At 48.8% G+C, this 70,226-nt stretch overlaps 4 protein-coding genes and 1 pseudogene across 11 annotated transcripts; 3 read left to right on the top strand and 2 right to left on the bottom strand.

Annotated features, from left to right (window-relative positions):
- The first annotated feature begins 4,963 nt into the window (after positions 1–4,963).
- LOC103645684 (leucine-rich repeat extensin-like protein 3) lies at positions 4,964–6,548 on the top strand (annotated as a pseudogene).
- A 3,492-nt stretch (positions 6,549–10,040) lies between these two features.
- LOC100192052 (Ubiquitin-conjugating enzyme E2 2) lies at positions 10,041–14,462 on the top strand. 2 transcript variants are annotated; one of them, XM_008677500.4, is made up of 5 exons: positions 10,041–10,470; positions 10,574–10,599; positions 12,537–12,626; positions 12,721–12,809; positions 14,103–14,462. In XM_008677500.4, exons 1-5 carry the CDS (start codon positions 10,316–10,318, stop codon positions 14,229–14,231), a joined length of 489 nt encoding a protein of 162 aa, XP_008675722.1. In that variant the 5' UTR covers positions 10,041–10,315; the 3' UTR covers positions 14,232–14,462. The 2 variants fall into 2 exon arrangements, with proteins under 2 accessions (XP_008675722.1, NP_001130947.2); NM_001137475.2 differs by having other exon boundaries at positions 10,176–10,440; positions 14,103–14,460.
- Positions 14,463–14,544: 82 nt separating this feature from the next.
- LOC100191420 (uncharacterized) lies at positions 14,545–18,821 on the bottom strand. 5 transcript variants are annotated; one of them, NM_001352056.1, is made up of 7 exons: positions 18,353–18,639; positions 16,450–17,934; positions 16,212–16,345; positions 15,852–16,092; positions 15,527–15,770; positions 15,323–15,434; positions 14,545–15,214 (listed from the first exon to the last, which is right to left on the bottom strand). In NM_001352056.1, the coding sequence occupies exons 2-7, from the start codon at positions 17,801–17,803 to the stop codon at positions 14,921–14,923; spliced, it is 2,379 nt and encodes a 792-aa protein (NP_001338985.1). In that variant the 5' UTR covers positions 17,804–17,934; positions 18,353–18,639; the 3' UTR covers positions 14,545–14,920. The 5 variants fall into 5 exon arrangements, with proteins under 5 accessions (NP_001338985.1, XP_023157244.1, XP_023157230.1 ...); XM_023301476.2 differs by having other exon boundaries at positions 14,558–15,214; positions 15,527–15,767; positions 16,450–17,937; positions 18,353–18,821; XM_023301462.2 differs by having other exon boundaries at positions 14,558–15,214; positions 16,450–17,937; positions 18,353–18,821.
- Positions 18,822–22,491: 3,670 nt separating this feature from the next.
- On the top strand, positions 22,492–26,130 carry LOC103644161 (25.3 kDa vesicle transport protein). 2 transcript variants are annotated; one of them, NM_001352058.1, is made up of 7 exons: positions 22,614–22,721; positions 22,907–23,070; positions 23,342–23,582; positions 24,102–24,262; positions 24,355–24,501; positions 24,827–24,903; positions 25,353–26,130. In NM_001352058.1, the coding sequence occupies exons 3-7, from the start codon at positions 23,395–23,397 to the stop codon at positions 25,434–25,436; spliced, it is 657 nt and encodes a 218-aa protein (NP_001338987.1). In that variant the 5' UTR covers positions 22,614–22,721; positions 22,907–23,070; positions 23,342–23,394; the 3' UTR covers positions 25,437–26,130. The 2 variants fall into 2 exon arrangements, with proteins under 2 accessions (XP_008665576.1, NP_001338987.1); XM_008667354.2 differs by lacking the exon at positions 22,907–23,070 and having other exon boundaries at positions 22,492–22,721.
- Positions 26,131–27,260: 1,130 nt separating this feature from the next.
- Positions 27,261–28,580, bottom strand: LOC100275300 (uncharacterized). 2 transcript variants are annotated; one of them, XM_035965362.1, is made up of 3 exons: positions 28,468–28,580; positions 27,765–28,385; positions 27,261–27,533 (listed from the first exon to the last, which is right to left on the bottom strand). In XM_035965362.1, exon 2 carries the CDS (start codon positions 28,077–28,079, stop codon positions 27,765–27,767), a length of 315 nt encoding a protein of 104 aa, XP_035821255.1. In that variant the 5' UTR covers positions 28,080–28,385; positions 28,468–28,580; the 3' UTR covers positions 27,261–27,533.
- Positions 28,581–70,226: the final 41,646 nt, after the last annotated feature.

The following is a 70,226-nucleotide window of genomic DNA, read 5'->3' on the forward strand; positions in this document are numbered from 1 at the left end:
AGGGGTCCGCTCCTATTGCAGAGCCAAGTCGCTCTGTGTCAGTCGAAGCTAGGACAAAACCGGCTCAAGAGCCAAAATTGGAGAAGGCAGCAGAGCAATTAAAAGCACTGAGTCCACCATGCACAACAGAACTGCCGAAGCCATCAAGCATCCCCGCAACAACTCCAAGGAAAAGAAGAATGGCCAGCGTGCTAGATGCTGTTATGGAATCTATGAAGACATCAACTCCTGCTTCTGCTGAAGCGCCTAGCACAGAGGGTAAAGTTTCAAAGAAATATGACGAGGCCGCCATGATGCAAACTATTTCTGAAACTGAACCCTCAGAAGTTCCCGCCGAAGCTAGACCTTTGGAAAGCACACCGATGATCCTGTAAAAAGAGGGCGCTTCTAAAAAAATCAAAATCTCCTGCTCCTGAAGCACCTGCTAAAGAGTTGGAATTCATTGTGCGACATGCTTTAGGGAAGCAGTTATCAGAGGAGCAGATTGCCGAAGCAAAACAATATGCCAAGCATCTGAAGTACCCCCGTGGATCCTTGGTGTACGGTGGCGATGACGAGGATGATTTCCTTTATTGTCTGCCAGACAATAAAGAGATCTATGTTTGCCGAGAAATGATGAAAAATATGGGGTACCCGAAGCTTGAACTTGGCCTATTTGCAATGTCGAAGGATGATCTTGCAGATAGCCTTGCTTATAATAGCCTGAAGGCACATATATTTTTTCATGTAAAATAAATTATATTTGTAGATTTTCTTGCTATCGTTATGTTCTCATATTTTTTATTAGGGTTTGATTCTAAGTAAGGCTTTAAAGGCCCAAAAGGAAGCAGAAGATGAGAGCTGTCAAAAAGCTCTTGGGAGTCTTCGGCTAGAAGCCAAACTTAGTGCACAAACCAAAGCTCAAAAAGTCGAAGTTGAAGATTTAAAGAAGAAAATTGCAGAAACGAGCGAAAAAATTGAAGTTGCAATGGTGAAGCATGAGATAAGCGAAATTGAAAAATCAAGGGCACAAAAGAATGCCGAAGAGCTCGGCGACTCCAAAGAGAGATGCTACGAAATATCCTTGGAATGCGCCAAGAATCTAAAGAACAGTTTTGGAAAGGTGGGAGAATACTCTTCCGAGCAGAAGTTCATCCGCGGTGACCCCGATGGGGTTATCCAGTGGATCAGCGGGGAGGCCGAAGCTTTTGACGAGGTACTCAGCGATCGAGGGGATTTCTGTGCTTTTGCTGGTGCCCGCGGGGCTGTATCAATTTTGAAAAAGGTCGGTTGTGACCATGCGAGGGCTGTTGTTCAACCAGAATTTGTTATCTCAGCTGACGACATTAAGAATCCTTCAGCCGAAGCGTCTTCGTTAAGCGGTAAATTTTACTCCGAAGTATGGATAAAGGGCGATCGTGAGATAGCTGACGAATCTATTAGGAAAAATGAAAAAAATCTCACGACGCTCAAGAAGAGGCCAAAAGAGTTGAAGAAGCTGCAAAGCGCGCCAGACTTATAGGTACCTTTACTGAGGTTTAGCTTCAGAGTTCGTTTTCAGCTTCGGAATTAACAAACATTTTTTTATAATGTAGCTGAACTCTCACCTCCATCGGAGCCATATATCCCGAAGCTGACCCGACCATGAAGGAAGCGTTAGATATGACAAGAATCGCTAATGAAGCTGTTGACAAAGCCATCGACAGACTGCTAAATGAAGCCGCTAAAAAGTGCTGAAAGAAGAGTAAATCTTTGTATACTTGAGAGTGTAATACTTGTATATATCTTTCGTCTTTTGTAAGAACCAAACATTAAGTTTCTGCAAGAGCCGAGGGTGGTTGTGGGTTTTTAACCTCACTCAATCAACTAGGAACTAACCTAGAGCAAACACAATAGCAGTCTAACTAACCTAAGCACTTCGCAAAAGCACCTATGTTAATCACCAAGTGATTCTAGTAGCACTTGGGTGTATGGAGCTAAAGAAAATGTGTTCCAACACTCTAACAATGTTTTTCAGCTATCCACACCTTCAAATGGTCGGTTGGGGTGGAATTTATAGCCCCCAAAGTCCAAAAGAGCCATTGCCAAAAAGCTTATGCAAACTGTGTCGCACCAAACCTTCCATCGAGCTATGGCACACGGGACTAGTCATGTGGAGCACCGGACCATTCCTGTGGCACACTGGGCCTGTCAAATAGAGCTTGTTTTATGGCGCATCGGACCAGTCTTGTAACACACCAGACCTCTCCGCAGATGAAGACTTAAAAAAGCAAGATATATTTATATAACTCAATTAAGTCTATATTTAATATTCAAACATTTCATGTGATATGAACTAAACTATTTGCGTTGTCTAACCCCATCACTGGCACCGCCAGCCCGCTGCCCCGGCATGCGGGTGCTCGGAACCTACTTTCCTCTGTGGTCCACGAGGAAGGGTCATCTTTCCTCCTCTACGAACAAAGCGACTTCACACGGAGGTTGACCTGCTATATGTCGTCCTCACTGCTAATGTGGCCCCACAAATAGGGGTCCACTAGTCACAAAAAGGATGGAGACGCTCGGGCACCGGGCAGGCGCTGTACCAATGGCAGGACCCAAAAAAATCCCAAAAACTTAAAATCTTTTTGTGGCTTATAGTTAAGAATATAATTTTGTCTAAAGGAAATCTGCTCAAAAGAATGTGGAAAGGGAGATGGAAATGTTGTTTCTGTGGTTTATCTGTATCAACTGTTCATTTGTTTTTTAATTGCTCGGTGGCTAGTTATATTTGGAGGATTGTTCAGATTGTTCTTAATCTAAGGACAGTATCATAGATTCCTGAAGATATTTTTGGCAATTGGCTTTTAGGTTTTGATAAGAGAATTAGAAATCTTTTGATTGTAGGTTTAGGATTTGTGCTCTAGTCGATCTGGAAAACTAGAAATTACGTGTGTTTCAACAATAAACGGATAATTGACCCTTTTGATGTTGTTTTCCTTTGCTGCCATTGGTTGGAATTTTGGGCAACTTTGTAGAAAAAGAAGGAAAGAAGGATGCTGGTGGAAGGAAGCCACCTAATCAAAAGGATGGTAAAGGAGGTGTTTGATCGCTCGAAAGGTTGGACGCCAATATCTAGAAGGATACTTGGATGAAGATCTGGCGGCCCATGATGCAAGAGCAGAAACAGTGGTTGTAGCGGTTCTTCTGCTGTTTTTAGTTAGCTTGATATCGATGGTGAACTAGAAGGAGTTGCTTCAGTATATGAATGATAAGATGTAGGGGGTGTTTGGGACTGTTCTGGGTTCTAATTTCGGCGTGAAGCTGTGGTGTATAATATGAATTTAAACAGTTTTAAAATATTTTTAATCTATATAAGAAACTAAATGGCTTAACTAAATGTCTTCTAAAAGTTTGTAACTTTAGCTTCAAGATTTTTTGAAGTTTCTAATGACCTACTTCATCAACTTTACTAAATTTTGTAAGGTTGAAGGAGATGCAATAGGATATCTAGATTACGTTTGGGTGCTGTATTCTAGCCCTTTTTGTATCTGATGTTTTCCCAGTAATTCGGGTGTAGGTTGTTGGGTGATAGTTCAACTTTTGATATGCTTGTTTAGATATTTATATGGAAAATTTAAACCTTATGAACACTATAAACCTTTTGAATGTTCCATTTCATAATGAAAATTGAAAATGGGGTTTCTATCCTTTTGTTAAGAAAAACAACATCAGGGATTTGAAACTCACACTATCGTTAGGAGTGTAAAATATAAGAAACGAAATTGTAGATAATATTATTATAGATTGAAATTTAAAATAATGACGAGACAGAAGATAAGAATCTCTACTACTTATTAAGGCTGCAAGGGTAGCCTGCCGTTCTGCCATTAGGCGATCTGAACCGTTCATTCTATAATTACTCATCCGATCCGATGTCGCATATGAGTCCCGCATACCAGTCCTGCTCTCCTATCACACCCGAAACCGTCGCGCGCTTGGCCTGGCCTCCCCTCCTCTCCACAGATTCCAGCCGCCCGCGAACTCCATCCCCGCCGCCCCTACCCCGATTCCGCCGCCACATAGCCCTGCATCTTTATGACCAGGAATTAAATGATTAACAGTTCAGCTCACAGTTTTTATATATAACGATCTGTGCTACTACTATAGCACTACTGACCTAGGACTGCATGGAATAACTGATGAGGAGCATTGTTAATTAATCTGTCGAGCACGCAGGAACTGTAGGACTGACGACGTGCCAGCGGTGCCGGAAAAAGGTGTTGCAATTGTTGTTGACTCGTTGCACCGGTGTCAGCAACACAATTTCTCACCGCCGGTGCTTCAAGATACTCATCAGGTATGCACACACAACACATCCATGCACGTATAAACAAGAGTTATCTATACAAAATGCGAGTTAGCGCTGCTGGTTAAGTATGTATACCATTGCCATGAGAAGCAGCAAATTAATATGCTAATTTCTGAGAGAGCGTATATCATTTAGGACGAGACAAAATACCCGTGGCTCGTGAGCTCGCTCAACTCGTGGTCAGCTCGGCTCGACTCGACTCGTCTTGTTTCAATTTTGTCACGAGCTGAGCTAACATCTTAGCTCGGTTCGTTAACGAGTCAGCTCGACCCGAGCTCGAGCTAGCATTTATCTGCAAAACAAAGCATATATATGTATTGGATGAATTAATCTCTATCTCTACTATTTATTAAGGCTACAAGGGTAGCCTATCGTTCTGCCGTTAGCCGATCTCAACCGTATGTTCTATATAATTTCAGTTCTATATAATTTCAGCCGTTCGGTCCTGCATTCGAGTCCCGCTCCCTGGTCCCGCATACCAGTCCCGCTCCCATATCGCACCGCAAAACCGTCTCGGCCTGAAACCGTCGTGTCCCAGCCTCCCCTTCACCGATTCCGGGCAAAAGGGAACTCCGCCCCCACCGCCCCTACCACGATTCTGCCGCTACACCTTCCTTCGACGCCGGAGATGAGATGAGAGGATCCGTTATTCTGGCGCTCCTTGCCGTTGCCTCCTCCTCCTTCTTTGGCGCGACGGCCACAGCTTCAGAGGGGTGGCCGACGGCGGCGGTGGAGGTGGACCCGTCATGGCGGTTCCCGAGCCGGCGCCTGCGGGACGCGAAAGCGGCAGGCCATCTTCTCCGACCCCAACAACCTCACCGCCGATTGGGTAGGCCCGGGGGTGTGCAACTACACGAGCGTCTATTGCGCGTCGCTCCCCTCCGGCCCCGACCGCCGCGGCGCGCTCGTCGTCGCCGAGGTCAACCTTAACCATGGTGACATCGTGGGCTTCCTCCCGTAGGAGCTCGCCCTCCTCGCCGACCTCGCCCTGCTCCACCTCAACTCCAACCGCTTCTGCGACGTCCTCCCCCGCGCGCTTTGCCGCCTCCGCATCCTCCACGAGCTCGACCTCAGCAACAACCGCTTCGTCGGCCCGTTCCCGGACGTCGTCCTGGACCTCCCGGCGCTGCACTTCCTGGACCTCTGCTTCAACGACTTCGAGGGCGTCGTCCCGCCCTGCCTCTTCGATCGCCTGCTCGATGCCATCTTCCTCAACCACAACCGCCTCCGCTTCCAGCTCCCGGACAACTTCGGCAACTCACCGGCGTCTGGCGTTGTCCTCGCGCGCAACGCCTTCGGCGGCTGCCTCCCGGTCAGCGTCGCCAACATGTCCGGCACGCTCAAGGAGATCCTGCTCATCAACAACGGCCTCTCCTCCTGCTTCCTGCCGGAGATCGGTCTGCTACGGGAGCTCACCGTGCTCGACGTCAGCTTCAACCAGCTCGCCGGCCCGCTGCCGCTGAAGCTCGCCCTGATGAGGAAGCTGGAGCAGCTGGACGTCGCGCACAACCTGCTCACCGGCGCGGTACCGTCGGGGATATGCGACCTGCCGCGCCTCAAGAACTTCACGTTGGCCTACAACTTCTTCACGGGCGAGGCGCCGTCTTGTGCGCGCCTCGTGGCGTGAGATGGCGACCGGAGCAATTGACTGCCCAACTGCTCGTCGCAGCGGACGCCACGGCAGTGCGCCGCCTTCTACGCCTGCCCACCTATCAACTGCGCCGCGTTCCAGTGCAAACCGTTCGTCCCGCGCATGCCACCGTCGCGGCTTCCATCACTACCACTGCGGTGGCTTCCTTCACCGCCCCCGCCTTCGCCACCTCCACCATCGCCGCCGCCGCCATCTCCACCTCCGCCACTTCTGCCTCCTCCTCTGCCGCCACTGTCGCGGCCTTCACCACCACCACCTCAACTTCTACCGTCACCACCACTACCGCATTCCCCACCTCCACCATCCACGCCTCCTCCCGCGCCAGTCTATCACCCGCCATGCCCCGTCTTGCCGCCACCGCTGCCCTGCACCCCAACGCATCCATGGCCACCGCCACCACCATATTACCCTGGCCCATTGCCGCCCACAAACCCTGTCCGATATGCATCGCCTCCTCCTCCACAGCAGCACCATCCATGGCCATCAGTACACCCAGTTCAATATGGATCGCCGCCACCCCCCTCCACTGCATCTGTAGAAACCAATCTCAGACGCAAGGAAGGATAGTTGGTTCCGCTCTTGCCTAGCCCCCCTGCGGCAATGGCTAGCAGCTGCCAGATTCACTGGTGTACGTGGTTATTGACTCATTGTCACGCTTAGCGAATAGCGTTGGCTGATGGCTACAGGCCTCGAGAGGGAGCGTGGTAAGCTCCACAGAATTTTCTGAGTTATTGTTTGTCGGTGTCGGTCGTTGCTGTTGAAAGGGAATGGATTGAGGGTGGTGGGGCTTTGGAGCGTGTAGGCTTGGGATTTGTGGTTAATTGGCTGTGAATAAAGGAGAGATTGAGAGGGACAGAGGAGGATTGTAGGTCCAGCGATCTATCATATATCTGAGTGTATAGAGAAGTTCCAGCTTGGTTAAGTTCAGTCAGGCATAAAAGTTTAGAAACAACAAAAATTCCATTGTCATTTGTTCCTTTTGTATCACAGCTACCATCGGTTATTTGCTCTTATATTATTCACTCCTTTTCTTTAACATCCGCACTTTTACTTATCTTTTTTTCTGTGTTATTCTTATTCTCTGCTGCATGTTAGTCTTGTTAGTATTATCTTTAAACGATCTTTATTTCATTTTCCCCGTTTCCTCTCCTTTGCTGTGTTGTTACTTTCGGCAAGCGATTCATTGCATACTGCACCGGTTTAATTGGTTCATTGGATATGTTCCATTGGTGCTACTGATGAACGAAAATTCATCCCTTCTCTAAGAACTTGTTCGGTTAGAGGTGGATTGAGCGGGATTGAAGTGGATCCCCTCATATTCAAATACATGAACGAGAATCTAAAAGACATAAAAAATATGTGAAGAACGGTGCAACCTTTTTCAGGATTTGGTGGTGTCTCTGTCTCCTCAAGGTATGGCCGAGGTACTGATATCCTTGCTTTCCTACCATGTGTGTGCTTGCTTGATCGCCTAAAGTATCCTGGTCAGGACTCAGCAATACCCTCTTCTTTTTTCTGTTCACCCAGAACATCGCTTGTGACTGCCAGGGCATTGCCTGGTACTGCCGCTGGTGGCTGCCATGATGTCTAGACTGCAGTGAGCAGGCAAAGCAGTATTGTATTGTAACGAGCCCTTTTTCTGTAGTTTCTTAATTGCCTGCTAACCTTTGATTTGACCACTTGATTTGTATTTTTTTCTCATGTCATCCTAAAGTTTTACATGTCTTGATGAGAAAAACTTCGTATTTCTTAACAAGCACTACCCACAGTTGATTTGTTTGTAATACCTTCATTGCAATGGATGATTATAAATATGCGTGGAAATATCAATATGGTAATATCATTAGGGTGCGATGCCCAAGTCAATGACAACATGGTCGCTGAAAATGTTCCTGGCATGTAGTGCAACCACACCAGCACGCTTCTGCAACTCCATGGAGAATGGCCAGATTGATGGCCAGGGAAACCCAAAAAAACTCTTAAAAATTACAATTAATCATGTAACAGTGAAGAAAGGAAGGTGACCCATGATTCCACCCGGTGGCCACATAAGCTCCGATGCGTAGAATCAAGAACAACCTAGCGTGTGTAACAACCTTCACGACCCTCGCCAGGTCGAACTATTCCTCACTACTACTGCAATCCAACAAAATCCAAGAGCAACATTTTGTTCAGGAGCAGCCGGTGAACCTGGCCAGGAGCAACACAAGCGCGAGTATAGGGAGCGCACGATCGGTCATGGCTAGGTCAAGCTGCGAGGAGCACAACGGAAAGGAGCGAACTGGGGGTAGGAGGAGGGGCAGCGACGAGGGAAGGAAGGGGAGGGGCGACGACTGTGCGACCCTTCGAGGTGTGTGCGACGCGGGTTAAGGTTTCGTGAGGATGATGGAGTGGCGCAGACGAGCGGCGGAATCCCGAAGCACACGAGTATCTTACCTCGTTTTTTCTTACCCTTCTCTTACCTATACTCCTCGGCGCGGTGGGGGCTGATGACGATATCAATATGATAATATCATCTAGTGAGGAAGATGGCACGACAGTCCCTCTTTGGTGCGGCGCAGCGGCGAGCATCGCGTGGCGAGGTGAGTGCGATGGCGTGCGCCAGGCATGACTCCAGGAAGTCCTCGCGTCGAGAGGCAGGCTCAGGCTGGCGACGCTCGTGTGGCGATGGATGGCAGTGTCAGAGAGGGCGCAGGGAGGAGACATGGGATGAAGGGGAGGAGGGATCGGCAGGGATGAGAGACGCGATGGGGTAGGGGCTCCATCGCACGGTTGAGATTGCATAAAGGCAAATTGGACGGTTAAGATTGCAGAACGGCAGAACCAGGGTAGGCAGGCTACCCCTTTGCAGCCTTAATATACTGCACCGGTTTAAATGATCTTTATTCGTTTTCCCCGTTTCCTCTCCTTTGCTGTGTTGTTACTTTCGGCAAGCACATCTCATCTGGTGAGCACATCTCATATTGATATTGTTGGTTAAAGTTTGGTTATTCTTGGATTCAAAATAACACGATGAGTTGTGTTCTTGTAGGTAGGCTATGATATGTTTCTGACACATTTTTTGCTAATGGCTTCTAGGAAACGACACAAGATTGGTGAGGTGATCGCCAAATCTTGCCTGGAGAAAGGGATCTCCAAAGTTGTCCTAGATCGAGGCAGATTCCTCTACCATGGTGCGTAAAAGCTCTTGTTGATTCTGCTAGAGAGCACGTGCTTGAATTCTGAATCCGTCCAAATGTGTGTTCATATATATCTTCAGGATCACCTATAATCTTTTCCCTTTTTTCTTTAACTACGTATGTCGAGCAGGGTTGTTTACAGTTTGTTTTCGTTTATGTTCTTCAATATTCCAGGCATAAATGATAGAACTCGGTGCTAGAAGCAGTTCCGCATGTTGTCCACCCTAAGGACGATGGCTTGATAGGATGGCCTTCCATTTGGAGCAGATGATATTGTGCTCTTATGCTTAAGAGTGGGTCGTAGGGTTCATGGGCTCTCTCCAGTTTGACAGAGTGAGATGCTTAACATGAGTAGATTAGGCGGTGGCAGGAATTCCGCTGTGCTGATTAGTTTCTCGGGAGAGTAAGGCACTTACATTGTTCTCGATTAGCAACGTGTATACCTCATCGCTCCTTGTCGTAGGCCTTACAGCTCGTGCTTCGGCTTTCATGCAACCCCCCTCCTTGCTTCGATTAGCAACACATGATTAGAATTATTTCTGTAGGTTTTGGTAGATAATGCTTTATAGTAGTAGAGATTAGATGTTAGAAAAGAATATTTTAGATATTGAGGTCGATGATTATCTTGTTCGTTTTCATGTACCGTTTTGCACTAACATTCTATCGAATAATTTATATATCATCGCGACATTGCAATGTGTAGTGGTGAAATAGTTAGATTAAAATAATAAAATTTATGTATGATAAAATCACAAACGGATTACGAAACCTTTTCTTTTTACAGTATATCACATTTATACATAAATTATCTTGGTATTATATATAAGTTATCTTTGTATTATATATTCCCGTTGCAACGCACGATCACTCGTTGGGCGAGGGGCGCGTGGGGGCAACGCGACCTCGGCCGCTCGGGGAAGGGTCGGTCCACACACGCCGCTCGCGCTTCGCGTCGGTTTTATGCACGACTCCTTTTCGCACCCGGCTGGCCGGCTCCCCACCTGCTCGCCTCTCGCTCCGAAGCTTCTCCTCTCGCGTATCCTACCAGGAGGGTGGGAGACCCAGGGAGCGGAGGTGTGCGAAGCTCGCCTCGCACCACGCGCTGCGGCCTGCGGGGCGAGAGATCGGGGCCTGAGCTAGGGTCTGGTGGCGGAGATGTCGACGCCGGCGAGGAAGCGCCTGATGCGGGACTTCAAGCGCCTGCAGCAGGACCCGCCCGCCGGCATCAGCGGCGCGCCGTACGACAACAATATCATGCTCTGGAACGCCGTCATATTCGGGTATCAGCCCGCCTATTTCTGTGATGTTAGGTTAGCTAGCCTAAGGATCTAGTGAGGCGTGAGGCCGCGATACTTTTGGTGGGTTTTAATGCTGACTGTGCTTTTTCTCTTGGTGTTTGTTGCGATTCTGCAGGCCGGATGACACGCCGTGGGATGGAGGTGAGACCCATCCGATTTAGTTTGGCTCGATCTGTAATTGTTCAATAGCTGGCGTCTGCATTTTTTGGGTACTGCCAATGTCGTTAGTTGATGATTGGTTGACTGAAATACTGAATTCTACCTTATATGCCGACTGTTCTATAGTTGTGCACGATAGGTCCCAAATTTCTCGTCTGATTTGCATCTCGAAGCATATATGCAAACAAATGTTAACGAACTGCAAATATTAACCTCTACGAGCTTAAGAACAAGCTGCCTGCATAGAATCCGTGCTTCACTTGCATGCTTTCATGATGAAGGTATCTTCCAGTTGTTTCGTTCCTTATGCACCGTTTTCCAAAAAAAAAGAGCCTGGTCTGTAATGCCTTTTTTGTTCTTTATTAATGCTAACGGTTGTCACAAGTTACCAAAGGGAAGGCATGTCTGATTGACATGAAAGATATTAATAGTTAAACTCTGAATATGTGTGTTTTGCCAAGCATACTACTACATCTAGCTTTTATTATCTTTCTTATACAGCTAATAAAAGGCAAACATCATAGCATTGGGAAGTTGGAATTGTAAATTGTCTTGTTGTTTTTGACATCAACATGGTCTTCAATAATTGTTTACAATAGGCGCCATATTTCTCGTTTGATTTGGAACCTCGAAGTGAAGATGCAAATCAATGGATACGAACTATGAATATTTACCCCTACGAGCTTAGGAACAAGCTGCCTACTTAGGAACCTTGCATTTATTTGCATCATTGCATGTTTTCCTGATATAGGAGCCTTGCAGTTGTGTCATCCCTTTTATATTGTTTACCGAATAAGTTTTTTTTTCTCGAAACACGCAGCAGAGCTGCGTATAATTTATATTAAGAAAGAGAAAGGTCTTACCGAATAAGTAAAGCTGTGATGCCTTTATTTTTTGTTCTTTAGATGCTAACGATTGTCAGAAGCTACCAAAGGGAAACATGTTTGTTTGACATATTATTTAGTCAATTCTGGGTATGTGCATTTTAGCCAAGCATATCTGTTCATCTCTGTCCTTAATTAAGTCACTGAGCTCCACTTAATTTCATAATTTAGCCAAGCATATTGGTACATTTTGGCCAAGCATTATAGAGCCAATAAAAGAGCAGGCATCATAGCACTTGGGACTATGTACGCTTGTCCTCCATTATTCAATAACAGAGCAAGCATCTTAGAACTTGGGATTGTAAATTGAATCTCTGAGATATTGACTTCCACAATAGCTAAATGAGCACGACCTACACCCTGCAGCCCTGTGCCTATTGTAAATCATTACTAGCTAGTCAATAATCATGAGCCATTGCTTCAATATTCAGTAACACTGTAGCAGGATGTTCCACATCAGTATGTATTGGCATGGAAGTGTTAACCTTTATTTGTTGGATTCAACTCATTAGAATTATATGATATCACAATGCAAGCACCATCAGTATAGAAGCCAGAGAAAGCATTTGTTATTGATAAATAGTTAAATACACAACTATCATTTGTCAGGAAAATAGAAGGACCTGTGTGATTCAGGAGAGCATGGGACCCTTCCCCATTGGAAGTGTATGGTTACTGAAAAAACATCTGTTGACAGAAAAAATATCAACCATCTGTTGCCTGAAGGACTAAAACTCAGTTTTTCTCTTATGTGATTCAGATTGTTGTTTTTTTACTACATCTTTCAGCATATTCTATTCATTGTACATGTACTTCGATTTTGGTTTGTTAATGCCACAATCGGCTAGCTTAGTTCAATCACTTATTTGGGACCTCTCTATGATATCAGTGAATATCAATCATAATGTAGTTTGTAGTAGTGTGCTGTAACAGTAGACATGGTTCATCAGTGTCTTTTATTGGCAGCAGAACAAACTGGCTGCTTTCTGATTTTAACTGTCAGTTTGCTAACGTATGTCAAGTTTACACTTGTAGGCACGTTCAAGCTGACTCTGCAATGTACAGAAGATTACCCCAACAAACCTCCAACTGTTCGGTTTGTTTCGAGGATGTTTCATCCAAACAGTATGTTCTCTTTAGATGTTAAGGAACTAAATTATCCTCATGTATTGACACCTGAATAGATTTACAATAAGTGGTTTAATACCATTTTTTTCAGTCTATGCGGATGGAAGCATCTGTTTGGACATCCTACAAAACCAGTGGAGCCCTATATATGATGTTGCGGCAATATTGACCTCTATTCAGGTATCACTCATTTTGTCACTCAACCTATCATGTTGAAATAACTTCGTTTTGTTCTAACACTGCCTGTCTATTATACTGCTCTAATGGATTATTGTATCCAGTAGAAAGCCCATGCAATTGGTCCAACCTAACTGAATTGACATTTTTATAATTGAATTGCCATATGGTTTTGGATAAATACTCCAGTTCTATATGAACAGTGAAAGAATGAAAACGGTTTCCCCATTACCTGATTTCACTAGAAGGTTGGTCACAAGCCATTTACTCCCTCCATTTCAATTCAAATTGTAAGTCGTTTGGACTTTTGCGAAAGGGTCTCTAGCTGAGTTGGTTAGGTGGTCTGAGTAACACTCCTTAGGTCCTGAGTTCGAATCCTAGTGGGAGCGAATTTCAGGCTAATGTTAAAAAAGGTCAATCGTTGGTTCCCCTGGTTGTGTGCATATGAGATGGACTGACCTATGGGGACCGGATCCTTGTAGGGGCTGAGGGCTCAAAGCACGAGTAAAGATCCGACCTATAGGGGGGCGGACCCTCATGTTGCACGGGGGATCAGCTTTCGTGACCTTTCTCGGTCGGGGCTCCGATTGAGCTGCTTCTTAATATAATACTGTGGGGGCGGTCTTTCCCCTACTGGCCGAGTTTTTTAGTCGTTTGGAATTTTCTATGCACATACCTTTTGCTACGCACCTAGATACACGTCATGTCTAGATATATAGTAAAAGTGATGTATCTAGAAAAGCTAGAATAACTTACAATTTTGGATCGGAGGGAGTATATTCTACTGTTGCTGTAGTTGAAATTATTGACCAAACCACTACTATATTCCCACATGTGGTAACATGCCTCCAATAAGTACCCAGCTATGTGATGTGCCGAATCATGGCCTGTGTTGGAGGTTTAGGATCGCCCCTTGCAGTCCTTGGCGGTTCTAGACACTGTTTGTAACAAACTACATCATTTCCTCTTAATGCAACGCTTTCTTAATTTTTTCCAAAAAAAAAGAGTACCCGGCAACGCAAATGCTTTTACATTGTTCGGTCTCAGTATGGAAGTAGGACATCCTGTCCATTCTATGGCTGTTTTGTGAATTTGTATTTATATTGGTCACACCGGTGCTTGAACCGTGAATATGTGAGGCTCATGTTGGGTTTCAACTCTAGCCAACTAAAACTTGCTTGGGAGTGAAGGCTTTGTTGTTGCTGTTGTATTGGCCACACCAGTTCCAAAAGGTGGTTTTGGGGCCATCGGTACTCTCAACGTATCAAATGATTTCTTGTTGTCTTTCCTTTGCAGTCCCTGCTGTGTGACCCAAACCCAAATTCTCCTGCTAACTCTGAAGCAGCTAGAATGTTCAGCGAGAACAAGCGTGAGTACAACCGCAAAGTTCGTGAGGTTGTGGAGCAGAGCTGGACAGCCGACTGAAACTTTATCCGCTCCGCCAGGCGGTGTAAATAAAGCATCTGTCTTTCCTACTTGGCCGGTCTGTTTTACCGTTAGAAATCCTCAGCTATCGTTGTGTTCTTGTGGTTCAGTCCCTTGTTGTAGTGATGCCTGCGGGTTTTCCTAATGTAGTGCTGAACGGTTTCATAAACTCGGATATTGGTGCATATGTAACAGATATAGCTAAGTCAAGTTGTTGCTTGGTTTGCATAAGCTTCGTGTCGTGTCGTGTGCTTCTTTCTCGCTGCACGAACGGCCTTTCACGAGGTGCCAGTGGAGGCTGCCCATCCTATATGCTCCAGCAGTAATACGATGATCACAAAACTCAGGACGTAGAAGGCAATGCCTGTTACATCATTATTGTGCTACCAATACCAATGGGGGAAAATGGACAAAAGGCACACCATTATTGTACTCGTAGATAGGGACGTGATGATAAAGAGAAACCAAAAAAGAACTCTACAGTGGCGCAAAGCACATTAGTCTGCACCACAGGGAGGACAGTTTTCAGCGAGCTGATACTGCTGTGGTTTTCAGCATCCCATCAGAGGCAGATGCTGTACTGTAGGCTGACCAGCATTTCCCATCTTTAGATCCTTGTCCTTGTCCCCGGTAGACTATGGGTAGATCATGTGACCGCTTTACTGGAGATTGGTGAAGCACCTGATCATCTATCTGCTCAAGTGTAGCCGAGACGGCCTGGTGGCTCTGGACGACGACGACACTGGGCTTCCTCCGCCGCTGCTCCAGGCATCCGTCTCCCAGTCGTCCTGCACCTGGGCGGCGAACTGCAGGTTCCACAGCACGTCCTCCACCGAGGGCCGCTGCGACGCCTCCTTCGCCAGGCACCTCTGACAGATCTCCATGACCGTCCTCAGCGACTCGTCCGAGCACCCTTTGCTCACCGCGGGGTCTGCGAAGCTCCTCCTCCTCACCCGGTCCTCGTCGGCAATCGCCCATGCAAGCTGCAGTCGCATCGCATCCAAGGAGGCCCATTCAGTTGACCGACCCAGTGCAGTGCCACTAGCTAAGTTCTACATTGTCAGAGAGTGAGTGAGAGAGAGAGATGGTACCAATTCTTTCAGTATCTCCACTTCATACATGGACGTGATGGTCTTCCCGGACACAACCTCAAGCAGGATCACCCCGAAGTCGAAGATGTCCGTCTTATCGCTCTTCACCCGACTGTAGGGGAAAAAAAAACCGCGGCATCACATTGATCGATCGACTGAAACCGGCTGGACGACAGTGTAAAGACTGCCATTCCGACGACGTACCTGTCAGCCTGGAACTTGTTCCCAGCTCCTCCCTGCTCGGACCTCATGGCCTCCGCCAGGATCGGGATGTTGTAGCTGCCGATCTTGGCGACATGGTTCTGGTCCACAAGGACGTTCGTGATCCGCAGATCGTTTCCGACCAGGCCAGGTATGATCCCCCCGTGCAGGAACTGGATGCCCTTGGCGACGCCGATGGCGGCCGAGATCCTCTGCGACCACGTCAGCCTGCACCCTTCGGTCCCTTCTGTCGAAAGAAACTCGGTTCAGAGAGCGACACAGCAGTAGCGTTCAGCGAAACGAAAGCGAGATGGACCGGAAGCCCTACGCGAGATCCTGCTCCTCAGGTTCCCATTCTGCACGTACTCGAACACGATGTACAGCTGGGTGACTGTGGACTCGTCGAGATTGTACTCAAAGCAGTGTCCCAGAGCGCTGACCAGGTTCTGGTGCCTCAGCCTGGAGATCGTCTCGATGTGACGGTTGAAGCTCTGGGCGGTCTGGCTCCTCTTCATCTTCAGAGTCCTGATCGTCACTGGGGTGCCATTGCCTAACCTTCCTCGGTACATCTGTTCAGTAAAGTGGACATCAATGCATGCAGTTTAGCGTCACCTGCACATGTAAACTGCATGCATCTGATGTCCCAGCTCTGAACTGACGCTGAATTGAGAAGAAGAAGAAGTCATACCTCGCCGTGAGAGTCCTGCCCCAGCAGGTGAGAGTTCTCGAAGTTATTAGTTGCAGCTTCAAGCTCGACCAGAGAAAATGCTCTGTATGACGGGATCCCCAGGGCGCCCAGCTTCAGCGTCTGCGATATGTATCCTTTTTGTTTTGTTTCAAATCACCAGAGAAGAACTTGAGTTATTAGCGACTGCAGCATCGAAATGAAACGGTCAAGGTATATGCACAAGAGCTCGAGATCATACGTGCATCAGCGAGCATCTTGGAAGGGTACCCAGTCGAAGAACTCTCCTCCTCCGAAACCGTGGGCGCCCTCGCCTCCCAACGTTTCATGGCCGCCTTCCTCACGGCGAAGAAGGCGATGAGGCCCACAGCCGAGATGGCGACAAGGATCGCCACCACAACGCCGGCCACGAAGCCTGCCTGGCCTGCGACGCTCTTCCTCTCCTTGCCGGGCACTATCCCCACGGCCAGGGCCTGGTTCTGGCAGAACGGCGACGGGTGCTGCGAGCCGTCGCTGTCGTCCAGGCAGTTGGTGGACACGAGCACCACCGTGTCCGGCTTCCTGCCCGGCGACCTCAGGCAGGTCGGCACGCTCCCCATGAGGAGGTTCAGCGACAGGTCGACGAACCGGAGGTTGTCGCCGCACGGCGCCTTGTCGGATAGGGTCCCGGTGAACCTGTTCCCGGCGATGTTCAGGTACCGGATGGACGGCAGGGAGAGCAGCGCGGGCGCGAACGGCCCGACGAAGCGGTTCCACGACACGTCGAGCCGCTCCAGCAGGTAAAAGGAGCTCAGCTCCGCGGGGAGGCCGCCGCCGAACCGGTTCCTGCCGAGGACCACGGTGACCACCTTCCTCCCGAGCTTGGGGAACGCCGGGCCGAGCGAGTTGCCGCCGACGTCGAGCACCTGGAGGTTGGCCTGCCGGCTCATGTCCGGCAGGTTCCCGGACAGGTTGTTGGACGCGAGCACGAGCGACCGCAGCGAGGGTGCGCTTCCCAGGGACTCCGGCACGGCTCCCTGGAACGTGTTGTTCCGCAGGCTCAGGACGGCCAGCGACGGCAGGGCGCCGATCCAGGCCGGCACCTCGCCGCCCAGCATGTTGTCGTCGAGGACCAGCGTCTGGAGGCCGGCGAGGCGCGACACGCCCCGCGGGACCTCGCCGAAGAGGTAGTTGCCGCTCATGTTGACGATCTCCAGCGACGCGAGGCGGCCGAGCTTGCCCGGCAGGGGGCCCCAGAGGCCGAGCCCGGACAGCGTGAGCACCTTGAGGTCGGGGAGCCTGGACAGCGTCGTGACCACGGCCCCGATGGAGAAGTTCCTGGGCAGAGGCGGCGCGCCCGCGCCCGCGATGTGGAGCTGCGTCACGGTGTCCCCGTAGCACAGGACGGCGGCCGAGCCCGCCGGGCCCATGGCGCCGCCGCCGCCGCCGCAGAAGTCGGTGCTGCGGCGCCAGTGGCTGAGCATCGGGGGGGCGTTCAGGAGCTGCTGGATCTTGATCAGAGTCCACACCTGCGAAGGCTGGAGCTGCGTCGTCCCCGGGAGCAACGCAAGAAGCGCCGTGAAGACGACGAGCAGGAGGTGGCTCGGCGTAGCCATTGTCGTCGTTGGAGACGATTTCTCGATGAGAGGAGAGACACCGTGTGGAACGACACTGCTATGCAATGGAGCACAAGAAGCTTATCGGTGGAGTTAGGCCTGTCTTTGCCTGATCTTGGATTGGTTTCCTCCTTCTGTGACCAAGAACGGTGAGCATAAGGAATAGCCAAACGTGGGTAACTACCATCAGCAAGCCAGACTAACGATAACGAGCTCGTCTCCTCCCCCTTGGTCAGCAGCAGTAGAAAATGGGAGGAACTAGAGTACTTGAGAGGTTTAAAGGTAAGGAGACAAAGAAAAAGAGAAGCTGAGCAAAGCCTCTGCCCCCCGCTTGGAAGTTGAGCAAAGTTGGCTCGTCAAAATAAATCTCCAAGGACCTGAGCGCTGAGCACCCGGCTCTAAATCTCTAACGAGAAAGCGATGCGGACCCTGCTGCTGCGCGCTAGCCGTTGCAAGAACCGCACCACGGAACACTCGCTACAACTTGGGCGCCAAGATCACCAACGGTACTTTTTCACAAGAAAACCGTGAGGCGAAGGGGAATGTCACCTTGCAGTGAGAGTGCAGTCGCCGAAGCAGCGGCGAAGGAGTCGGCCAGGGAAACGACCTTCTTCAGAACTCAGATCAATGGTGAAGCGGTAAAGGCATCAGGACAGCAACGGATGGATGATAGACGAACGGTAGGAAGAACGGATTCCGTGTTCCTCCTTTGCTGTCCATGCTCGCTTGCCCTGCCGGTGTTATATGTGATGTCGGAGCGCGCGCTCGCTCGCTCACTCACTCGGAGTGGAGAGCTCACTCTGTGTCTGAGAGTGTCGCCTAGTTGTGCTGCAGGCGCAGCCGCAGAGCAGAGCGTCAGTGCGTCACGGGGGGTGGCAGAGGAAGAGGCACCTGGAGCAACGGACAGGTGGTGTCTCCAAAGGCTGAGCTGGACACGACGGGGGAGAGAGACAGAGAGCGAGAGATAGCATGGCAGTCCACTCCGGCCGAGATTTCCTCTCACAGGCACACACGCACTATCGCTCTCTTAGTCTCTTTAGTCTTTACGTTGGCAGCGAAAACAAATACAAAAGCAGGAGATTGTGTGATGCTTTCTTGGGATTAGATTCTCTTCTTTTCCTAACACTTCGGCTCTGCTGCTTTAGCGAGGTTTCAAGTAGTATTATTATTGTACCGAACTTTTTTTTTTGTTGCTTTGACGCGGACGACGTCGCCCTTTGCATTGCCCGCCTCCAATGCATGCCCAGGAACCAGGACTGCAATGATTTAGTGTTTTTTTACTGATGAATGATGATAGGACAGCTAGTTCTGATTCCTGGGTGCTAGACTGCTAGTAGGAAAAAAAAACGTTTGGACCGGCACGGCGCGATCATTACTTTTTCCTCGGCTGTATGATGAGGCGACGAGCATCCATTCCATGGCTTTGGCTTGTGTTTTTCTTCGTACGCTCCGACTGTTCCGCTTCCTTGGCCGGGCGCTCTTTAAGTCTTTTACACTACATCAGGAGCTGGGTCTGTCCTCGCCGCTTTGCCGAAAGCGAAGAGACCCAAAGCGTGCCTGCCGCCCGTATTCACGCCGTGGGAGGGAGGGAGAAGGAGAAGGCCTCTTCACTCTGCCTTGCCGCACCACCAGTCCACCACAGAATGCAATGCAAGAGCCACCACCCCCCCCCCCCCCCCCCCCCCCCCCATGCACTCTTGCACTGCACTGACGAAATGTCTGAGCCGAGCGGACTGCAGGCCGGCCGGGCGCCCTGATGTCCGGGAGATGTTCGTGGCGGTGACCGCGGAATGAATGCCAACGACACATCACAGATGGCATGCACCATTCATCAGCTAGCCTGGGCCTTTTCCTAGTTAATTAGGGCGATGTCCTCCTCCTGTACCAGGTCAACAGAAACTCTCCTCTCCAGAGTTCAGACAGGATGCTGAGCGGCGAGTGTTCTTGGAACCGGCCGTAGAGCTAGAGCATGCCATTGCCATTTCCCGCGCCCGGCGTCACGGAACTGTGGTGGCGGTGGTCCTTGCGGTGGAGCAACGTGCATGTGCACACGTTAATATACACGGGATGACATGTCACATATCCGAGTAAAAAGATGGCTATTCAGCACTATGGTCCGGCGAAGGGTTTTTTTCTATTACTGCTGATCTATATTCAGCACTACTAATCTACTATGTGTTTTTATCAGCAGTCCTCAAAGAATAGACAAAGAAAAAGAAATGAGTGATGGCAGGCAGATTGACTATCTTTTGCATACAGAAACTACCTTTTGTGCGCATGCATGGCTACCTTTCACCACTTGTTCGGTTAGCTATCAATCCACGTGGATTGAGTGAGATTGGGTGGGTTTAAATCTCAAGCAAATCAAAATTATTCTTAATTTTTTGCCTACACTACTCAACTACAAAAAGTGTGTGTGAGAGAATTCACGGTGTACAACTACCGTCTGGTCGCTCTTTAATATCAAGCAATGCTATCTTGGCAAATTCTCGTATAGTGCCATCTCCAGCAGGCCGTGTAAACGACCATGCAAAAAACTATTTTGTACTATAGATTACACAGAGTGGAGTTTGAAATAGGGAGTATATAGTAAGTTTGCTGAAGATAGTCTCACGGCGAACATCTCTCTCTGTAATACCTGCTTCTTCACTGATTATACTGTAGCAAAAAAAAATCAAAAACTACGGGAAACAGAGACAGAGTGGAAAACCCAACAACCGGAAGGAAGTACTATGAGACAAGCAAACCAATTGCCTACAGTCTACAGCCATGCAGTACATTTACAGCGTCAAAGTTTGCGATGCAAGCAAGCGGATCGGAGACTGTGTTGATCCATGTGTGAGAGTGAGTGAAGAAGACTGGTGACGGACGTGAGAGTGAGCGAGTGAGTGCTGGTCTGTCGAGACGTCGTCGTACAGTTACATGGATGCATGCCCAGATCGATGGAGAGTCCATCGGTCCCCGTCCGTCCATCGGCACACGTACACGGTACATGACAGTAGTGACACCATTACTCTCGTTGCTTTGCTGGCGATCTATCCGCGCCCCGCGCCATTACTCTCGTTGGTGGCGACCCGCCCCGCGCCATTATTACTACCCCGCCGGTGATCCATGCGACGGAGCCCCGCCGCCCGGCCGACCCGGACCCGGACCCGGAGGCCGTGGCCATGCCGTGAATCACGCCGCCGCGGACTTTCCTGGTCCTGGGCTGCTGGCACGCATGCGTGCATGGCGTTCCCGGGAGGCTGGGAGCACGGAGTAAATTCGGCCGCAACCGCCCTCGTACGCCCGCCCGTGCCGCCCCGACACGGCCATCATGCTTCCAGGGCCCAGCCCCGCCCCGGCCCGTCCACGACGAGGTGACCGGCGTGCGCCGCCGTCGCTCGATCGATGACCGCGTGTTCCGCTCCAGATCGCCGGCGTACGGCGGTCACATGCCCTGAGGACCAGCTTGGGCGACTCACTGCCTGCTGTCCTTTTTCACGTGCCGTACGAGAAGTCGCTGGCAAATTCATTCGGAGCGCTGCATATCCTCCCGTCCGTCCAGGACGATCGAGTGGACGACGGCCGGCATGGGGCTGTTTGGTTCAGCTTTTTTCTGACCAGCTTTTCTGAAAATCTGGCTGTAGGGAGAATCTGGCTGTGGAGAGAATCTGAGTATCATTATGATTACGTGTGGAGGAAGATAAAGTTGTTCATAGGGTTCAGGATCTAGAAAGTGACGGATTCCTACTATTACAATGACTCAACCAATTATGTGTTTATGTTGATTTTGAATGGTTTTTGCCCCCAACGAATTTTATAGAAGCTGGATGAAAAGCTGAGCGTTTGACAGTCCGCAGCAGCTTTTGGTGGCCAGAAGCCGAAACAAACGACACCATGAAGTTCTGCTGGAACACGCGCGCGGCGATGATTCGTTTGGCTCGTCGGCACGCTGTGCTGTGTCTGGCAGGTACAGGCAGGCTGTCTGCTGTTGGGAAATCACAACGGGCCGGGGAGGAGTCCGTGCACCACAAGTCCAAGAACAGACCTTAAGAGGTCAACACCTGGCGGAATGTGATGACGTTTACGGCCAGCGTTTCATTGTGCGATTGCGATGTACTACTACTATAATGCAACGGAATTTCAGCAGCAGAAGCAGCATTCGGTACACAGACGCACTACGCCTACGTTGTTGAGTGAAGACGACACTACTCAAAATTGCAGACAAAAAAACGAGCTGAAGATTAGACATTGTAAGCATAGAGGAAACGCCAGATGTAAGCTAAGGATCTGAAACTCTGCACGTTTATGGCAATATAGGGCCCATGTTGCCTCATCATTTCCTGAACGGCGATTGACGCAAATCTAGTACCATGCTGGAAGGCTGGAAGGATCACCATGTCCAACCCAAATCACAGGAGGATGGCTCAAGGACCCTTTTTTTTAGTAGAGAAGCATGGTAAAAGTAGCATGGGCAAAAACCCAAGAATGCTGGGCCAGCTAGGATGACCTCCCACCACAACCGTATGCAGTGGAAAAGTAAGGTACAAAGAAGATGAAAAAAAGGATATATTTGTATTGATAAAGCTAGATTGTTTTTTTTGTGAAACTAGAAATAATTTCGTTGAGGGCAGAAAAATATATTTTTATGGAACAAACTACATGTATTTTATTTAGATCGCACGAGATGGGCTGCTCCATCGTTTCTGCTGGGCCTATATGGGCTGGCCCATCTCCTGCTGTCTGCTGCCGAAGTCGCCAACTAACATAGATCGCACCATTTCCCGTTCACCTCCCCTTCCGTTACATCCCACCATTTGCTGTTCACCTTCCCTCCCGTTTGCCTCCTCTCGCTGTCTCGTAGCTTCTTTCCTCCGGCGACGGCTGGGCGAGCGGCCGCCAGTCGGTCCCTTCGTCGGCGACGAGCATCCACCTGGTATGCCCTCTCCTCCCCTTTCCTTTTCTTATGTTCCTTCCCCGCTGTGCGACACCCAGCACCTCAAACCCTAACAATTTGTATCCGGATCTAGATCTGACTCGTTCACAATGCATATGCGTTGTACACGCTACCCATCTCCTATGCTCCTTCCCTTACATGCGTAATTTCGATCTTCCTCGCAGCGCCGGCGCTCCATCTTCCGCTCCCTCCCTTACTCGCGCTCGGCACACAGGCGACGGCGGCGGCGCTCAGGATCGGGCTATCACCGACGGGGTCCGGCTTCTCCGCCCGCCTCTCGCCACTCGTCCTCGCCTCCGGTCCTCCGCACACCGGCCGGTGATCCTGCGTGCGTGCCTCTCTCTCTCCTCCCGCCTCTGGTGGATCGTCAACGGCGCCCGGCCTGAGGGCAGCGGGAGCCAGCAGCCGCTGCTCCGCCAAGAGGGTCGCGCGCCGCTTTGGGAACGCTTATGCTCCAAAGCTAAGCGTTACCCGTCCTCTTAGCGCTCCAGCGCCCTGAAGCGTGCGCTTAGTGCCGCTTTCTAGAACCCTGTGTGGCATAAACAACCAGCTGAAGTGGAACTGTTTCTGAGCACCCATTTTTTGTTTTTTCATTGCAGCTCTGTAGGTTTTTTGTACTATACTTTTTAGTGGTTCTGGCCTTCTTGACACAATGGTGAAGCTGACAATGATAGCTCGTGTCACTGATGGCCTTCCACTGGCAGAAGGGTTGGATGATGGGCGAGATCTGAAGGATTCTGATTTCTATAAGCAGCAAGCTAAACTTCTTTTCAAGAACTTGTCAAAAGGGCATCATGAAGCTTCACGGATGTCAATTGAGACAGGGCCCTACTATTTCCAGTATCCTTGTGCCGTTTATGTTCCTTATGTGTGTGTGTGTATATATTCCTCTATATATTGGGTGCATGTTTCCTACTCCTGTTTGTAGTTGATACCATCTTTAATAAACCACTGTTGCGTATAGGTACATACTCACTTATCAGTCTAAATCTTACTACATGGAAAAATTTGGAGGAGGCTATATTTTTTGAATATATTATAGTATTACCATAGTAGCATATAAATAAGTATATAACCACATACTCTATGTATACTTGCATATTTGACATACATACTACCATAGAAAGAAATTGCTGAATTAGGCTACATGCAAGCAGTATGATTTATGTATTAACAAGACTATCTACACCATTTCTCATTAGTGGTTTATTTCATTTTTTATTTTCATATTCATTGCTTATAAAACATTATAAGAAGACAACAATCAACACTCAGCAATCATGCTTGATTGCTTGTGGCTTACCCTTCTGTTCTAATCATTTTGTGATAGTCTTGTTGTGCCTTGATTCAAATGCATAGCTACATTATTGAGGGCAGAGTATGTTATCTGACTATGTGTGACCGCTCTTATCCGAAGAAACTTGCATTCCAGTACCTAGAAGATCTGAAAAATGAATTTGAGAGGGTCAATGGCAACCAAATTGAAACTGCTGCAAGGCCATATGCTTTTATCAAGTTTGGTATGGTTCATGGGTTCACTTGACAGCATTGTTTCGTTTATCATTTCAAATTCTACTGCTTTAAAATTTACTTATGCCTCTTTATGTTCTAGATACATTCATCCAGAAGACTAGGAAACTGTATTTGGATACAAGAACTCAAAGAAACCTCGCAAAACTGAATGATGAACTCTATGAGGTGCATCAAATTATGACTCGCAATGTTCAAGAAGTTCTTGGTGTTGGTGAAAAGCTAGACCGTAAGATCTCAATAATTTTCCGCCAATGTTTCATTATCTGATAACTGCAATACTTGTTTGTGACATGAATCCAAATATTAAATTATTAGTATAGCCAAGGTGCCTTTTCTTTAAACTGGCCTTTTCTTATCTTCATAGGAGGTATATTCGCCTTGTTGACTTCTTCAAATTCTTAGCATTGTTTTTTGTTTTATTTGTTAGTTTGAATGCTTGTTGCATTTTGATCTGCCATTTTCTGATGTTCCTCACTTGTATTTCATCTTTTCACCGCATGGCATAAATTTGTCTGCATTAATAACAACTTTCATTCTATGCATTTATGCAGAGGTCAGTGAAATGTCAAGCAGGTTGACTTCTGATACAAGAATATACGCAGATAAGGCTAAGGACCTCAACCGGCAGGTATCCACATGCTTAATTGCACAAGGTTCATGGTTTACATTTGCCAGATGAGGGGAGTTTAGAATTCTCCGTTAGTCTATATAGAATATTAGATCTATACATGGCTTGTTGGATAGTAGTAGTAGTGTGATAGCCTCATTTGTACTTTATTAACTATAGTTGGTTCTATTATAATATATCCTTTTGTCAGATAATTCAATTGCTTGGCTGCATAATGTGATTTAATGTTGGGTTAAGTCACAAGTTGTGGCCTCAGTTATCATTGTTACATGTGTGCTAGAACTACAAGTTTCAGAATATTTTGAATTTGAAAGCTAGAACTACAAGTTTCAGAATATTTTGAATTTGAGAACTGTGTGTTTTGTGAATTGCATGCCCTACACGTCCAGCGTTCCTCAACTGTTTTGGCCTTATCGTTTTGTTGACATCCAAAATTTTCAAATTGCCAGGCGTTGATTCGGAAGTATGCTCCTGTCGCCATTGTCATTGGGGTAGTATTGATGCTGTTTTGGCTCAAGAACAAGATATGGTGATTGTACAGTACGAAGGATACTGGGCCCTGTTACAACACCGGAGAAGAACAGATGGAGATAAAAACCAGGTCTATTCTGGAACAAGAAGATGCTTTGGTGACTTGTATCCCGTATCTGCCCATTCAAGCGATTACTTAAGCTGCCCTTTTGCTCCTCCCTATAAGCTAGTATCAAAGTGAATTCGTTGGAGTGCAGACCTGATAAGAGCATCTCCGGAAGTCTTTCAAAATTTCACTCTAAATTCTCATTTTGAGAGTCATTTGCTTAATAATTGTTATTATGTTTTTTTCACTCTCCAACAGCCTTTAATATCCTGTTTGCACTAGGGAGCCATTCTCTTTCTATATTGGACTACCGATGAATTTGGAGGAGATGGATATATTCGGATAGCTGTTTTTAAAAAAAGCTGTTGGGGGAATCTTAGCAATTAGGAAGGGTATAGTCTCTAGAGAAACTCATATTTTGTGCATCCGTTGAACTCAATGTAATATAATATAAGAGCTCTAGAGTTCTACATCGGGGTTGTGGAACTCAATGTAATACAAGAGCTGTGGAGTTGACTTTACATCGGGGTTGTAATTTTTAGGGTGGAACTCAATATAAAGATTCAGGGTGGTCTGATGAGTTGACGAAACTCGAGCATGCTTTTTATAGCTGCCTAATATGTATTGATTTAAGGTGTGTTTGGTTTGTCTTTTTGCTGTGTTTTTTTGTCTTCTAAAAGCCAAACCAAAGGGTTGAATCTAGTAAGCAACTTTTTTAAAAAATTGGGCTTTGTTGCCGTCTAAAATCCAAAAAAACTCTGGACCTGATTTTAACGGCTCTTGGAGAGAACTTTTGGTGGCTTTTGACAGCTAATACCGAACGGTTTTTACACCTCAAAACCCACAGCAGACAACAATATTTTTTTATAACACACAGCAGACAATAGTTTTTCTTACGCCATAGCCCAACCGTACAGCGCAGTATGAACTAGTTGCCAAAGACGTGTGCTACTGTGCGCTGCCTTTAGCCTTTGCGCAACTCAGCACTGAGCTTTGGTTTGCCAAAGTGAAGACTGCGAGTTGGCTGGTGGCATCGCGGATATCCTTTCCTTGGGATTGAGGTCATCTTGCCTTTCAGCATGACAACTGACTGCGCTTCGGTGCGATGGTTTGGTAGGGCTGGAAGTGCGGCTCGGTCACTCGAATTTCAGGCTCGGGCTCCTTAAGGTTCACGAATGGCCGCACTAAGGGCATGTTTGGATCGCAGCCTCACTTGCCACACTTTGCCTAACTTTTCTGCCTAAGGTTAGTTCTTCAATTCGAACGACTAACCTTAGGCAAAGTGTGGCATAGTTAGCCACGAACCAAACAGACCCTAAATCTCTTTGCAAGATAAATTGTATATTTTTATTATAAATAAAATTTAAAAAATATGTATCAAAAATTTAGAAACATATTTTAAACTATATCTATACTATTATGTCCGTAAAATAAGAAAATAAATCAATAACATAGTAATGTAATAGTGTCGTGCCATAGCACTGCATGATCTATTCGGCTCATGAGCTGACTCGGATTTTCTCAGACTCGTCTCGACTCGTGTTTGAACGAGTTATAAAAATAGGCTCGGCTTAGTCTCGTTAACCTCTCCGACTTAAGCTCGTGTTTAAACGAGCTATAAAAGTAGGCTCGGCTCGGTCTCGTTAACCTCTCCGACTCGAGCCAGGTCGTGAGAGTGCTTTTTTTTAGCCCCAATGGTTGGGTCACATCGCCTTACTATTCTTTCTTCGTGAGAGCGATTACTCACCGTGAAGAAAAGCGATTGTAAAGAGAGTGAGAATTATCTCGTGACGAATTCAGTCACGAGCCAACACAGCAGTGAACGAATTTTATTAGTCTGATTAGAGTGTTTCTAGAACTAACTCCCAATCCAATTCAGTCACTGAGCAATTTTCTGACGTTCTGTAGGTCAGAGAGAGTCGTGTATACTACAGCTACGGTACATGGCCAAAGTCAAGCTTGCAAGCTAACGATAAGACAAGAGGAAACGGGAAAGAAGCGCGCGGCGTAGCAGTAGAAACCATCGATGATCCAGCGCCAACTCGCTTGTTCCCTGCATAAAATAATCGGATTTTGTTAATAGCCATTACTGTTCGATCAGGATCAGGAGCAGACACACAGGGGAACTAAACAAGAAAATGAATCGGCAAGGTACTGCTGCTCGATCGGAGACGGGCCGCAGTCAAATCACTGCCAGCAAGTGCTCATCCAGATTCCTATTCCAAGCGTGTGCTGAGCAAAGCGGCAGGATAGGCAGAGTTTGTCGATAGAGAGCCGCACGCACCTACGACGACGAGGACGGAGAGGAAGTGCCGCTGGCGGAGGGCTCCTGCTCCTGCTCCTGATCCCGGTCCTGGTCCTGGTGGAGGCGCGCGTGGATCTCGTGGATCCGGCCGCGGGTCTCCTCGAGGAGGCGCCGGCGCTTGCCGTATGTCTGCTCGATGCGCCGCTGCAGCTCGGCGGCGCGCGCCCGCGCGCGCTCCAGCTCCGCCAGCGCCTCCGCCAGGCGCGCCCGCGCCGCCGCCTCTCTCCGCCGCAGCTCCGCCGCCGCCGCCCACCCCGCCCGGCTCGCGTCCACCGGCCGCCTCCCCTCGCACATCTCCCCTGCGCCGCCGCCAAGTAGCGCGCCTCCGGCGGCCCGGCCCTGGTCCGCGCCGCCTACACCTAGGCCTGCGCCGTGGGGGCTTCGGGTTTGGAGTTGTTGGGTTTGGGTGGGCGCACGGGCCCGTTTCTCTTATTGATGGACGTTCGCCGTCGTAATCGTAATTGTAATCATAATCGTAATCGCAACCGTCCTTGACTCCTTGCCTTGCCTTGCCTTGCCTTGCCTTGCCTTGTATCCTCTCCTCTCCTTCGCTTGATTGCGACGACTATCCTCGTTGACTCGTGTCGTGTCCCTGCAAAACTGCGATGCAGATCAGCATGGCCCATGGGTTTGGGTTGCTACTACTGCCATCTACCAATCGCCAATTCGACTAGTATAGTACCAGCAGATCGACGGCGTTAATGGCCCATGTGATTGGTGAAGCATATCCTTCGTACTGCGCGCCACTACTCAATTCTACCAAACGCACGTCCCTAATCCTAATGATGCAAATGCAGCTCGCACAGACACAGCCGGCCTCCACCTGCAGCTGCAGCTGCACTTTGTCCCTAATTCCCGCAGAGCAGAACCCTCCGTGGCAACTGGCACCCAAGTCCTGTCCTGTCCAGCAAAAAGGTTGGGTGCGCCGTGCGCGTCTCCACGGGGTCGGAGTCGGAGGTGGATGGGCAGTGGGCAAAGCCTCTCGCGCTGGCGACCGTGCAGATACAGGCTCAGTGCTCAACTGTCTCACAGGCAAGGATGGCAATCGGGCCTTATTATTCGCGGATACCTTATTATATCCATAACCATACCCACGGATACCAAATTCCACCATACCCGCATCCAATGGATAATTATCCGCGGTTATTTACCCATACCCATACCCATACCTATTGCTATCCCTACTCACAGGCTCACAGCCGCGCACAGGACCGTGTCGGTGTCACGGTGGAGAGACGTCTCGGCGAGTCGGTGGTGCCACAATCGCGGACACCTGGCGACGTTGCTGACAGTCTTTTACTACACCCTTTCTAATTTAAAATTTTAAAAAATGGATTCTTATCTCGGCGCCATCACTATTTACGTCGAGGTTACAAGTCACGACGTCAATATAGATGACGCCTAAATCTCGTTTCCATAGCTGAGTTATTTGTTAGGTGGCAGTGTGTCGGCGCCGTGAGCATTGGCATCGACCGCCCATTTATTTGCTGTGAGAAGGCCGATGGCCTTATGTCGTGCGCCCGTGCTATATACTCCATATGTTCATAAATATAAGACACTGTTGACTTTTTTTAAAAAACTTTGATCACTCATCTTATTTAAAAAATAATAAGTTAATATTTATTTTTTTGTGATTTATTTTATCACCTAAGGTAGTTTGTGCTTGACTTAAGATTATATTTTTTGAATAATACAAGTGGTCAAAATTTTCAATAAAAAGTCAATGGTGTCATATATTTGTGAACGAATGTAATATATATATATATATATATATATATATAGTATTTAGAGCCCTGGGCTCTCTCTAACTAATGGAAGCCCCGACCAGAAACCGACCAGGTGCGCTGACCGCACCGTACCGACCAGGCGCGCACGCTTTTTTGGCTGACTGTACCACCTAGTTACGTCAATTATAACTACGCGTTATGCTCAATCTTGTTACGTTTTACACACTTTTGGTGTGCGCATGTTTCGCGGCATCCGGGCCCACGAAAAGATCGTGTCCCCGCAATCTGGGTAGCTTACGTCTATCGGGCCCACGAATCAAGGAACCGAGCACTCATTTTTTCAGCTCATCTCTCCCGTAACTCTCGCGGCGGCCGAACCCTAGCCAAATCCGCCGCCGTCTGCTACTTCTCCTCCGCGCCCGTCGAACCCTAGACTAATCGCCGCCGTGAGCTTCTTGTCCACCGCGCCCGCCGAATACACAGAGATTCTCCCCCCGTCGTTCCACCGCCGTCGCATTCTCCTTCACCACCGCAGAGACCCGGACTCGCCTTCTCCGCCGTATACACGCCGTGGCCTTATTCTTCGTCTCCGGGAAGGGACCCGGAATCGTGGAGGCGGTTGTGCCGCCCCTTCGTTCTTCTCCTCCGCAGAGACCGAGACCTCGATCTTCTCCACCGCGGTGGCCGAACGCCGAGTCCCCTACGCCGTCGCGAGCTCCGTCCCCAACGTCGAGTCCCCTACGCATTTGACACAGCCGCGCGTCGCCTTGGGTTGTCCCCTGCAGAGGGGTCCCGAATTCGGCTGGCCTCCAGGCACATCCACACTCCGGTAAGTCATCAACCTTTAACTCTTACAATCTGAATCGTAAATAGGTTTCACCTTATTATTTTGCCAATTGCTTGATTTATCAAAAACCAATTCAGCATAAATTTATAGTTAAACGGAGACACAAATTTATAGTATGCAATCTCTCACACGTTTATGCAGTTTACAATACTCTGTTTATGTTGCTTTGTTGACAGAAGTATGATACATACATCAATATGTTATGCCATAAACATCTTGTTGTTCAATTTGGGTCAGCACGCACGAAATAACCAGGTTATACATTAATTGGATGTCGCATATGAGCAGATTTTTTTTGATCCATTTAGTCTCACACATTTATGCAATTTACAATACTGTGTTATGCTGCTTTGTTGACAGAATTATGCAATTTACAATTTTAGTAGTGATGCTGCATGATTTGTTGGGATCTAATGGATGCATGGTCATGAACTGAACTGAATTGACTTGCGCTTATCTTTTTATTGATCCTTTACGTATTTTATGTATATGTGTTGTTTCATTTGGCAGGAACATCAGACATGAAGAACGTAGATCGACCTCCTTCTAATCCAAAACAGATTATAATCCAGTCTACTCAAGAGTGCTTCAGCGTTGACATACCCCGTGTTCCGGCGGAGACTGTTAGACCCGAAACAAGGCGAGCTGCTGATGAGGATGATGACTTTATGCCATTATCCAAGAAGCGTAACTTGGACGACAGTCCTGGGAAAGTCTTGAAGAAGGTAGTCACAAAGTGGAGGAAAGTAGTGCCTGTTGGGGACTTGTTCTCAAATGCTAAGAATTAAGAACAAGGCAACACAAAAAATGTTAAGTGTTAAAATCCTTCGTCCTCCATAACGATATATCCCTTCGGGATATAAAGCATCTCGGACGAAGGTTACGAAGGACATACCTTCGTAAGCATAACAACGAAGAATGAAGCATTCACATAAATCATAGAATATGAAATAAACATTTAAATATTGTCATAGAATTATCTCTACTTGTATTAATGAATATAAATGACTTTGATTTACAAATGTACCTTCGGTCCTGCGGAAGGCAAAAGTACAAGCGTGATGTGAAAGCAAATGACAGGTTCACGTGAACAGTACAGAGGTACTGTTCATCTATTTATAGGCACAGGTCGCAGCCTGTGACAAATTACAATTATGCCCCTTGCGAAAGTTTACAGCATTGACTCAGACCTATATGTATAAAAAGGTCATTCTATCTCTATGTCGGTTTAAAACGCCGAAGCTCCATGAAAAGGGACCTTCGGCCATCTCTTGGAGACGACTTCAGCCGAAGCTGCTTCTTCGTGTGAGACCTTCGGCGCACCGAAGCACGACCCCAACAGTAGCCCCTTTCGCGGTGCTAGATCGTTCTTCGTAACGAGCTTGACCCGTGAAAAAAGCCTCTTCAGCTTCGGGAAGCCGAAGGTCCAAAAAACACCTTCCCTGAGCTCGTTGCGGAGAAACGATCCGACTTCCGAGCGCGTGTCGGTCCCACCTTGCAGAGTTACTGTTTGATCCTTGCGGTCCACTGCGCAGCGGGTACAAGTTACTGCGCGCCTGGTGTAACAATTCCGCCGCTTCGCCTTCTTACCTGCAGCACTATATAAACTGACAAGTAGTTGTGAAGTTACCACAGCATTCATTGCTATTTGCACTGTTTTGCTGCCGAAATTTTCCATCATAGCCGAAGCTTAAGTCCCAAAATCGAACGAAGGTGCTTCTCAACGTCTGCTTCGTCAGAAAGAAGAGCTTCGGAGAAAAGAAAAAAGGAAAAAGTTTTTGACTTCCCAAACTTAGAATCAAATGGCGAGAATACGATCTACTGCCAAAGTTGTACGTGAGGGAGACGAAGCCGAAGGTTCAGACACTGTGCCCATCTCCGAAGCAATGCAGCGGTCCGGGCTAGTGATTTCGGAAAAGATTCCTATTGATGATGCAGAACAAGCAATCGCTGAAGCAGAAGGAGAAGAAGCTGAGGAAACAGACTCCGAAGATGATTATCACCTTGCCACACCAAGCAAACCCAGCCATTTGGACTTCGGGAAATCTACTGTTTCGAAGGCTGATTTGTCCAAGATGGTAAAGTCAGGCTATTTTACTGAAAATCAAAAGAAGTTACTACGCTTCGGAGGAGAAGAGACTACCCCAAAGCCGGAGAAAGATGAAATTGTTATTTTTAAAAGCTTCTTAAAGGCTGGGTTGAGATTCCCCCTTCATGGGATTATTGCAGAGATATTGAAGAATTTTGGAATCTATTTTCACCAGCTAACCCCTAACGCTATCGTTAGGCTTAGTGTTTATATTTGGGCACTCCGAAGCCAGGCGGTGGAACCGTTTGCGGACAGCTTTTGCCGAGTTCATGAACTGCACTATCAGACAAAGGCTAGAAAGGATGGATTACATGACAACTTTGGTTGCTATAATTTTGCTTATCGGAAAACTACAAAGTATCCTGTGATCAGCTACCGAAGCAAATGGGCAGCAGGGTGGAAATCGGAATGGTTCTATGTTAAGGTTGATGATGATAAAGAAAAGCTTGTGCAAAGCCCACTGGAACTGACCTTCGGAGAAACCCGCCCCCAGTGCCACATGTTACCAGAGGGTCCAACTCAAAAAGCAATGTATGAATTCAAAATAATTGCAGAAAATATCAGTACAAGGGACCTGGTCCAGGAATTCTTGGCTTTCAAAGTTTTCCCTAGTGTAAAAGAGTGGGAAATGCCGAAGCTGGAGGGGGAAAAGAAAAAGGGTGAACTTGTACGCTTGCCTTACTACTTCAAATTTAAGAAATTCTTTAAAACTCCTTGCCAAGAGTGGCTAGATACGATTGAAGTGATGTGCAACGAAATACTTGGTAATTATTCCAAGAAAGAAGATCAATTGATGACTGCAGCCTTCGGCAGCCGTCCAAAACGAAGGCTGAATCGAGTATTGGACGCCCTGGGCTTCGAATATCCAGACTACGAAGATCTGAACAAAGGTGCCAAGGGCCAAAAAAGGAAAAGGGCAACTGAAGCCTTAGATGAAGGTGAAAAAGAACCAATAAAGAAGAAAATTCAAAAGAAAAAGAAAACTTCTTCTCCGAAGCAACAAATATCCGAAGCAGAAGAAACCCCCGCATCGCCTTCTGCTGCTGTTGTTGGGGAAATTCTGAAGGTAATGACTGAATCCTTACCTGCGAAGCTAAGTCCACTGGGTCCTCAACTGACAAAGTTTTTTCAGAAGGACAAGGAGCCCGAGAAATCAAGGAAAACAATCAAGGCAAAGAAACAAAGAATCATTACCGTGACAGAGGTAATTGACAAAACGCCGCCAAGAGCTTCGGCCCAAAAAACACGAGCGGCTGCAGAGGGAGCAGATATTGAAATTGCACCTTCGGAGGCCGCAGCCGCCGAAGTTACCTCAGCTGAAGATTTTAATTTAGAGAGCACAATTGAACATATTGACCAAATGCTGCTAGACATGGCTGCAGAAGAAGCTGCTACTGCTGCCGGAGAAACTGTGACCGTAGCGTCAAAGAAAGGAAAAGAAATTGCTGACGAAGCTTCAAAAAACGAAACCTTCGCGTTCCAAAACTTAGTTGGAGAACATCTAACAAAAGCTGAAATAGAAGAGCTTAAAGAGTATGCCCAATCCTGCGGATACAAATCTGGGGCACTCCTCTTCGGAGGTGTTGATGATGAGAAATTAGAGTGTATTCGGGACCAAACAGGGGCCAGAGTTATTAGTACTCTGTCCAAGAGTATTGGATTTCCGAAGCTAGAAGCAGATATCAGCCGCTACCGACGACAGCATGTCGTTGGTAGTTTGTTTTACTCCAACTTCAAGGTAAATGACTTGTCCCCTAACTTTTATTGCTCCTAACAAAAACATGTCTGATGAAGGTTGTGTTTGTGTAGAGTATGCTATTGAGCAAAGCCTTGCAAATGCAGCAGGATCTTGAAGATAAAAAGCATGAAGTTATAATTGAAAATTTGGAAAACAAAATAAAGGAGCAATCAGATGCTTTTGAGAAAAAGAACTTTGAACTCCAGGCAGCCGAAGGTTTACTGGCGGAAGCTGAAGCAAAAATATTAGAACTGAACACGAAGCTTCTCCGCCAGTCTGAGCAGTTCGAACAAGAAAAACAAGATCTCAATGCAAAACTTGAAGCCGAAGCTCAGCAAAATTCGGATTTGAGAAAACTACTGACAAATCTTCAAGAAAAATGCCTAGAATTTAGCAACAAGTGCATTCAGCGACTAAGAAAGATTTTTCATTCAGTTGGAGCTAGCAGCGAAAAATTTACCCCCTCAGCTGAAGACCTACCACAAACCTTCGAACACATTGAGGGGGAAATTGACGAGCTCGACGAAGTCATAGCTGGGCATGGTGATTTCTGTGCCTGGGTGGCTTCTCGAGGGACTGCTGCAGCCTTCATGAAGGCTGGCTGTGAACATGGAAAAGTTGTCAACAGGCCCAACTTCACCTTATCTCCATCAATCCTGGATGATATGCCTGACCTTGCCCGAAGTATCTCCAATAGATTTATAAAAATGATATGGACAAAAGGCGGGCGGGAGAAGGCTGGAGATGAAGCACGAAGTCATCTTGAACCAGTAAGAGATAATACTTCGTACTTACCTTTTTCTTTGCACTTGATTTTTACTCACGATTCCTTGATTTATGTAGGATGACGAAGGTGAAGATGATGCCTAAGTTATGTCGCCGAAACTGTCGCCGAAGCTGAAGCTTAATGAAGATCAGTAGAAATGTACTATAGGAAAAAACTCAGGATACTTTTGTAACAAGTTTTGTAAATACAATTGAACTGTTCTCAAGGAACTTTGTACATACCTTGTAATATATCCTTACCCTTCGATTGAGTCGCTTTGATGTGGACGAAATCAGTATTTTGAGCCGAAGGCGAAAAAACACCTTCCCTTCTTTTCGTACACAACGAAGCCTAAACGGTCGCTTCCTCTTTTTGCCAAAGCTTTTCTTCACATAGCAAAACATAAAAAACTACTTCTTCTTTCTGCCGAAGCTTTTACATAGCAAGACATAAAAGACTACTTCTTCTTTCTGCCAAAGCTTTTACATAGCAAAACATAAAAGACTACTTCTTCCTTCTGCCGAAGCGTTTACATAGCAAGACATAAAAGACTACTTCTTCTTTCTGCCAAAGCTTTTACATAGCAAAACATAAAAGACTACTACTCTTATATACAACGATTCATAAAAAACCACTTCTTCGAAACCTTTCTTTTACATAACAAACCATTTATCCGAAACTTTTCTCTGTGCCGAAGCAGCCATTTAGGAACACAAATGCTATGAATGAATGCTTATGCATGCAAATGCCATGATGCAATGTGCAAATGAATGTCCGAAGCGTATGTCCGAAGCCACACTCATCCATCATTTTCTTAGGAGCAAACACACGTCAGCTCTGCATTCCCTTAGGAACGACTTTGGAGCATCTTTGCCTTTTACTTAGGCAGTATCAGCGTTGACTTTTCGCTGTAAGCTCTGCATCCCCCTAGGGACGTCTTTGGAGCTTCTTCGTCTTTTACTTAGACGGTATAAGCTCTGCATTCCCTTAGGAACGACTTTGGAGCTTCTTCGCCTTTTACTTTCGGTGGAATCAGCGTTGACTTTTCGCTGTAAGCTCTGCATCCCCTTAGGGACGTCTTTGGAGCTTCTTCTCTTTTTTAGTTTCGGCACTCGATGGTGCGCTCTCAGCTTTTACATTTACATTCTTTGGGGGATTTTGCTCTTATAAAACTAAAAAGGAAATTACATAAGATGGCCCCATTAAAAACCTTTCTCCCCCTTTAGAAAGGAAAAGGGTGCCATGAAAAAGAAAAGAAAAGTCAAAATTACATCGAATTATACATAAAACCGCCGAAGCTCATCTGCATTCCAAGATCTTGGAATTTCATTGCCATCCATGTCCTTCAGTCTGTACGAACCAGGCCTTGACGAAGATGCTACTAAGAAAGGCCCTTCCCATTTCAGTTGCAATTTGCCCACTGTATCCGGATTGGCCACTCTCCGAAGCACCAAGTGTCCTGGCTCAATATTTTTTAGCCGGACCTTTCTATCTCGCCATTTAACTGTTTCAGCCTGGTACTTATTGATATTCTCCACGGCCTGAAGCCTGATCCCTTCTAAGGCATCTTTTTCCACGAGACAAGTATCTTCGGGACCTGATTCTGCCGAAGCTACCACTCTTATTGATCCAGCTTTGGCTTCTTCCGGGGTTATTGCTTCGTCACCAAATAACAACTTAAATGGGGTAAAGCCTGTAGATCTTGATGTTGTTGTGTTATGGCTCCATACCACTTTGGTAAGCTGATCTGGCCACTTTCCCCTTGGTTGATTAAAGATTAACTTCATTATTCCTGTCATTATGATGCCGTTGGCCCTTTCAACAAGCCCATTCGACTCCGGGTGCCTGACTGACGCAAAGTGGATCTTCGTGCCAATTTGATCACAAAAATTTCTGAATTCTTCGGAGTCAAATTGTGTTCCATTATCTACAGTTATAGCCTTCGGCACTCCGAAGCGACAGACAATATTCTGCCAGAAAAATTTTTGGACAGTGGCCGAAGTTATTGTAGCTAATGGCTTCGCCTCAATCCACTTGGAAAAATATTCCACAGCAACTACAACATATTTCAGATTGCCTTGAGCCGGTGGTAATGGGCCCAGCAAATCGAGGCCCCACCTTTGCAATGGCCAGATGGGTTGTATTAGCTGTGTCAAAGACGAAGGTTGTTTTTGATCTCTTGCACATTTCTGACAACCTTCGCACTTTTGAACTAACTCAGCTGCATCCGAAGCTGCCTTCGGCCAATAAAATCCTTGACGGAACACTTTTCCAAGTAACGGCCTGGATCCGATATGGGATCCACAAAGGCCTGCATGTATCTCCTTCATTAACTCTATACCTTCGGCTCTAGACAAGCACTTGAGCAGCGGGGCACAAACTCCATGCTTGTATAACTCCCCTTCTATAATGATATATGGACGAGCTCTTGCCTCTATTCTTTTATTATAAGCTTCGTCATCTGATAGGAAGTTGCCCTGAAGGTAAGAAATTATTTCAGTTCTCCAATCTTCACTGTACACAGGAGAAATAGTAAGAACTGCTCTTTCAAGTAACTCCACTGAAGGTGCCTTTATTGTTTCGAAGAATACATCCGAAGGTAACGGCAGCCCCTGTGCTGCAGACCTGGCTAACAAATCAGCATGCTCATTTTGCCCTCGAGGGATATTCTTAACAGAAAATCCTTCGAAGGAAGCTTCGATCCTTCGGACTGTGTCTAGGTATTTTTCAAGCTTCGGGTCTTTAGCCTTGCAACTTTTGTCAATATGACCCGAAACAATCTGAGAATCAGTTTTGAGGATCGCCCTCCTGATCCCCATCGCCTTTAGTTTCCGAAGACCCAGGAGCAAGGCTTCGTACTCAGCAATATTATTTGTGCAGCTGAAGTCCAGTCTTGCTGCATAGCAAGTTTTAACCTTGGACGGTGAAACCAAAACAGCAGCTGCTCCTGCTCCGAAGGTTCCCCAGGAGCCATCACAAAACACTGTCCATGCTTCGGCATCTTTATTCGCTTCTTCGCCCTGAGCCCCTGGCGTCCAGTCGGCAATAAAATCTGCCAATGCCTGAGACTGGATCGAGGATCTGTGCACATAATCAATGTAAAATTCATTAAGCTCCGCAGCCCATTTTCCAATTCGGCCAGTAGCTTCTTTATTTCTCATGATATCTTTCAACGGCTGCGAAGAAGGAACAATAATATTATATGCCTGAAAATAATGCCGAAGCTTCCTGGATGCCATTAGAACGGCATACAACACCTTCTCCAGTTCTGTATAATTTTTCTTTGAGACACTAAGGACCTCAGATACAAAATATACTGGGACCTGCTTCTTGATTTGTCCATCAAACTTCTCCTGCACAAGTGCCGCACTTACTGCTGAGTGCGAAGCTGCCACATACAACAACAGAGGAGCCCCTGGCATTGGTGGAGTTAATGTTGTTAGATCTATCAGGTATTGCTTGAGTTCTTCGAAAGCTTTTTGTTGAGCTGGGCCCCATTGAAAGACTTCAGCTGATTTTAGCACCTCGAAGAAGGGTAGATTTCTTTCCGCTGATCTGGATATAAATCTGTTAAGAGATGCCAGTCTTCCTGTCAATCTTTGGGCCCCCTTTCTTGTGGTTGGTGGCTCCATTCGAAGTATAGCTTCGATTTTATTTGGGTTAGCTTCGATTCCCTTTGTTGAAACCAAGCATCCAAGGAACTTACCCTTCTTTACTCCGAAGACACATTTTTCTGGATTCAGCTTCAGACCAGCTTGTCTGAAGCTGGCGAAGGTCTCCTGCAGATCAGCAATATGGTCTTCTTGCTTCGTGCTTTTTACAATAATGTCATCAACATAGGTCAACACATTTCTGCCTATCTGAGATTGGAGAACCTTTGCAGTCATCCTGCTGAAACTCCCTCCAGCATTCTTAAGCCCCTCAGGCATCCGAAGATAGCAATATGTACCACTTGGGGTTATGAAACTAATCTTCGGCTCATCCTCCTTTTTCATCCAGATTTGATGATAGCCTGAGTAACAATCCAGGAGACTCATGAGTTCCGAAGAAGCTGCTGCATCAACTAAAGAGTCTATCCTTGGCAGCGGGAACTCATCCTTCGGACAAGCCTTGTTGAGATCTGTGAAATCAATACACATTCTCCACTTTCCATTGGCCTTCTTCACCATAACAGTGTTAGCTAGCCATTCTGGATACTTCACTTCTCTGATAACTCCTGCACTTAGGAGTCTTTTTACTTCGTTGCGAGCCCCTTCGGCCTTGTCATCAGACATTTTCCGAAGCCTCTGCTTGCGGGGTCTGAAGGATGGGTCAACATTGAGCGAATGTTCAATAACATCCCGATTCACTCCACAAAGATCATTGGCTGACCATGCAAAAACATCTTTATTGTTGAATAAAAACCTTATCAAGGTTTTCTCTTGATCTTCAGATAATTGCGAGCCCAATAGCACCTTCTGCTCTGCTATATCCTCACACAGCAGCATGGGCTTCGGCCGATCAGCCGAAGCTGCTTTTTCCCTCCTGAACTTGTACTGTTCACAAGCTTCAACTCCATCTATATTATGGATTGCCTTGGAATCAGTCCAGCTTCCTTCGGCCCTTCTGGCAGCTTCCTGACTCCCATGAATAGCAATAGGCCCTTGGTCCGAAGGTATCTTCATGCAGAGATAAGCTGGGTGAAGAATTGCTTCAAAAGCATTTAGGGTACCACGACCAATGATGGCGTTGTAGGGGTATTCCATGTCAACAATATCAAACACAATTTGCTCAGTCCTTGTGTTATTAACAAATCTGAAGGTTACCGGCATGGTAATCTTCCCGAGTGCCACAATCTGCCGCCCTCCGAAGCCACAAAGAGGGTGCGTAGCATCATGAATCTTGTCTTCAGGCTCTTGCATCTGTCTGAAGGCTTTGGCAAATATAATGTCAGCTGCACTGCCTGTGTCAACTAGGACATTGTGAACCAGAAACCCTTTGATCACACAAGAAATGACCATAGCATCATTGTGAGGATAGTCCTTGAGCTGAAGATCTTCCTGAGAGAAGGTAATTGGAATGTGAGACCATTTTGACTTAATAAAGGGTCCCTGCACTCCAACATGCTGCACCCTTCTCTGAGCCTCCTTCTTCTGCTTTTTGTTAGCTGGCTCTGAGCAAGAACCGCCTGTTATCGGGAGCATCAGCTTCGAAGCCGAAGTAGCTCCAGCTTGAGTGTTGAACGAAGCCATCAGCTCAGAAAGGTGGAAGTGAGTTGACCGGAGGTGGGCGCCAATGTTGGGGACTTGTTCTCAAATGCTAAGAATTAAGAACAAGGCAACACAAAAAATGTTAAGTGTTAAAATCCTTCGTCCTCCATAACGATATATCCCTTCGGGATATAAAGCATCTCGGACGAAGGTTACGAAGGACATACCTTCGTAAGCATAACAACGAAGAATGAAGCATTCACATAAATCATAGAATATGAAATAAACATTTAAATATTGTCATAGAATTATCTCTACTTGTATTAATGAATATAAATGACTTTGATTTACAAATGTACCTTCGGTCCTGCGGAAGGCAAAAGTACAAGCGTGATGTGAAAGCAAATGACAGGTTCACGTGAACAGTACAGAGGTACTGTTCATCTATTTATAGGCACAGGTCGCAGCCTGTGACAAATTACAATTATGCCCCTTGCGAAAGTTTACAGCATTGACTCAGACCTATATGTATAAAAAGGTCATTCTATCTCTATGTCGGTTTAAAACGCCGAAGCTCCATGAAAAGGGACCTTCGGCCATCTCTTGGAGACGACTTCAGCCGAAGCTGCTTCTTCGTGTGAGACCTTCGGCGCACCGAAGCACGACCCCAACAGTGCCCCCCCCCCCCGACAGGTTAGAGATTTATGGTCTATGGCAATATATCCTTTTATGCGTGAAATCATGTTGTGTTGAGGTTTGAGTTAAACATTGAGTTTCCATTATGCAGATGTAAATGTTTACGATATTCATTGTATACTTTTTTTCAGCAGAGGCTTAACATGAGATGCAACCCCCAAGATGTATTAGTAAGCATCCAGATATTAAATGACAGACAGCGCCAAGCAATTGCACGGAGGGGATTTTCCAGTATTCTTGATATGAGACTGGACGCACTCGGCAGCAGATCACATTTAGCTTGGCTGATGGAAAAGCTCGACCACAATGACATGACAATTCGAGCCGGCCCAGGGAAGGAGCTGAAAATTACAAAGGATACGGTGCACCTAATTTTGGGGTTACCAAATGCTGGTGGAGGAACTGCATTGGGCATCGATGAAGCTGTTGCTGCCAACAATTTAAGAGCTGAACTTGGTTTATCGAAAGAAGATTTTGGGGTTGCAGCTCTTCAAGATCGTCTGAGGAAAGGGTCTGACGATGATTTAAGCATCAGATCCTTTTTCTTGATATTGTTTAATAGGTTGTTGTTCCCTACTGCCAGCTGGGGAATAACCAACCATGAGGTTCTTTTAACCGAGGAGATGGATTGTTTCCACCAGATGGACTGGTGCCAGCTTATTTTCAATGATTTATGCCAAGCTACCAAGAAGTGGCATACTAGGAGCGTTACGAACGTTTCTACAACCATTTACGGATGTTCCATCGTCATTCTTGTAAGCATATCCTTTTTTGTCTATTATATGTAGCCATAATCTTGTATGCAAAATCCATATACACGTAGATTATGCTTTTGTTATGTCTCATAATGACTCATGATTTTTGCAGCTGTATTATTTGGATCATCTTCATGACTCAGCGGCACCCCAGAACAAACGTGGAACACCACGAATCAAATATTTTGATAGGAATATTATTCAAGCCCTGACAAGAGCTGACAAGGGCAAGATACGCAAAGGAGAAGAAGCATTTGGACATTGTTCGGTATTTTTTTATGTGTAAATCATTTTTTACATGCATATGATAACGTTCACATACCTTTATGCCCGTTTGTAAGCATATTTATGATGCTTTTTTGCATTGTCCATTAAACATATGAATCTCATTTATCAATTTAATATGTGTGTATAAGTTTTACTCCATCTTTCACGCCTTTTTTTAGTTCTGAAGCTGCACAGAGACCTGCTACACAGCTGTACCACCCGTTGAAGCACAATTCAAGGCATGATTCTATTTATATATTTTTTGTCATAGAATTTCAACATAATATTCAGTGATATGCTATATATTTACTTAATAATTTTCAATTTACAACAGCATAAGACCAGGAAAAATACTTTTGATGTACCTCGTCCTGACCCATCTGGAAAGCACTCAATTCACATCGAACTCCCGCTCATCAGGGATTTGATATCAAGCAAGCTGAATCAGCTTCCATCCCGCCACCGCCTGGGTTTCATAGAGAAGTTGTCACATTTTGATACGGAGGTTGGTAAGGCGTGTTCAGTTATTAAACAGACTCTTCAGCAGATTGTTGAGAAACAATACAATCTATCTGATGTTTTTGGCGAGTTAATTGATGAGGTCCTCCGTGCTGAGTCGGGGGACAATGAAGATGGTTATGATGTACAGAAAACAACTTCAAAATCAGATGATATTCTTCCCCAGACAGCATGTTAGTCAGTTTAATGTCTTTACGTCAATATAAAAAAGCTATGCAATCATTTGTCGATATCGTTTTGATGCCATTATTTTAAACAATGTTTTTTTTGTACATGACACGTACAGAAGGATGTACGTGTCCGGCCCCCCAACTATACCCGATATGTCTACTCCAGTTTCCCAGCAGGATACGCAGTTTACAGACACACAGGTACATGAATTACTGTTAAGGCAACAACATATTCGTGTACATAGTCAGATTCTCCCCACAGCCAGATTATCAGAAAAGTTGGTCAGAAAAAAGCTGAAACAAACAGGCCCGTAGTATGTTGATATATAGTTCGTGAATCCATATCCGCGAGACAAAACTCAATTCATACTCGTACACATAAACGTTCGTGAGTATGGATCTCTACCCATACCCGTACCCGTCGGGTATCCACTCCGTTATCCGTCCGCCTACTACAATTTTAGCATTCAACATCAAACAACAATTTTATCACATTTTAAAAACAATTATCATTCCATCATCATCAAATGATAATTTCAGCACCAATCTACATGTCATAGATAAAAATTGAAAAATTAGAATTTAGGATAATATATTAAATCCGGATGTCCAACATGTCAGATATCCATTGGGTAACGAGTATGGATCTTGGATATCCATACCCGCGAAAAAATTATTCGCGGATACCTTATTATATCCATAACCATACCCGCGGATACCAAATTCCACCATACCCGCATCCAATGGATAATTATCCGCGGTTATTTACCCATACCCATACCCATTGCTATCCCTACTCACAGGCTCACAGCCGCGCACAGGACCGTGTCGGTGTCACGGTGGAGAGACGTCTCAGCGAGTCGGTGGTGCCACAATCGCGGACACCTGGCGACGTTGCTGACAGTCTTTTACTACACCCTTTCTAATTTAAAATTTTAAAAAATGGATTCTTATCTCGGCGCCATCACTATTTACGTCAAGGTTACAAGTCACGACGTCAATATAGATGACGCCTAAATCTCGTTTCCATAGCTGAGTTATTTGTTAGGTGGCAGTGTGTCGGCGCCGTGAGCATTGGCATCGACCGCCCATTTATTTGCTGTGAGAAGGCCGATGGCCTTATGTCGTGCGCCCGTGCTATATACTCCATATGTTCATAAATATAAGACACTGTTGACTTTTTTTAAAAAAACTTTGATCACTCATCTTATTTAAAAAATAATAAGTTAATATTTATTTTTTTGTGATTTGTTTTATCACCAAATGTAGTTTGTGCTTGACTTAAGATTATATTTTTTGAATAATACAAGTGGTCAAAATTTTCAATAAAAAGTCAATGGTGTCATATATTTGTGAACGAATGTAATATAATATATATATATATAGTTATATATATATATTGTGGGAGGGGATATTGAGAGCACTGAGCTTCTAATAGGTACAAAAACCCCATCCACCCCCTTGAACCATACCTAAGAATCAGGTGCATGCGGTTTAGTGCGTCCCCCGCCATGCACCATATCAAACTTCCTCACGTACCTAATAATCAGGTGCATGTGGTCTGGTGCGACCCCTGCCATGCACCATATCAAACCTCCCCACGTACGCACGTCAGTCAAACCCTTGGTCTAACACCCAACCCCCCGCGTGGGATGCACGCCATAATTGTGGTTCTGTTTTTTCACAAATGGCATAAATAGTTCACAGAAACAGAATAAATAGTTCATAGAGATATCACAAAACCTCATCCAACCACTGGGTCATGTCCATACGCGTATGCATGCAGATCCTATTTTTATGATAGATCCGACAATTATGGAAGATCATGTGAGTTTCCATTGCATGTGCATAAATTTTGGATGATATTTTCGTTTCCACTGCATGCGTGCAAGAAAATGGATGGCTCCATAAATATATGATCGCTCTAACAACCATGCACATAGGCTCGTTATATCTAGTTTATGATATATACAGATATTAATTATGTTACACAGTGTAGGTATTTATGCAATTCGGTACACTTTGTAAAAAAATGTTTCCTCTTGCATGCGCATAATTTTAAAATGGTAGGAATGTGTGATGAAAGAAAATGAATTGGCATGAATTGAAACAAAAAATCTTATTGAAATGTTTTATTTCCTCCATAAATATAGGATCGCTCCAACAACTATACATTTAGGCTCGTTAGAACCAGTTTATGATATATATTGATACTAATCACGCTACTTGGTGTAGGTATTTATGTACTGCGATACACTGCTGTCGGGGACCATAATTAGGGGTACCCCCAAGACTCCTAATCTCAGCTGGTAACCCCCATCAGCACAAAGCTGCAAAGGCCTGATGGGCGCGATTAAGGTCAAGGCTCAGTCCACACAAGGGACACGATCTCGCCTCGCCCGAGCCCAGCCTCGGGCAAAGGCAGCCGACCCCGGAGGATTCACGTCTCGCCCGAGGGCCCCCTCAAGCAACGGACACACCTTCGGCTCGCCCGAGGCCCAGTCTTCGCAGAGAAGCAACCTTGGCCAGATCGCCACGCCAACCGACCGTATCGCAGGAGCATTTAATGCAAGGATCGCCTGACACCTTATCCTGACGCGCGCTCTCCAGTCGACAGAGCCGAAGTGACCGCAGTCACTTTGCCGCTCCACTGACCGACGTGACAAAAAAACAGCGCCGCCTGCGTCGCTCCGACTGCTGTGCCACTCAACAGAGTGAGGCTGACAGCAGCTAAGTCCAGCCTCGGGCGCCATAGGAAGCTCCGCCTCGCCCGACCCCAGGGCTCGGGCTCAACCTCGACGCTGGACGACGGACTCCGCTTCGTCCGACCCCAGGGCTCGGACTCAGCCTCGGCTGAAAGGGAAATGTGCCCTTGGGCCATTTCTAAGTATTTTGGTGATTTAGTGTCTAAACAAGTGCTTAAATGTTAAATGGTGGACAAAGTACAAACCAAGGATAAAGGTATGTTTCTCAGACTTAGTACATTGTTTTAGAGACTAATGTATTGTGTCTAAGTGCTGGAAACAGGAAAAATCCATTTGAAAATGTCTTGGCTCGAGCAGCCAAGAATCTGCTCAGTCTGGGAGCACCGGACTGTCCAGTGGTGCACCGGACAGTGTCCGGTGCGCCAGGCTGGTTCGAGCGAAGTGGCCGCTCTCGGGATTTCACCGGCGACGTACGGCTATAATTCACCGGACTGTTCGGTGTGCACCGGACTGTCCGGTGAGCCAACGGTCGGCCGGGCCAACGGTCGGCCGCGTGATCTGCGCGGGACACGTGGCCGAGCCAACGGCTAGAAGGAGGCACCGGACTGTCCGGTGCGCCAACGGCTCCCGAACCTGCAACGGTCGGCTTCGCCATTTAAGGAAAGAAATCGTGCACCGGACACTGTCCGGTGTGCACCGGACTGTCCGGTGTGCACCGGACTGTCCGGTGCGCCAGTCGACAGAAGGCAAGATCAGCCTTCCCAGATTGCTCTCAACGACTCCTAGCTGCCTTGGGGCTATAAAAGGGACCCCTAGGCGCATGGAGGAGAATACCAAGCATTCCTACAACATTCCTAAGCACCAAGACATCGATTCTGCGCCCTTGATTCATTGTGTTAGGATATAGAGCTCTAGTGGAGTTGTGAACTCATTGAGTTGTGTTGCGAGCTCTTGTTGCGACTTGTGTGCGTGGTGTTGCTGTGATTTCTTGTCTTGAGTGTGTTGCTAATCCCTCCCTTGCTCAGTGCTTCTTTGTGAATTTCAAGTGTAAGGGCGAGAGGCTCCAAGTTGTGGAGATTCCTCGCAAACGAGATTGAGAAAAAGCAAGCAAAACACCGTGGTATTCAAGTGGGTCTTTGGACCGCTTGAGAGGGGTTGATTGCAACCCTCGTCCGTTGGGACGCCACAACGTGGAGTAGGCAAGCGTTGGTCTTGGCCGAACCACGGGATAACCACCGTGCCATCTCTGTGATTGATTTCTTGTGGTTATTGTGTTTTGACTCCTCTCTAGCCACTTGGCAATTATTGTGCTAAAAATTAACCAAGTTTTGTGGCTTAAGTTTTCAAGTTTCACAGGATCACCTATTCACCCCCCCTCTAGGTGCTCTCAATTGGTATCAGAGTCGTTCTCTTCAAGAAGGGACTAATCGCCAGAAGAGATGGATCCTAAGGGAAAGGGGATGGTGATCAACAACAACGAGAAGGAGTCTATCTTCAATGAGCCGAAGGATGACAAGCCTACCGACTCGGGCTCGAGCCACAAGCGCAAGGACGGGAAGAAGAAGAAGAAGACAAGGCGCATCAAGGAGATCGTCTACTACGACAGCGACAAATCTTCCTCTTCCCAAAAGGACGACGATGACTACGAGAAAAAGAAAACGGTCAATTCGAACTTTTCTTTTGATTACTCTCGTATTCCTCAAAGTACAAATGCTCATTTATTATCTATTCCACTTGGTAAACCTCCTCATTTTGATGGAGAGGACTACAGATTTTGGAGTCACAAGATGCGTAGTCACTTGTTCTCTCTCCATCCTAGTATATGGGAGATTGTAGAGAGTGGAATGCACTTTGATAGTTCGGATAGTCCCATGTTCATTAATGAGCAAATTCATAAGAATGCACAAGCTACTACTGTTCTTCTAGCTTCATTGTGCAGGGATGAATATCACAAAGTCAGTGGCTTGGATAACGCCAAGCAGATCTGGGACACCCTCAAGATTTCTCATGAGGGGAACGACGTCACCTTGCTCACCAAGATGGAGTTGGTGGAGGGCGAGCTTGGACGATTCGCAATGATAAGAGGCGAGGAGCCGACACAAACATACAACCGGCTCAAGACCCTTATCAACAAAATAAGGAGCTACGGAAGCACGCGATGGACGGACCACGATGTCGTCCGATTGATGCTAAGGTCCTTTACCGTTCTTGATCCTCATTTGGTGAATAACATTCGTGAGAATCCCAGGTACACCAAAATGTCGCCCGAAGAAGTCCTTGGAAAATTCGTAAGCGGGCGAATGATGATAAAGGAAGCGAGGTACGTGGACGACGCTCTAAACGGTCAAATCAATGAGCCTCAACCCGTTGCTCTCAAGGCAACAAGGGGCAAGGAGGCGTTACCCAGCAAGGTAGCACAAATTGAGGCCGCCGGACTTAATGATGAAGAGATGGCCCTCATCATCAAGAGATTCAAGACGGCGCTTAAGGGTCGCAAGGGACAGCCAAGCAAGACCAAAGGCAAGGGGAAGCGCTCATGCTTCAAATGCGGTAAGATTGGTCATTTTATTGCTAACTGTCCTGATAATGAAAGTGACCAGGAACACGGGAGCAAGAGGGAAAAGAAGAAAAATTACAAGAAGGCCAAGGGCGAGGCACATCTAGGAAAGGAGTGGGACTCGGATTGCTCCTCCTCCGACTCCGACAATGAAGGACTCGCCGCCACCGTCTTCAACAAGTCATCCCTCTTCCCCAACGAGCGTCACACATGCCTTATGGCAAGGGAGAAGAAGGTATGTAGTCGAAACTCTACTTATGCTTCTTCAATTGAGGACGAATCTAGTGATGAGGATGAAATAGATTATTCATGTTTATTTAAAGGCCTAGATAGAACCAAGGTAGATAAAATTATTGAATTAATTGATGCCTTGAATGATAAGAATAGGCTTTTAGAAAAACAAGAAGATCTGTTGTATGAAGAACATGACAAATTTGTAGAAGCGCAAAAATCTCATGCTTTAGAAGTTAAAAGAAATGAAATGCTTTCTTGTGAATTATCTTCTTGCCATGAGACGATTTCTAGCTTAAGGAGCATTAATGATGATTTGAATGCTAAGATAGAAATAGCTAGTAAATCAACAACTTGTGTAGAAAATGTTGTTATTTGCAATAGATGTAAAGACTTTGATATTGATGCTTGTAGTGAACACATAGCTTCTATTGAAAAGTTAAATGATGAAATGGCTAGTCTTAATGCCCAACTTAAGGCTAGCAAAAGTGATTTTGATAAACTAAAATTTGCTAGGGATGCCTACACGATTGGTAGACACCCCTCAATTAAGGATGGGCTTGGCTTCAAGAGGGAAGCCAAGAACTTAACAAGCCATAAGGCTCTCATCTCCGCCAAGGAGAAATGGAAGGCCCCTATGGCAAGTAGTACTAAAAAGAACCATGCTTTTATGTACAATGATAGAAGACAGTCTCATAGGAGTTGTAATACTTTTGATTCACATGCCTATGACTCTTATGCTATGTATGCTTCCAGTTCTTCCTATATGCATGGTAGAGATATGCCTAGGAAAAATATTCATCATGTGCCTAGGAAGAATATTGTTCATGTTCCTAGAAAAGTTATGAATGGTCCCTCTACAATTTATCATGCTTTAAATGCTTCCTTTGCTATTTGTAGAAAGGATAGGAAGATAGTTGCTAGGAAATTAGGGGCAAAATGCAAGGGTGATAAAGCTTGCATTTGGGTCCCTAAGGAAATTGTGACTAACCTTGTAGGACCCAACAAGAGTTGGGTACCTAAGACCCAAGCCTAAATTTTCCTTGCAGGTTTATGCATCCGGGGGCTCAAGCTGGATTATCGACAGCGGATGCACAAACCATATGACAGGGGAGAAGAAGATGTTCACCTCCTACGTCAAGAATAAGGATTCCCAAGATTCAATCATATTCGGTGATGGGAACCAAGGCAAGGTGAAAGGTTTAGGCAAGATTGCAATATCCCATGAGCACTCTATCTCTAATGTGTTTTTAGTTGAGTCTCTTGGATATAATTTACTATCTGTCAGTCAATTATGCAATATGGGATATAATTGTCTATTTACAAATGTAGATGTGTCTGTCTTTATAAGAAGTGATGGTTCACTAGCATTTAAGGGTGTACTAGACGACAAACTTTATTTAGTTGATTTTGCAAAAGAGGAGGTCGGTCTAGATGCATGCTTAATCGCTAAGACTAGCATGGGCTGGCTGTGGCATCGTCGCTTAGCACATGTGGGGATGAAGAACTTACACAAGCTTCTAAAGGGAGAACACGTGATAGGTCTAACCAATGTTACTTTCGAAAAAGATAGACCTTGTGCAGCTTGTCAAACAGGTAAACAGGTGGGAGGAGCACATCACAGCAAGAATGTGATGACCACATCAAGGCCCCTGGAGCTGCTACATATGGACCTCTTCGGACCTGTCGCCTATCTAAGCATAGGAGGGAGTAAGTATGGTTTAGTTATTGTGGATGACTTTTCCCGCTTCACTTGGGTATTCTTTTTGCAGGATAAGTCTGAAACCCAAGGGACCCTCAAGCGCTTCCTAAGGAGAGCTCAAAATGAGTTTGAGCTCAAGGTGAAAAAGATAAGGAGCGACAATGGGTCCGAGTTCAAGAACCTTCAAGTGGAGGAGTACCTTGAGGAGGAAGGGATCAAGCACGAGTTCTCCGCTCCCTACACACCACAGCAAAATGGTGTGGTAGAGAGGAAGAACAGGACGCTCATTGATATGGCAAGGACGATGCTTGGAGAGTTCAAGACCCCCGAGTGCTTTTGGTCGGAAGCCGTGAACACGGCTTGCCACGCCATCAACAGGGTCTACCTTCACCGCCTCCTCAAGAAGACGTCGTATGAGCTTCTAACCGGTAACAAACCCAATGTATCTTACTTTCGTGTATTTGGGAGCAAATGCTACATTCTAGTGAAGAAGGGTAGAAATTCTAAGTTTGCTCCCAAAGCTGTAGAAGGGTTTTTGTTAGGTTATGACTCAAATACAAAGGCGTATAGGGTCTTCAACAAATCATCGGGTTTGGTTGAAGTCTCTAGCGACGTTGTATTTGATGAGACTAATGGCTCTCCAAAAGAGCAAGCTGTTGATCTTGATGATGTAGATGAAGAAGATGTTCCGACGGCCGCTATACGAACCATGGCAATTGGTGATGTACGACCACAGGAACAAAAGGAGCAAGATTAGCCGTCTTCCTCAACTATGGTGCATCCCCCAACTCAAGACGATGAACAGGTTCATCAACAGGAGGCGTGTGTTCAAGGGGGAGCACAAGATGATCATGTGATGGAGGAAGGAGCACCTCAGGCACCTCCAACCCAAGTTCGAGCGATGATCCAAAGGGATCATCCCATCGACCAAATTCTGGGTGATATTAGCAAGGGAGTAACTACTCGATCTCGATTAGTTAATTTTTGTGAGCATTACTCCTTTGTCTCTTCTATTGAGCCTTTCAGGGTAGAAGAGGCCTTGCTAGATCCGGACTGGGTGTTGGCCATGCAAGAGGAGCTCAATAACTTCAAGAGGAATGAAGTTTGGACGCTAGTGCCTCGTCCTAAGCAAAATGTTGTAGGAACCAAGTGGGTGTTCCGCAACAAACAAGACGAGCACGGGGTGGTGACAAGGAACAAGGCTCGACTTGTGGCAAAAGGTTATGCCCAAGTCGCAGGTTTGGACTTTGAGGAGACTTTTGCTCCTGTGGCTAGGCTAGAGTCCATTCGTATCCTGCTAGCATATGCCGCTCACCATTCTTTCAGGTTGTTCCAAATGGATGTGAAGAGCGCTTTCCTCAACGGGCCAATCAAGGAGGAGGTGTACGTAGAGCAACCCCCTGGCTTTGAGGATGAACGGTACCCCGACCATGTGTGTAAGCTCTCTAAGGCGCTCTATGGACTTAAGCAAGCCCCAAGAGCATGGTATGAATGCCTTAGAGACTTTCTAATTGCTAATGCTTTCAAGGTTGGGAAAGCCGATCCAACTCTTTTCACTAAGACCTGTGACGGTGATCTTTTTGTGTGCCAAATTTATGTCAATGACATAATATTTGGTTCTACTAATAAAAAGTCTTGTGAAGAGTTTAGCAGGGTGATGATGCAGAAATTCAAGATGTCAATGATGGGCGAGTTGAACTACTTCCTTGGGTTCCAAGTGAAGCAACTCAAGGACGACACCTTCATCTCTCAAACGAAGTACACGCAAGACTTGCTGAAGCGGTTTGGGATGAAGGATGCCAAGCCCACAAAGACTCCGATGGGGACTGACGGACACACCGACCTCAACAAAGGAGGTAAGTCCGTTGATCAAAAGGCATACCGGTCAATGATAGGGTCATTACTTTACTTATGTGCTAGTAGACCGGATATTATGCTTAGCATATGCATGTGTGCTAGATTTCAATCCGATCCTAAGGAGTGTCACTTAGTAGCAGTGAAGCGAATCCTTAGATATTTAGTTGCTACGCCTTGCTTCGGGCTCTGGTATCCAAAGGGGTCTACCTTTGACTTAATTGGATATTCAGATTCCGACTATGCTGGATGTAAGGTTGATAGGAAGAGTACATCGGGGACGTGCCAATTCTTAGGAAGGTCCTTGGTGTCATGGAATTCTAAGAAACAAACCTCCGTTGCCCTATCCACCGCTGAGGCCGAGTATGTTGCCGCAGGAAAGTGTTGCGCACAACTACTTTGGATGAGGCAAACCCTCAGGGACTTTGGCTACAATCTGAGCAAAGTCCCACTCCTATGTGATAATGAGAGTGCTATCCGCATGGCGGATAATCCTATTGAACACAGCCGCACAAAGCACATAGACATCCGACATCACTTTTTGAGAGACCACCAGCAAAAGGGGGATATCGAAGTGTTCCATGTTAGCACCGAGAACCAGCTAGCCGATATCTTTACCAAGCCTCTAGATGAGAAGACCTTTTGCAGGTTGCGTAGTGAGCTAAATGTCTTAGATTCGCGGAACCTGGATTGATTTATAGCATACATGTGTTTATGCTTTTGATCATGTTCCTTATGCATTTTGTTGCTTAATAATGGTGCTAAAGTTGTACAAACACTCCCTGGACCTCACAAGTCCGTTGCAAAGTAATGCACATGTTTAGGGGGAGATGTGTTACAACTTGACCCTGTGAGACTAACCATGTGTTTGAGTTTGATGATTTAGTCTCAGAGAAGGATTGAAAGGGAAAAGGTGGACTTGGACCATGAAAGACTTCCACTGCACTCCGATGAGAGGGTAACTTATTCCAAGTTCATCTCATGTACTCTTATTGCCTTTGTATTCTTATTGAAGATTTTGGTGAGGCAATGGGGTTAAAAGGCCAAGATTCATCTCGTTTTGGTGTTTGATGCCAAAGGGGGAGAAAATAAAGGCCAAAGCGATAAATGGATCAACTACCACTTGAGAGATTTTGAAAATAGTAGAATAGAGCTTTTGGTTTGAGAGATTTTGAAAATAGTAGAATAGAGCTTTTGGTTTGTCAAAACTCTTTTATTGTCTCTCTTGTCAAAAGTTGGCTTCTTGTGGGGAGAAGTGTTGATTATGGGAAAAAGGGGAGATTTTGAAATCTCGAATCAATTTCTCTTGGAATGACTCTCTTTATGTCTTAACATGTGTGTTTGACTTAGAGATAGAAATTTGAGTTTGATTTGCAAAAACAAACCAAGTGGTGGCAAAGAGTGATCCATATATGTCAAATTTGAATCAAAACAATTTGAATTCTTATTTGAAGTAAGTTTGTATTTGTTCTATTTGCTTTATATTGTGTTGGCATAAATCACCAAAAAGGGGGAGATTGAAAGGGAAATGTGCCCTTGGGCCATTTCTAAGTATTTTGGTGATTTAGTGTCTAAACAAGTGCTTAAATGTAAAATGGTGGACAAAGTACAAACCAAGGATAAAGGTATGTTTCTCAGACTTAGTACATTGTTTTAGAGACTAATGTATTGTGTCTAAGTGCTGGAAACAGGAAAAATCCAATTGAAAATGTCTTGGCTCGAGCAGCCAAGAATCTGCTCAGTCTGGGAGCACCGGACTGTCCGGTGGTGCACCGGACAGTGTCCGGTGCGCCAGGCTGGTTCGAGCGAAGTGGCCGCTCTCGGGATTTCACCGGCGACGTACGGCTATAATTCACTGGACTATCCGGTGTGCACCGGACTGTCCAGTGAGCCAACGGTCGGCCGGGCCAACGGTCGGCCGCGCGATCTGCGCGGGACACGTGGCCGAGCCAACGGCTAGAAGGGGGCACCGGACTGTCCGGTGTGCACCGGACATGTCCGGTGCGCCAACAGCTCCCGAACCTGCAACGGTCGGCTTCACCATTTAAGGAAAGAAATCGGGCACCAGACACTGTCCGGTGTGCACCGGACTGTCCGGTGCGCCAGTCGACAGAAGGCAAGATCAGCCTTCCCAGATTGCTCTCAACGGCTCCTAGCTGCCTTGGGGCTATAAAAGGGACCCCTAGGCGCATGGAGGAGAATACCAAGCATTCCTACAACATTCCTAAGCACCAAGACATCGATTCCGCGCCCTTGATTCATTGTGTTAGCATATAGAGCTCTAGTGGAGTTGTGAACTCATTGAGTTGTGTTGCGAGCTCTTGTTGCGACTTGTGTGCGTGGTGTTGCTGTGATTTCTTGTCTTGAGTGTGTTGCTAATCCCTCCCTTGCTCAGTGCTTCTTTGTGAATTTCAAGTGTAAGGGCGAGAGGCTCCAAGTTGTGGAGATTCCTCGCAAACGGGATTGAGAAAAAGCAAGCAAAACACCGTGGTATTCAAGTGGGTCTTTGGACCGCTTGAGAGGGGTTGATTGCAACCCTCATCCGTTGGGACGCCACAACGTGGAGTAGGCAAGCGTTGGTCTTGGCCGAACCACGGGATAACCACCGTGCCATCTCTGTGATTGATTTCTTGTGGTTATTGTGTTTTGACTCCTCTCTAGCCACTTGGCAATTATTGTGCTAACAATTAACTAAGTTTTGTGGCTTAAGTTTTCAAGTTTCACAGGATCACCTATTCACCCCCCCTCTAGGTGCTCTCATCGGCTCCGGAAGACGACGAACTCCGCTTCGCCCGACCCCAGGGCTCGGACTCAGCCTCGGCTCCGGAAGACGACGAACTCCGCTTCGCCCGACCCTAGGGCTCGGACTCAGCCTCGGCTCCGGAAGACGACGAACTCCACCTCGCCCGACCCCCGGGCTCAGACTCAGCCTCGGCTCCGGAAGACGACGAACTCCGCCTCACCCGATCCCATGGCTCGGACTCAACCTCGACCTCAGAGGAGCCTCCGCCTCGCTCGACCTAGGGCTCGGACCGACCATGTCACAGGAGGGGCCATCATTACCCTACCCCTAGCTAGCTCAGGCTACAGGGAACAAGACTGGCGTCCCATCTGGTTCGCCCCGGTAAACAAATAATGATGGCGCCCCGCGTGCTCCATGACGACGGTGGCTCTCAGCCCCTTACGGAAGCAAGGAGACGTCAGCAAGGATTCGACAGCCCCGACAGCTGTCCTTCCACAGGGCTTCAGCGCCCCTTCGACGACCACGACATCACATGAACAGGGTGCCAAAACCTCTCTGACTGCCACGGCGGCATGTACTTAGGGCTCTAGCTCCTCTCTGCTAGACATGTTAGCACACTGCTACACCCCCCATTGTACACCTGGACCCTCTCCTCATGCCTATAAAAGGAAGGTCCAGGGCTCTCGTACGGGAAGGTTGGCCGCGCGGGGGAACGGGTCGGCGCATAAGGCTCTCTCTCTCTCTCTCTCCCACGCGGACGCTTGTAACCCCCTACTGCAAGCGCACCCGACTTGGGCGCAGGGCAACACGAAGGCCGCGGGTTTCCCCTTTGCCTGTTTTCTTCCCCCCTTCGTGCTCCGTCTCGCGTCGACCCATCTGGGCTGGGACACGCGGCGACAATTCACTCATTGGTCCAGGGACCCCCCCCGGGGTCGAAACGCCGACAGTTGGCGCGCCAGGTAGGGGCCTGCTGCATGTTGACGAACAACTTCCCGTCAAGCTCCAGATGGGTAGTCTCCAGCAACCTTTCCAGCCCGGGACGGTGCTCCGTTTTGGGAGTCTTGAGTTCATGTCCCTCGACGGCAGCTACGACATGATACTCCTTCCTCCGCCGCGTGACAGCGACAATGGCGGCCGTCAGCCCGCCCGCCGACGGCGGAATCAACGACGTCTTCCCCACGTGGCGGAAGAACAACATTCGGGTTTGTCCCGTCACCTTCCCCACCGGCGGAGGAGGAGGCGGGGCAACCATGGCCAAGCAGGAGGCGGCACCTCGTCGGCTGTCGAGCAAGTCGACGACGCCGGCGCCCCAGCGGGGGACACGTCGGGCTTCGACCTTGCGTCTGAGACGAAGACGAGCGTCGTTTCCCCGCAACACACTAGCCCCAAGCAGACGAACGACGCCAGCACGCTCGCAAAGGACTTGCTAGGCGTCGCCCTCGTACCCGAGACAACGGTGCAGTCCGCCCTTGACGCGACTTCGTCACCGCCCGTCGACCAATAGGTACCGACCGATTCCCATCTCGTGCCTCTTGGATTCAGCCTCGACCCACCAAGCGACTTCGCTTCGATGGAAGCCTTCATAGAGGCATGTACCAACCCTCCGGGGTACCATATGCGGTCGCCCTGGGACAGACTGACGGCCGTCTCGACCTATGGACCTTCGGGTTCCAAGGAAGATGACGAGCCCGACTTTTGTTGGGACTTCTCCGGGCTCGGTAACCCCAGTGCCATGCGGGACTTCATGACCGCATGCGACTACTGCCTCTCCGATTGTTCCAATGGTAGCCGCAGCTTCGGCGACGAGGACTGCGGCCCAAGTCGTGAATGTTTCCACGTCGATCTAGGGGGTCCCGGCGAAGGCAACCATCTTGGTATGCCGGAAAACGGCGATCCCCCTAGGCCTGCGCCTCGCATTGACATCCTTCGGGAGCTAGCTGTGGTCCCAGTCCCTGCGAGGGGTCAGGACGCACAGCTCGAGCAAATCCGCGAGATGCAGGCCAGGCTCGACGAGGGAGCAGGAACACTTGAGCCGTTTCGGCGGAACATCGAGCAGGAATGGGCAGACCAAGCTCCGGCCGGAGAAGCGCGTCATCTACCCTAGGGCATCCAGCACCACATTGCCAACGACGTCAGGGCAAGGCCGCCACCGGCTTCCAGTGGGGTCGGCCAGAACCTGGCTGCAGCAGCAATACTACTCCGCGCGATGCCGGAACCATCGACCATCGAAGAGCGGCGTATCCAGGGAGAGCTCAAGAATCTCCTGGAGGATGCCACGGTCCGACGGGCCGAAAGCTCTGCCTCCCAAAGGCAGGGGTACCCCTCGGAGCATCGCGCCGCGACTTCCCGATTCATGCGGGAAGCCTCGGTCCACACCGGGCGCACGCGCAACACGGCGCCTGCGGCCCCGGGTCGCCTCAGCAACAAGCGCCACCATCGCAACCGTCGAGCCCACCTCGACGAGAGGGTGCGCCGAGGCTACCACCCCAGGCATTCAGACGGGCCATACGACGGGCGTCGTTCCCGCCCCGGTTCCGAACCCCGACTACCATCACGAAGTACTCAGGGGAGACGAGGCCGGAACTGTGGCTCACGAACTACTGACTGACCTGCCAGCTGGGTGGAACGGACGATGACAACCTCATCATCCGTAACCTCCCCCTGTTCCTCTCCGACACCGCTCGAACCTGGCTGGAGCATCTGCCTCCGGGGCAGATCTCCAACTGGGACGACCTGGTCCAAGCCTTCGCCGGCAACTTCCAGGGCATGTACATGCGCCCTGGGAACTCCTGGGATCTCCGAAGCTGCCGCCAGCAGCCGGGAGAGTCTCTCGGGGACTACATCCGGCGATTCTCGAAGCAGCGCACCGAGCTGCCCAACGTCACCGACTCGGATGTCATCGACGCGTTCCTCGCCGGCACCACCTGCCGCGACCTGGTGAGCAAGCTGGGTCGCAAGACCCCCACCAGGGCGAGCGAGCTGATGGACATCGCCACCAAGTTCGCCTCTGGCCAGGAGGCGGTTGAGGCCATCTTCCGAAAGGACAAGCAGCCCCAGGGCCGCCAGCCGGAAGACGTCCCTGAGGCGTCCACTTAGCGCGGTGCCAAGAAGAAGGGCAAGAAGAAGTCGCAAGCAAAACGCGCCACCGCCGACGCGGACCTTGTCGTCGCCGCTGAGTACAAGAACCCTCGGAAGCCTCCCGGAGGCGCCAATCTCTTTGACAAGATGCTCAAGGAGTCGTGCCCCTATCATCAGGGGCCCGTCAAGCATACCCTTGAGGAGTGCGTCATGCTTCGGCGCCACTTTCACAAGGCCGGGCCACCTGCGGAAGGTGGCAGGGCCCACAACAACGACAAGAAGGAGGATCACAAGGCAGAGGAGTTCCCCGAGGTCCACGACTGCTTCATGATCTATGGTGGGCAAGTGGCGAACGCCTCGGCTCGGCACCGCAAGCAAGAGCGTCTGGAGGTCTGCTCGGTAAAGGTGGCGGCGCTAGTCTACCTAGACTGGTCCGACAAGCCCATCACCTTCGACCAGGGCGACCACCCCGACCGCGTGCCGAGCCTGGGGAAATATCCGCTCGTCGTCGACCCCGTCATCGGCAACGTCAGGCTCACCAAGGTCCTCATGGACGGAGGCAACAGCCTCAAGATCATCTACGCCGAGACCCTCGGGCTCCTGCAGATCGATCTGTCCTCGATCCGGACAGGCGCGACGCCTTTTCACGGGATCATCCCCGGAAAACGCGTCCAACCCCTCGGACAACTCGATCTGCCCGTCTGCTTCGGGACTCCCTTCAACTTCCAAAGGGAAACCCTCACGTTCGAGGTGGTCGGGTTCCGAGGAACCTACCACGCAGTACTGGGGAGGCCATGCTACGCCAAGTTCATGGTTGTCCCCAACTACACCTACCTCAAGCTCAAGATGTCGGGCCCCAACGGGGTCATCACCGTCGGCCCCATGTACCGACACGCGTACGAATGCGACGTGGAGTGCGTGGAGTACGCCGAGGCCCTCGCCGAATCTGAGGCCCTCATCGCCGACCTGGAGAGCCTCTCCAAGGAGGCGCCAGACGTGAAGCGCCATGCCGGCAACTTCGAGCCAGCAGAGACGGTTAAGTCCGTCCCTCTCGACCCCAGCAACGACGCCTCCAAGCAGATACGGATCGGCTCCGAGCTCGACCCCAAATAGGAAGTAGTGCTCGTCGACTTTCTCCGCGCGAATGCCAAAGTCTTTGCGTGGAGTCTCTCGGACATGCCTGGCATACCGAGGGATGTCGCCGAGCACTCGCTGGATATCCGAGCTGGAGCCCGACCCGTGAAGCAGCCTCTGCGCCGATTCGACGAAGAAAAGCGCAGAGCCATAGGCGAGGAGCTCCACAAGCTGATGGCCGCAGGGTTCATCAAAGAGGTATTCCATCCCGAATGGCTTGCCAACCCTGTTCTTGTGAGAAAGAAAGGAGGGAAATGGCGGATGTGTGTAGACTACACTGGTCTAAACAAAGCATGTCCGAAGGTTCCCTACCCTCTGCCTCGCATCGATCAAATCGTGGACTCCACTGCTGGGTGCGAAACCCTGTCTTTCCTCGATGCCTACTCAGGGTATCACCAAATCAGGATGAAAGAGTCCGACCAGCTCGCGACTTCTTTCATCACACCTTTTGGCATGTACTGCTATGTTACTATGCCATTTGGTTTGAGGAATGCGGGTGCGACATACCAAAGGTGCAGGAACCACGTGTTTGGCGAACACATTGGTCGAACGGTCGAGGCTTACGTCGATGACATCGTGGTCAAGACGAGGAAAGCCTCCGACCTCCTCTCCGACCTTGAAACGACATTCCGGTGTCTCAAGGCGAAAGGCGTGAAACTCAATCCTGAGAAGTGCGTCTTCAGAGTCCCCCGAGGCATGCTCTTGGGGTTCATCGTCTCCGAGCGGGGCATCGAGGCCAACCCGGAGAAAATCGCGGCCATCACCAACATGGGGCCCATCAAGGACTTGAAAGGCATACAGAGGATCATGGGATGCCTTGTGGCTCTGAGCCGCTTCATCTCGCGCCTCGGCGAAAGAGGCCTACCTCTGTACCGCCTCTTAAGGAAGACCGAGTGCTTCACTTGGAGACCCGAGGCCGAGGAAGCCCTCGGGAACCTAGAGGCGCTCCTTACCAGCGCGCCCATCCTGGTGCCCCCCGCTGCCGGATAAGCCCTCTTGATCTACGTCGCCACTACCACTCAGGTGGTCAGCACTGCGATCGTGGTTGAGAGACGAGAAGAAGGGCATGCATTGCCCATCCAGAGGCCGGTCAACTTCATCAGTGAGGTACTGTCCGAGACCAAGATCCGCTACCCACAAATTCAGAAGCTGTTGTACGCAGTGATTCTGACGCGGCGGAAGTTGCGACACTACTTCGAGTCTCATCCGGTGACTATGGTGTCATCCTTCCCCCTGGGGGAGATCATCTAGTGCCAAGAGGCCTCGAGTAGGATTGCAAAGTGGGCGGTGGAAATCATGGGCGAGACAATCTCGTTCGCCCCTCGGAAGGCCATCAAGTCCCAAGTCTTGTCGGACTTCGTGGCTGAATGGGTCGATACCCAACTTCTAACGGCTCTGATCCAACCGGAACTCTGGACCATGTTTTTTGACGGGTCGCTGATGAAAACAGGGGCAGGCGCGGGCCTGCTCTTCATCTCGCCCCTCGGGAAGCACCTCCGCTACGTGTTGCGCCTCCATTTCTCGGCGTCCAACAACGTGGCTGAGTACGAGGCTCTGGTCAACGGGTTGCGCATCGCCATCGAGCTAGGGGTCCGACGCCTCGACGCTCGCGGTGACTCATAGCTTGTCATCGACCAAGTCATGAAGAACTCCCACTGTCGCGACCCGAAGATGGAAGCCTACTGCGACGAGGTTCGGCGCCTGGAGGACAAGTTCTACGGGCTCGAGCTCATCCACATCGCCCGACGATACAACGAGACTGCGGACGAGCTGGCTAAGATAGCCTCGGGGCGAACAACGGTTCCCCCGGACGTCTTTTCCTGAGACCTACATCAACCCTCAGTCAAGACCGACGACACGCCCGAGCCTGAGAAGGCCTCGGCCCTGCCCGAGGCACCCTCGGCTCAGCCCAAGGCACCCTCGGCCCCCGAGGGTGAGGCACTACGCGTCGAGGAAGAGCGGAATGGGGTCCCGCCTAATCGAGACTGGCAGACCCCGTACCTGCAATATCTCCACCGAGGAGAGCTGTCCCTCGACCGAGCCGAAGCTCAGCGACTGGAGCGGCGTGCCAAGTCGTTCGTCTTGCTGGGGGACGGGAAGGAGCTCTACCACCGCAGCCCCTCAGGCATCCTCCAGCGATGCATATCCATCGCCGAAGGCCAGGAGCTCTTATAAGAAATACACTCGGGGGCTTGCGATCATCACGCAGCGCCTCGAGCCCTTGTTGGAAATGCTTTCCGACAAGGTTTCTACTGGCCGACCACGGTGGCCGACGCCACTAGAATTGCCCGCACCTGCCAAGGGTGTCAATTCTACGCAAGGCAAACGCACCTACCCGCTCAGGCTCTGCAAACAATACCCATCACCTGGTCGTTTGCTGTGTGGGGTTTGGACCTCGTCGGTCCCTTGCAGAAGGCACCCAGGGGCTACACACACCTGCTGGTCGCCATCGACAAATTCTCTAAGTGGATCGAGGTCCGACCCCTAAACAGCATCAGGTCCGAGCAGGCGGTGGCGTTCTTCACCAACATCATCCACCGCCTCAGGGTCCCGAACTCCATCATCACCGACAACGGCACCCAGTTCACCGGCAGAAAGTTCCTGGACTTCTGCGAGGATCACCACATCCGGGTGGACTGGGCCGCCGTGGCTCACCCCCATGACGAATTGGTAGGTAGAACGTGCCAACGGCATGATTCTGCAAGGACTCAAGCCACGGATCTACAACGACCTCAACAAGTTCGGCAAGCGATGGATGAAGGAACTCCCCTCGGTGGTCTGGAGTCTGAGGACAACGCCGAGCCGAGCCACGGGCTTCACACCGTTCTTTCTAGTCTATGGGCCGAGGCCATCTTGCCCACAGACTTAGAATACGGTTCCCCAAGGACGAGGGCGTACGACGACCAAAGCAATCGAACCAACCGAGAAGACTCACTGGACCAGCTGGAAGAGGCTCGGGACATAGCCTTACTACACTTGGCACGGTATCAGCAGTCCCTGCGACGCTACCACGCCCGAGGGGTTCGGTCCCGAGACCTCTAGGTGGGCGACTTGGTGCTTCGGCTGCGACAAGACGCCCGAGGGCGGCACAAGCTCACGCCTCCCTGGGAAGGGCCGTTTGTCATCGCCAAGGTTTTGAAGCCCGGGACGTACAAGCTGGCCAACAGTCAAGGCGAGGTCTACAACAATGCTTGGAACATCCGACAGCTACGTCGCTTCTACCCTTAAGATGTTTTCAAGCCGTTCATATACCTCGTTTACATATGAAGTCTAACCATCAAGGAAGGGTCAGCCTTGCCTTGGCAAAGCCCGACCCTCCCTCGGGGGATAGAAGGGGGAACCCCCTCTGCATCAAAAATTTCCTCGGAAAAGGTCTTTCTGCCAGAACGTCTTTCGTGCTTTTCGACTACTTCAAAAGTGGGATCCTAAAAACGACGGAGTACACGTAAGCAGCCAAGGCCGACCGAGCCGAGGGACTCCTACGCCTCCGGGATACGGATACCTCACTCATCACCTTCTGCGATAAGTAACTCACGCTCGGATAAGCGATTCTGTCGACCGAACAAGTCTTAATGCTCGGAAATTTTTCTGCCGAAACGATTTTTCGTGCCTTCTCGACTATGTCGATAGCAGACGAGTAAGAGTACACGTAAGCGGCAAGGCCGACCGAGCCGAGGGACTCCTACGCCTCCAGGATATGGATACCTCACTCATCACCTTCCGTGAAAAGTAACTCTCGCTCGGACAAACAATTCTGTTACCGACAAATAAGTCCGGATACTCGAAACAAGAGGAAAAGAAATGTAGCTTTACAACGCGACGACAGTATGTTTGGGCCTCGGTGGCCGCAAAAAAACATATGCATACTACAGGCGAACCGATCCTGCAGACTCAGACGTCGATGGAGGGGGAGCAGCAGCACCCTCGGCGTCAACTCCACCTTTGGCAAAGTCCGACCGAGCCTCGGACGGCAACACGGGCGAAGGATCTCCGCTCCGAAGGACGACGTCAGCACCACGCTCGGGCCATCACCGCCAGGGTCTCCTCCAGGAACCCGGCCCGAGCAGACGGCTCGGCCGGCCGCCCCGAAGCCTCAGCCAGCTGTCCCCCGAGGACACCAGCCCGACTCGTGGCCTCGGCAACTCGACTACGGCGCTGGTCCCGCCAGTGGACGGCCCGACCAGGCTCCGGCCGACGAAGTCTTCTTTTCGAGCCAACTCTGCCTCTGTTCATGCTGACACTGCTGCCTTCGGCCCCGGCTCACCGCAGAGCGGCCGAGGGTTCCTTTAACTAAGCAAGAGAAGCCTCGGGCGGCAAGGCCTACCGAGCCGAGGGACTCCTACGCCTCCAGGATATGGATACCTCACTCGTCACCTTCGCACAAGGAGACTCACACTTGGTTAAGCGGTTCAGTTAGCCGACAGGCGAGTCCTAGTGCTCGAAATAAGGAAAAAACACGGCTTCATGCCAAAAATACATACATGTTCAGGCCCCGACAGCCACAATGAACAGACACCGGCATTCAAGGTGCCATTACAAACGGAACTCCGGTTCCACCCCCGCAGGTACGAACAACCCCCCACATTGGAGGGCCTGCGGGGCGACGAAACCCCAGGTGGCTCACCGCCGCCCGCTCCGACAGCAGCGACAACGACTTCCGCTTCGGGCGGCCAAACAGTAGCAGCGATGACCTCAGGGCAGACGCTGCTGCGATAAGGCCCTCGCCCACGTCACCGCTCGAGGGGCGAGGACATGCAGAAGGCCGTAGAGTTGGAGGTCAGTCCGCGGGTGGCGCCGACTATCTCGTCGGCGGAGAAACCTCTTCCGGCTGCCTCGGTGGGAGGTAGCACCGGAAGCAGCGCCGAAGCCGCTCACGCCGGAGAGCCGGACACGCGGCAGCTGCCAGCGCCACGGACAGCGAACACCCTTCCCCCCAATCACTGAGGGAAGGAGCGGGCCGCTGCCCGCGCGGAGACGGGCCCCAACTCGGCGCACTCCCCTCCCCAGCACTGATGATGAACATCCTTGAAGCTGAGGGAGGGGCAGAGGCCGCAGCACGGCTTGCTTCTCCCCACCCTTGAACTGGTGGTCACCGTCTTGGGTGACCACCGGCGAGGGGATGCAGCCGGGCTGCCTGATGAAAATCCTTGAAGCCGAACGATGGTTGAAAGGTACCAACTTCCGTGAAGTTGCGTTCCTCCAACGACAGCAAGACGAAAGCGACGCGAGTGCTCCCCATCCGGGGGCTCGGAAGGTGGAAGGACGCGATGCATGAAGGGAGTGCAAAGACATGGTTGCCATCCAAGGGGGTCACCCTCCTTTTAAAGGCAACTCTCCCCACTTGCGTCCTCAGCCGTCGCGGACTGAGTCTTCACCAACACGCTCCAAGGTCCTCTCCCTACGACACGGGGGTTGAGTCCTATGCGTCATGCAAGCTGGCCCAGGACAGAAGGAGCCAAAACCTCCACGCGCGGTGCGCACAACTGCCCAGCAGTTACAAGCCTTCCTCCACTATCGCCCGGACCAGCGGGTGAAAGGGCAGACCGCCATGCAGGCGGCATGCAACCGCACCAAGGGGGCACACCCTTTGGACTTCGACGCGTTCAGCATGGAGGCCCAGGCCCACACGTCATGTAACCGACACGCCGGTTACTACGTGCAAGAAACTGCACCGCCCCTCGCGTCAGTACCGCGCCTCCTCGACTGCGGAACCGGTGCCGTGACTCGAGGCGACCCTGCGCATGACCCAATAGTGCCAACTGAGCACATCGGTCACGGGTCAGTCAGCCGCGGGAGAAGGCGCGACGGTCGATACGGCCAGAAATAGGCCGGCAGTAATGGCGGTGGCAGGCGGGCAGAAGCAGCAGTCAAGTCGTCAGCAAGCTCACGCCCCCTCCTGGGACAGCGAGAGAACCCTCTCCCACGGCGTAAAGATGACGCGCCCGAGTTCCGTTCCTCGAACGGCTCGCGCACGCACAACGGCTGCCCCGCGAACCACTCGTCCTATCGCATTAACTCTGCGGCAGGACAGGCGGCACCTTTGGCAGGCGAAGCAGGCGACACTTCACCTCCGCCATGATGACCGCGTCAAAAAAGGTGCGCCACGTCATTCGATTTCGTATCCTTTTCCACTTCCTCTTTCTCTCTCTTGCCACAGGGACCGGGAAAGGGGATACTCCGAAAGGGATCATTCTGCACGAAGGAAGCGGGCCCCGAGCCCCCTACTGATCAGAGGTTCGAAGGCTGGCCCCTCGGAAGGGTTCAACAGCCGCCTCAAAGCACTCGGGCTTCGCGCCCACTACTGGTCAGAGGTTCGAAGGCCAGGACCTTGGAAGGGTTCAACGGCCGCCTCAGGCCACTCGGTCTCCACGCCCACTACTGATCAGGGGTTCGTAGGCTGGCCCCCGAAGGGTTCTGACAGCCGCCTCAGAGCACGCAGAGCGAGGGATGACCCTGGGTATGTTCGATACATAACCAAGGCTCGGGCTACGCTCCCGAGGTACCCTAGGACATTTCCGAGACCAATGGGAACGATTTTGTAACAAAATCCCACCAGAGGGAGGCATCGAGCCCTCGGACCCCGTCAAAAGGGGACCGGGTCCGGCGAATCACCCGCATGTACTTTTGGAGTGCGCCTCTGGGCCACTAGCCAACCCCTAACAAATGGGGCACGGGCGTCCACTCGGATTACCCGTTAGCAACTCACTGGAGACACCATGTTCGGCGCCCTCCGAGGGCAACATGGCGCTTTCCCCCCTCCTCCTTGCGGAAAGGCGACGCAGGGGCGTATGAAAAAAGCCGAGTCTGTCCTTGACCGTCCTCTCGTTCTGTGCAGAGGCTCGGGGGCTGCTCTCGCAAACCCGGCTCCGGCCGAACCGTTAACAGCGTCAACATACCGGCCCGAGAACTTGGGACTCGACTATGCACCCGGGCTACGGCCAGTTCGCATAAGGGAACAACCAGACCGGCCGAAGCATCACGAAACGCGCTAAGCCCTCGAAGGAGTCAAACCACTCCTCCGAGGCCTCGGGGGCTACACCCGGCGGGTGCGCTCACACGCACCCACCGGAACGAAACGCAACCGAGAAAGGCCGGTCCCCTTGCAAAAAAGTGCGACAAAAGCCTCCAAGCGAGTATCAACACTCCCTTCGAGGCTCGGGGGCTACTGTCGGGGACCATAATTAGGGGTACCCCCAAGACTCCTAATCTCAGCTGGTAAGCCCCATCAGCACAAAGCTACAAAGGCCTAATGGGTGCGATTAAGATCAAGGCTCAGTCCACTCAAGGGACACGGTCTCGCCTCGCCCGAGCCCAGCCTCGGGCAAAGGCAGCCGACCCCGGAGGATTCACGTCTCGCCCGAGGGCCCCCTTAAGCAACGGACACACCTTCGGCTCGCCCGAGGCCCAGTCTTCGCAGAGAAGCAACCTTGGCTAGATCGCCACACCAACCGACCGTATCGCAGGAGCATTTAATGCAAGGATCGCCTAACACCTTATCCTGACGCGCGCTCTCCAGTCGACAGAGCCGAAGTGACCGCAGTCACTTCGCCGCTCCACTGACCGACCTGACAAGAAAATAGCGCCGCCTGCGTCGCCCGACCCCAGGGCTCGGACTCAGCCTCGGCTCCGGAAGACGACGAACTCCGCTTCGCCCGACCCCAGGGCTCGGACTCGGCCTCGGCTCCGGAGACGACGAACTCCGCTTCGCCCGACCCCAGGGCTCGGACTCAGCCTCGACTCCGGAAGACGACGAACTCCGCCTCGCCCGACCCCCGGGCTCGGACTCAGCCTCGGCTCCGGAAGACGACGAACTCCACCTCGCCCGACCCCAGGGCTCGGACTCAACCTCGACCTCGGAGGAGCCTCCGCCTCGCCCGACCTAGGGCTCGAACCGACCACGTCACAGGAGGGGCCATCATTACCCTACCCCTAGCTAGCTCAGGCTACGGGGAACAAGACCGGCGTCCGATCTAGTTCGCCCCGGTAAACAAATAATGATGGCGCCCTGCGTGCTCCATGACGACGGCGGCTCTCAGCCCCTTACGGAAGCAAGGAGACGTCAGCAAGGATTCGACAGCCCCGACAGCTATCCTTCCACAGGGCTCCAGCGCTCCTCCGACGGCCACGACATCACATGAACAGGGTGCCAAAACCTCTCCGACTGCCACGACGGCATGTACTTAGGGCTCTAGCTCCTCTCTGCTAGACACGTTAGCACATTGCTACACCCTCCATTGTACACCTGGACCCTCTCCTTACGGCTATAAAAGGAAGGTCCAGGGCTCTCGTACGGGAAGGTTGGCCGCGCGGGGGAACGGGCCGGCGTCTAAGGCTCTCTCTCCCACGCGGACGCTTGTAACCCCCTACTGCAAGCGCACCTGACCTGGGCGCAGGGCAACACAAAGGCCGCGAGTTTCCCCTTTGCCTGTTTTCTTCCCCCCTTCGTGCTCCGTCTCGCGCCGACCCATCTGGGCTGGGACACGCGGCGACAATTCACTCGTCGGTCCAGGGACCCCCCGGGGTCGAAACGCCGACAACTGCGTAAAAATCTGACATGTGGTTTATTGGTGGACACATCTTTATTTTTGAGCGTAAAAACTGACAGTCATGAGCGTAAATACTGATCCAACATGAAAGTTGTTGAAACATCTCGATGTTGGCATAAATATATAAACAAAGTGACATAAAAATGTTTACGCAATTGTATGTTGTCCCTCCACAAAGAACATGCATTCAGGCGCCTCCCCCACCACACGCATGCATGCGGTCCTATTTTTAGGGCAGATCTGAACAACATGGCAATCACTAGGTACATGCATTTGGTTTCTACTTTATGCAGATCCAAAAATTATGCAAGATCTTGAGAGTTTCCATTGCATACGCACAAAATTTGAATGATATTTTCGTTCCCACAACATACACGGAAAAGTTGGATGCTGATATCACGCAAAACATAAATTGTTATAAAATGTTGCATAAATAACTACACCATACATCATAATTATTGAAAAAAATCCTAGTACAGGATCAACCAACAATCACATGCATAAAGCAAAGGATTGGAGGAGGTCGTCGCCGGAGGACACCACCGAGGCCATCAGATCAGAGGAGTTGCTCACCGAAGGACGTCTGAACCGTCGTGCGGACCACCGACCCTCGCAACCCGCGCCTCGTGCGACCGTCGATGCTGCCGGAGCCACCCGTGCCTCATGGTGCAGCTGAACCGGATGACAACGTTGGGCTAGGGCTTCCTGTAGTTACTGGTAACCCAATGATATATGTATGTACTTAGTCTCAATGAAATTTAGTTATATAGACTCAAAGGTTGATGGCATGGATATCTGCTACACCTTGCAAGGTATGTGAAAAAAAACTATGGGCATGTTCGTTGCGGCTTATTTCGAAATGGCTTCTACATTTTGTACAATATTTTGTCTCTACATATTGTAGGTGCAGCAGTTCAAACAACCGGTTTAAAGCCGCATCGACAGGCTGTATACAATTATTCACAGATGTTGTGGCATGGTTTTATGCAAACAGTACTTATGTTGCAATTAATTATTGTAAAAAACATGAAGCTGTGACATGGTTTAACGTAACAACAATCTGTGTTTTATTTTAGTTATTCACGTAGAAATTGGATGAAACTTATTAACTGCTTGTGCTTATACATCATGGTCTAGTCACACGAGTGCTAGATACAACAAGTCCTTGTAACATCATATATAGACAATGTATCATGTGGTTTTGTGGTATGGTATTTTACTACAACACTTCATGATTTGATAAATCATATAAATGCTACATAAATGTACCGTTCAAACATTATAGCCATTCTTGACAATTCTAACGTCAACTCTTGGGGAACGCAAGAGAAAATATTTTTATTGCTTTTATGCATATGGAGGACATTTATTGCATGAATTTTTCGATTAATTTAGAAAACGTTCGGCTGCTCAAACAATTCAAAATTAAATACGCATATATATATATGTATATATATGAAAAGTATATTGGGAGCCCTAAAGCTTCCAAATGTTAGAGGAAGGCATGGTTGACCACCCTCGACTTGGCTAGACCGCACATGCGCGTCCACCTACACCCCACGTCAGGCTGTCAGATGTATCCCACACCCGCTTATGCACCAGGTCAACCTCCCCACGTGCGTCAGTCAAACTCTTGGTCTAACAATCAACCTATCGCGTGGGACACAAGACAGAAATTGTGGTTCTATTTTTTTTGCGCAAATAGATTAAATAGTCCATAGAAATAGCGTAAATAGCCTCACAACGATAGCATAAAAACCACGCCCATCAACTGGACCACGTGCACATGCGCAGGTGCTTGCATGCATATACTATTTTTATAGTAGTCCCGATAATTACGGAAGATCATGTGAGTTATCATTGCATGTACGCAAATTTTGGATGACATTTTTGTTTCCTGCATTCACGCAAAATTTGGATGGCTCCATAAATATAGGATCGCTCCAACAGTCAACAACCATGCAACTAGGCTCGTTAGAATCGATTTGTGATATTTCTGATACTAATTATGATACATGTTGTAGGCGTTTATAGAATTCGGTACACTACGTAAAATTTGTATCCTACTGCATGCACATAAATTTAGGATGACAGGAATGTGCGATGAAAGAAAATTGATTGGCATGCATGGAAACAATAAAATCTTATTTTAAATGATGCATTTTTCTGCATAAATATAGGATCGCTCTAACAACCATGCGACTAGGCTCGTTACAACCAGTTTATGATATATACTGATACTAATTATGCTATATAGTCTTGGTATTTATGCAATACGAAACACTGCATAAAAAAGTTGCTATGTGGTACAGTGGTAAACGCATCTCCAGATTCGAGCGTAAAAACATTAATTTTTTAGCATAAAACCTCTCAGTTATGTGAGTAAATACCAAGCATGTGAGAGAGGTTGATAAATCTGGTGTGTTGTATTCATGATCCTATTTTTATGGTAGATTCAAAAATTATGGAATTCGAATGCATGCAGATTCTATTTTTATGCAGATCCAAAAATTATGGCAGATCGTAATAGTTTTTATTGCATGCGCACAAATTTTGGATGATAAATTCGTTTACACTGCACGCATGCAAAAAAAAATATGATGACATTATCCTAACATTGCATAAATTATTATACAAAGTCACATAAATACATACATTGTGTATCATAATTGATAAAAACCTAATATCGGTTCAACTACAGCCCCTACAGGAATTAGGGACAATTTGATGGCAAATCGTAAAAAACGTATTCATTATTGTAAAAATCATCACTTAAATGCATAAATAGTGTAAGTATCGGGCATAAAACATAATCATCAATGGTATAAACATGGATTTGATAGTTCGTCACCAGCGGACGATCCCGAGGCCACCCGGTCAAAGGATGCCTCAGAGGCCATCGGATCCAAGGTGGTCCTCGGAGGATGCCCTCCGATGCGCCACATCGGAGGAAATCGTTGTCTTCGGATGCCACCATGAAGGGTCACCGCAGCCATCACCGCTCGCTCCTCAGAAGGTCATCGCCACCACCACTCGCGCCTCGGGCAGACACAGCCACCACCGCTCGCGTCTAGGGCCATCACGGTCGTCGCGACACTCCCGTCTCGGGCCGCCACTCGTCAACATCG

This window comes from Zea mays, chromosome 1, assembly GCF_902167145.1.
Source record: "Zea mays cultivar B73 chromosome 1, Zm-B73-REFERENCE-NAM-5.0, whole genome shotgun sequence".
In the NCBI taxonomy this organism is placed as follows: Eukaryota; Viridiplantae; Streptophyta; class Magnoliopsida; order Poales; family Poaceae; genus Zea; species Zea mays.

Excerpts from the sequence above, each read along its gene's own strand:
- LOC100275300 (XM_035965362.1), bottom strand. The coding sequence starts at position 28,079 with ATGTGCGAGGGGAGGCGGCCGGTGGACGCGAGCCGGGCGGGGTGGGCG.
- LOC103644161 (XM_008667354.2), top strand. The coding sequence starts at position 23,395 with ATGGTGAAGCTGACAATGATAGCTCGTGTCACTGATGGCCTTCCACTG. Across the intron at positions 24,263-24,354 it reads ATATGCTTTTATCAAGTTTG|ATACATTCATCCAGAAGACT; the intron begins GTATGGTTCATG and ends TTTATGTTCTAG. Across the intron at positions 24,502-24,826 it reads TGTTGGTGAAAAGCTAGACC|AGGTCAGTGAAATGTCAAGC; the intron begins GTAAGATCTCAA and ends GCATTTATGCAG.
- LOC100191420 (NM_001352056.1), bottom strand. The coding sequence starts at position 17,803 with ATGGCTACGCCGAGCCACCTCCTGCTCGTCGTCTTCACGGCGCTTCTT. Across the intron at positions 15,771-15,851 it reads CCTGAGGAGCAGGATCTCGC|AAGGGACCGAAGGGTGCAGG; the intron begins GTAGGGCTTCCG and ends TTCTTTCGACAG. Across the intron at positions 15,215-15,322 it reads TGGAGATACTGAAAGAATTG|CTTGCATGGGCGATTGCCGA; the intron begins GTACCATCTCTC and ends ATGCGACTGCAG.
- LOC100192052 (XM_008677500.4), top strand. The coding sequence starts at position 10,316 with ATGTCGACGCCGGCGAGGAAGCGCCTGATGCGGGACTTCAAGCGCCTG. Across the intron at positions 12,627-12,720 it reads GAGGATGTTTCATCCAAACA|TCTATGCGGATGGAAGCATC; the intron begins GTATGTTCTCTT and ends CATTTTTTTCAG. Across the intron at positions 12,810-14,102 it reads CAATATTGACCTCTATTCAG|TCCCTGCTGTGTGACCCAAA; the intron begins GTATCACTCATT and ends TTTCCTTTGCAG.